Source organism: Dendrobium catenatum, unplaced genomic scaffold (genome assembly GCF_001605985.2).
Source record: "Dendrobium catenatum unplaced genomic scaffold, ASM160598v2 fragScaff_scaffold_9, whole genome shotgun sequence".
Lineage (NCBI taxonomy): Eukaryota > Viridiplantae > Streptophyta > Magnoliopsida > Asparagales > Orchidaceae > Dendrobium > Dendrobium catenatum.
Window position 1 is genome coordinate 544062 of NW_021318471.1, and position 72089 is coordinate 616150.

General features: G+C 33.5%; 5 protein-coding genes across 5 annotated transcripts; 4 read left to right on the top strand and 1 right to left on the bottom strand.

The window, feature by feature from the left end:
* The first annotated feature begins 4854 nt into the window (after positions 1-4854).
* LOC110105983 (pentatricopeptide repeat-containing protein At5g61990, mitochondrial) lies at positions 4855-6543 on the top strand. Its single transcript, XM_020835685.2, has one exon. The coding sequence runs from the start codon at positions 4855-4857 to the stop codon at positions 6541-6543; it is 1689 nt and encodes a 562-aa protein (XP_020691344.2).
* Positions 6544-6988: 445 nt separating this feature from the next.
* Positions 6989-12320, bottom strand: LOC110106012 (CO(2)-response secreted protease-like; the record flags this gene model as incomplete). Its single annotated transcript, XM_028691548.1, has 10 exons — positions 6989-8271; positions 9380-9593; positions 9686-9800; positions 9886-10128; positions 10283-10383; positions 10709-11264; positions 11369-11480; positions 11656-11808; positions 11971-12068; positions 12154-12320. Coding segments are annotated over 10 exons (2316 nt in total), but the record flags the coding sequence as incomplete, so codon positions are not given.
* Positions 12321-16600: 4280 nt separating this feature from the next.
* LOC110105993 (probable serine/threonine-protein kinase PBL3) lies at positions 16601-22651 on the top strand. The gene is made up of 6 exons (XM_020835698.2): positions 16601-17053; positions 18533-18855; positions 18943-19078; positions 19512-19648; positions 19737-19860; positions 22063-22651. The coding sequence occupies exons 1-6, from the start codon at positions 16993-16995 to the stop codon at positions 22413-22415; spliced, it is 1134 nt and encodes a 377-aa protein (XP_020691357.1). The 5' UTR covers positions 16601-16992; the 3' UTR covers positions 22416-22651.
* A 2939-nt stretch (positions 22652-25590) lies between these two features.
* LOC110105994 (probable aquaporin SIP2-1) lies at positions 25591-44674 on the top strand. The gene is made up of 3 exons (XM_020835699.2): positions 25591-25999; positions 35870-36130; positions 44148-44674. The coding sequence occupies exons 1-3, from the start codon at positions 25715-25717 to the stop codon at positions 44301-44303; spliced, it is 702 nt and encodes a 233-aa protein (XP_020691358.1). The 5' UTR covers positions 25591-25714; the 3' UTR covers positions 44304-44674.
* A 1335-nt stretch (positions 44675-46009) lies between these two features.
* Positions 46010-60406, top strand: LOC110106017 (COP9 signalosome complex subunit 2). Its single transcript, XM_020835737.2, has 12 exons — positions 46010-46189; positions 46485-46577; positions 47584-47662; positions 54061-54301; positions 54415-54489; positions 54584-54718; positions 58405-58592; positions 58665-58733; positions 58820-58910; positions 58998-59132; positions 59819-59931; positions 60011-60406. The coding sequence occupies exons 1-12, from the start codon at positions 46180-46182 to the stop codon at positions 60099-60101; spliced, it is 1320 nt and encodes a 439-aa protein (XP_020691396.1). The 5' UTR covers positions 46010-46179; the 3' UTR covers positions 60102-60406.
* The last annotated feature ends 11683 nt before the right edge of the window (positions 60407-72089 follow it).

The window sequence follows — 72089 nt, forward strand, 5'->3', positions numbered from 1 at the left end:
GGCCTATGGTTGAAAACAACAAAAATCCTCTCTTTTTTCCTCAAATTCTCTACTTGCAGCCTTTTCCAATCGGGTCAGAACAGGTCAATCCAATGATGAACCTGCATGTGTCACACTGACCACCATCACCTGACTACGATCATTCCAATATCCAACTAAGATCTTTTCGACCTCTGTCACCCATCGACTACGGTCCTTTTGACCTTCATTGCCCGACTACACTCTTTCCAATCTTGATCGTCAAACTACGGTCATTCCGACATCTATCACCTACCAATTATGATCTCTTTGACCATGATCCCTACGACCTATGTTGCATGCCAACTACAGTCCCTCCGACCACCATCATTTGTTGACTATGGTCATACTGACCAAATAGACATGCCAATATTCTCTTGAAAATAATTCTCATATAATTGGATTTTTTTCAACTCGTATAATGTAATACGCTCTATATGTCATAAACCAACCCGGCCAGAATATGTCCAATTATGTTGAGCTATGATGATAAGTAAATCTCAAGATCTAGTTTTAGAATGTTTAAGATTCTCTTCAAATATTCACTTTTAAGGATAAAAAATGCAATCATTTCAATTATTCATATTTTAGTATAAAATTCATATAAAATTTTTATATTTTCAAATCCAGGGATCTATAAATTATGAAAAGATATTCATAAACTAACTAAGCATATCTAAAATATTATGGTGAAATTTGTTTGTCAAACGGACACCGAACGGTTAAAAAATCTCAACTTGTAACGATAAGTGTAAGGAATTTCACCAGTGTCCAAAAATTATGAAAAACTTAGTGGAACTAAAGTAGAATATTATATATATTATGATGAAGACTATTTGTGATTTAGATTTACAATGACTCCTAAAATAATTTTTGACTGTTATAGATCAAAAAAATTCTTTAAAAAAATTAAGGATTTTCACACTATATGATGTATACTTGTTACATTGAACCAAGACCCTCCCCTCGAGGAAGGGCAACATTTATAATCAGCTACAAATACTACTGAATTTATTTCGGCTGGGCAATGCCCCATGGTTTTTTCTGATTTTCAAGGATTTTTACGTAAAACTATAATGTCTCATATAAACGCTGCACCTCTCTACTTTAATTTGCTTGTGTATTATATCTTCGTATGAAACTAAAACTCTAAACTTTATACATCTCTACTCTAAATTTTTTTTTTCAGGACGCAACATACATTTATTTTGGGATTCTTTACTTGGGCCCAAGGTGAAAATATTTATGTATTCTTTTTTGGCTTTGAATTGGCTCGATATTGAAATCTTTTATGCTCAATTCTGACTGTACTTGTCTTAAACAGGTGGGAAATGGAATTTGGGAGTTATAAGTGGCATCAATGTCTGTGCATTTTTTACATTTCTCTCTTATATATGAATGAGCATGTTTAAAATTGCAAGTTAAATAATATTTATGGTTTTTTTTTTCATTTTCTATTATGAATTGAATTTGATTTTTTTAGAAAAAGGGGTTGGCTTACTGAGTTTTATTCTCATGATGTTGTTTATATAACATTTTGGAAAAGGGTAAGAGTTCTACGAAGTTGACTTAGTCTGATAGATATCAGGAAGCGTGGTTTTCAAAGGTACTTATAATTTTGTAGTTTAAATTGTATTTAAATTTTGTTGGGAATATTGAAATCTGAACTATTATAATTAATTTTTTTAGAAAAAAAATTTGTTATTTGAGTATTATGAATATTTATTTTATATTTTTTTTAATGATTAGCTAGCTCTGGTGTATATTAATTTGGAAATAAGAAACTTAGAAGTATAGAAGTAATTAAAAGTAAGTTTAAATTCCTCTTTTAGGTTTGGGGTATTGCATGCATATTATTCATATTTTATAAATTTTCTTATATTTTATATATTATTAAATTTTATACATGATATTGCATTGTATAAGGAAAATGATATAACTGATATATGCGATAAATATGACATTTACATAAAGAAAGGATGACTGACAGTTAACACCAAAATTAATATGGGTTGGCTCTTGAAAAATAATACCATGTGTAGCAGGGTGGGTTGACGGGCTTTTTTAAAAAAATTAAAGGTATGTGATGTGATTCTGAGTATAGTTTGTAATTGATTGACCGAATTATACTGACGAGTAGAGATTGATGACCCTTTATTGATTATTGAAAGTCCTAGTAAATTAATTTAAGATAATGAACAATGATATGGTAAGATAAAGACCGATTACCAATTGGTCGACAACTTGGGTGAAAGGATGAAAGCGCCATATTATAGTTGGATGTAATCTTGCTCTTCATAATTGTATTTACCCAATAATGCATTGAACTAATGGATATAATTGATATTGAATTGATTGAACTAGCATTGATACTCATAAAATATAGCATATCATACTACATGACCCATTGATTGATAGTCATTTTTATCAGTTTCTCTTATAATTTGATAGATCTCTTTTGATTTTACTTGTCATATTGATTTTATTATTGATTTATATAGATTTTATTGATTTCTTAATTCTTATATGATATACTATTGATTGTTGATTAATATATACAAAAATTGTAGCAATCATATTGATTCTTTTGGCTTATATTGAATGCAATGATAAGTTTTGGTTACTTGTTAGGCTATGTATTAATTACATATTTTATATAATTTCAGGTAAAGACAAAGAGATGCAGTATAAGGCTAAATAGCGATGCTAGTTTAGATCTATTTATAGCTCTTTGATTTTATATGTATTCTTTTGTAGTCTATAGTGACTATTGTATATATTCTTTTGAATTTTGGACTTTGAAATAAAATGTAATTATGTTTATCATTATTTATATAGATATTTTAATTCAATTAGTTAGCTATGGTTATCAATGATCCTATTGTTAAAGGATTGAAAAATAGAAGGATAGTTAAAAAAAATGAAATTCTTCCACTTTAGATCCTGTGGCATGACAAGATTCCCCTTCACCACAGCATCTTCAAGTTCTCTAGGATACTACCACCATTACAAACCATTCTTTTAGTATTGTTTGGTGAGCCCTTAATCCTCCACAAATCATGGATGACTTAAATTAATATTATTTTATTGAATTTCCTTGTGATGTTATAAACTATGAGTTATGATGCATTATTCAGGAGGAGTTCTCTTAGGAATAAATGAATTAACTTTTCCTTCACTACAACTTTCAAGAGAGTTCACAAGTATTCCTATAATTCTTCAATATCTTATTCGAAGGGAGATTATGCTATCTACAAATGATTCATATGATGAAACTTCTAACTCCATTGGGCACATTGATCACTACAGGATCATCATACATATTTAGCATTCTTCTGAAACAATCATGTGCTTGGTTTTTTTGTCAACTATTAAGGGACAAAAACAAGCATGATTCTACTCTATTTCAAGTATTATTTATACTCAATCTAGTTATATTTTTTATATATAACAATTCATCACCAACTCAAGAATTATCAAGTACTCCTGCCATCTTTTTAGGATTCACCAAAATGAGGGAGATACTCGTAAGAATTACTTTCAAAGATTCTCTTTTGAAGCATGCAAATTTCAAAAGTGGATATAGAGTTACTAAGAGATGTTTTTATTAGAGATCTTTGCCATGGATCTTTATACTACTCATTGATGAAGGAGATAATTTGCAAACATGTTGATCTTATTCATTGAGTAGAAGCACAAATAACTGCTAATAAATCCATCAACATTTAGCGAAAGTAATTCAGATAATCGTTAAGCAAATGTAAGAATTCATAATAAGAAATTGATCTATATTTTGAACAAAAAAAAAAAGGGGAAGCCTAAGAGACTATAAACACCCTTCTTATGAAATCCATCCCATTTCCCCCAATTACAAGCCATTAAATTCATTCATGGCTAACATCTTTATGAAGATATAAAAACTATGAACACCTCAAGTGCCAAAATATTTAAAGAATCTAAATCACAAGAGACGAATCTCAATATTATCATTTTCATCATTCAAGAGGAGATTTTAATATTAAAAAAAAAAAGTTTAAGTAAAAGATTTAATATCTAATTCTTCAAGGATATCTGCTTCATATAAGAATATAATGTAAATTTATGGTAGTAACAATATTAAAATATAAATAGGAAATGCCATCATAGAATTAACTTAAAAGGTTGAGCAACTCATCTCATTAGAATTTATATCTTGAGATAAAGATACATATTTCAAATAAGTTTTTATTTAAATAATCAATTAAACCTTCTTTAATAAATAATAGTACATCTTTATTTGAATAAAGATGCATCATTGTAGGTTAGACCATGGCTACTACAAATATATGTTTTAGTAAAATTATCAAAATAGTTGTTTGGTTGGATGTTTTTAAACTATATACATTTAAAAAATTAAAAGTAATTTGAATGTATCATTTTAAATATATTTTCATACATAACCACTAAAATTATCGTCACACAGTCACCGTATTACCAATCCCATTGCCGTCACACTCGCTCTCGATCATCTCATCTTCGTTCGTCTCGCATTGAAGCTTGCAGACGAGGGCATCAATAGGTCTATGCAATATGAGAACGCATCGATGGACCTAATGATGAGTGATGACAAGATTTGACAGAGCTCTCAGTAAGGGCATTGACGAGTCGAGATAATATGTCCAAAAGCATCAAAAGATTAGATTGTGTACCATATGATATTAATAAAGTTAATAAAATGTTAGATTATAGAAATAATAAAATTTAAATGTTAGATATATAAAATTGGCATGCAAATCTACAAATAATACTTAAAACCAGAAATATGTGGGCGGTCTTGCCGGTTCGGTTGCATTTGAAATGAGACAAAGTGTAGCCCTTTTCCGATCGTTGCTCTCTCACCTTCGTCCTTTCTACTTTTACTATAAAGCCTCCGCCGCGCCTGCCGCTTCCCGCCGCTCGCTCCACCTCAATCAGGCGATCCATTTCTACTCTGATCTCTCTGCTGACCTTCTCACCCTCTTCGCTAACCTATCCAAAAACCCTAACAACCCCAAAATTCTATCTTTGGTTGACTCCATTCTAACCCAATCTCACCTCCTCGACTCCACAGCCTCTGTCCTTGTCCTTCGTGGCCTCGCCCAGTCCAATAAGCTCACTCGAGCCAAAAACCTGCTATCTTCCCTCAGGCAAAGAGGCCAAATTCCCATTTTGTTCCTCTACACCATCGTTCTCCAATGCCTGCTGCCTCGAAGCCACATCCGCGATGTGGAGTGCGCGTGGAGTGAGGTGTTTGGTGAATCTACTTTGGAGAGATTCGTGTTCTATGCTAGCATGCGGTGTGATGATACTTTGGATGTAGAGCCCCTCTGCCGCCGGCTTTTGTCGTGTCAGTGGGAGCTAAGCCGCAATGCCTCCACTGCGCTGATTGGCGCACTTTGTTTGAAGAAGAACCCTGATCCTGGTTTGGCTCGAGAGGTATTGAGGGGAATGGTGGAGAGGGCTTTGGAAGTTGATGACTTGAGTTACTACACTGTATTTGGGAGCTTTTGCAGAATCGGGGATTTATCTGGGGCTGATTCAATGCTGAAAGAGATGTATGGTTTGATAAATTGTGGGTTGGATTTGTTAGTGTATGAGGATTTTCTTGGTTGCTTGTGTAAAGCTGGGAAATTTAGAGAGGCACGTAAGCTGTTCGATAAAATGTCGAGGAGTGCTAAACGGCATGGTTCAAGTTTGGGTACTAATGTAAAACCTGGAAGGAGGATTATCTTTCAGCTAAGCTCTTCAAATATGATATCTGAGACAATGGCATTTGAAGCCTACTTTCGATCCTTGTGCAGCTATGGAAGGCTGGAGGAGGCGGAGAGCTTGCTGAAAGAAGCCACGAGGAAATATTTAGTAACAGGGGTTTGTGTGATGAAGTCCTTTGTAAATGCTCTATTCAGTGCTGGTCGGCATGAAGAGGCTATCAGGTTTTTCAATGCTGAGAGGAAGAGAAGGGGTGTCTCTGTAGGAGATCTTGCTACCACAGTTATCGTTTGTCTCTGTGGCATTGACAGAGTTGATGACGGCTATGAGCTTGGATGTGATCTTGTGAATGAGGGATATGTTCTAACTGCATGGGTTTGGAACCTGATAATGAAGAGATATTGGGAAGATGGGAAGACAGAAAAGGCAATGGATATCTTTGAAGGAATCAAGTTGGGTACTTTATGTGCCTTTTTGAGGCCTGATGGTTCTACTTATGCAATTATGATCAACGGTTTTTTGAGAGTGGGAATGATAGAGAAGGCAACTACTGTTCTTGAAGAGATGAGGAGAGAAAAGTTTGCAGCAAGTGTTGATCTGTATCTTGTACTCGTGAGAAATTTGCATTTGTGTGGGAGATCAAAGGAAGCGCTGGGGTATTTGAATTATATGATCGAGAATGGCGTCTTTGTTTCATATACTCAGTGGGAAGTTATGTTCGAGTCTTTAACATCAATTAATTGCGCAATGATAACTTCCCAAGAAAAATCCAGGAAGACAATGGCTCCAACTAGGTAATTTAAGCTTCATTTGAGACGGCATTCTTATTACTTCTTAAAGCAGCTTTGAGAAGCAACAAGAAAACCGTCTCAAGCAAAACCTTAATGTGTTCGTTGTTTAAGAACATTGGATTTGTGAGCTGGGAATTGGATAACTTATTGGAAAATGATTAATTCTTATGAAATATAATCCATTTATTTGATATTTTATAACAGAAAAGTTCGATTATTATGGCTCCTGTTACATTTTGTTTTTCAATTTTTTTTGTTTTTCACTTTGAAGAGTTTTTGGTGGGCTTCAAAGTTTTAGCATAATGTCTATTTTTACATATGCCCCCAATATTTGCTAGGAGGATGGAAGAAGAAATCTGTATGGATTGGCTCACATTCTCTAATATGGTGAGATTATGGTTTCGTTTGGGACGACTTTCTTCCTGCTTCCTGCTTCCTGAAGCAATTTTTTATATAAAATTAGATCTTTTGTACTAGAAAGCTGCTTTAAGAAGTATTAAGAAAGCCGTCCCAAACGAAACCTATGATTAGCATTTTGAACTGTTTTGGAGACAACTCAGGCAATTGAGGGAATGATTCTATATTCTCTAAAAGAGGAGAAGGGGCAGTAGCTCTATTTGAATTAGTAAGATAAAGAGGATTAACCAAAAGAATGTAATCTTTTTCTTTAGTTTTTTGGTACATAACAGGATTTTTACTATGGTTAGTAGCCTTTAATGGCCGAGAATCTTGTAAAATATTGAATAGATCCTTGAAATGTTCTCAAACTCAACCGAATACCAGTAACCAAATCCTTGGGAACTAATCCGAAAAATTAGAAAAACTCTTAGTAGTATTAATTTCCACCAACACTAGCAACAACAGGCCTGGATAATCTTGCAGTTAGAACAATATACAAACGAGTACCAAAAATAGAATTGAGGGAATAGAAGCTTGATCCATTGAACATGTGTAACCTAAGTTGGTAAAATAAAACTCATATTGTAGCTACATGATTTTTGTATGCTTTGTCCATCACAAGAATTAATATATTTGCAAAAACAATGCTCTGCTGAAAGCACCCAAGGAAAAATGAAATTTGAACAAACTACAAACAATAACCAAATACCGAAATTTTCTAGCTCTGTATTCTTCTACATTTTGTTCTTTTTAGAAAGAAAGAAATCTTCAAATAAAAATCAAATGACATTAATGGCAAACACAGTTCGAACCAAGTGAGCCCCATCTGACCAAGTCAATGACCCGAAACAATATCCCTTTCCTGCGTTTTTTCCATCAAAAGTAACTTGGTATGAAGCTTTCATCCCTCTCCTCTCAAAGAAGAGTTTCTCAGGCCAGATATTCACACTAAGCCCTCTAGGGGCGTCGACCTGCACCACATATGTGCAGTTAGCTGGCCCAACATTGATCACACTCCTCTGCACAGTTCTTACCCCACCAAATGCCTTGTCGAGTGTCGCGATGGAGATGGATGGGTAATTGAGCTCTGAGATGAGGTCAGTAGACAAGTTTGGTGGACAATTGAACTTTCTGTTGCCAACAAGTGATCTGATGACCTCGTTCTTGTATCCATAGTAACAGAGAAAATACAAATAGTCTTCTGTTTTTGTGTCGAAAACAAGCCCTGGGCTTAAGGCGCTTAGTGGGCTAATCTCTCCTGCCCCCATATCATGATAGTTGGCATTTGCTCCTGAGCTAGTTGTTAAAGTCTTCCTGAGATTATTTGTAGTCTTTGCTGGCATGAGAAACAAGTAAGATTAGTATCCATAACATTTGGAGCTTTGGCTTGGTATCCAAGGGTTCTGAATTTTAGACTTGGTTTTACTATTTAGTTTTAACATATGGTAACAATAAGCGCTTGTGATTTTAAGCACAGTTCATGCTTGCCAAATAAAATAGACATTGTACTAGTGTTTATATATATGAAGTAGCTGCTTTTGGAGTTCTGATGGTGATAATTAACTAGCTGAATTTTGTTTAAAAAATTCCCTTTGAAAGATGGTGATGAATAATATAAGATGTGTGTGTATAAGAGTTCATATTCTTCTAAAAGGATACTAGTCTCTCTACCCTCTCTTTCTTGGTCTTGGTGGTCGGTCTGAGTTCAATGGATGTGATCCAACTATAGTGCAACATCCGCCGTTGGCAAATTCCTTGATTGGCAAGCGAGGGCAACATTTCAAAGGTCTTGATGCCACAAATCTAATGAAATCAATTTATCAAAATTTTGATATTAGAATGATTCTGGAAATGTGTAGTTTAAGGGACATCGAAAAATGATAGTAATAAGCCAGAAACTTGGCATAAAATGTTAATTTCTCCAAGGGAATTCCAATGCTGTGAATGACTTTCAAATCAAAGGCATGTTGGTAGGAGTCGCAACAATTTCTAAATGTTGAGACCTAGATTTTAGCTGTTCAAAATGGCTCTGAAAGGATATAATTTTTAGGGAAAATGTTTGTCTTCCCAAGTGCAATCCAATGCTACTAATGACTTGCAAATCAATCATTTATAAGTTTTAAGAACTGTGAGAAGTTTGGATATAGAATGATGAACTGCGCACAATACGGGATCGCATTTGGGTTGCTTGCGGGGAGAGGGTGCCAGGGGGTTGAGTTGACTGTCTAGATGCGTCCTCCTGGTTGCGCATAAGCGTGACTTGAGGAAGTAGAATGTGTTTGCTTTATAAAAGTTTTTGGATAGCTTTTGAGTGCTCTGAGATGCAAAAATTATATTGAAAATTATGCAATAGCTAGATTTGCCATTTTTATTGAGACATACAATCTTAATTTTGAAGCCTTTGTTGATTATCTATATCTAATATACTGACGCAATTTATTTACCTGTGGTCATGAGAGCTGATCTAATCATAGAGGGGCTCCACCTTGGATGTGCAGACCTAACAAAAGCAGCTGCGCCTGCAACATGTGGGCAGGCCATTGAAGTCCCTGATTTTATTGCAAAACTTGAGGGTTTCTTCCCCTCAGGTGTGGTTTCCCTGTTTGCAATTGGCATGGCTGCTGCCAGAATGCTAACTCCCGGAGCCATCACATCTGGCTGTTAACATGGCAACAACAATGTGGATCAAGAATGTATTTAAAATAACTTTATTCAGAATTTGGGGCAAGTTTTGGGTAAAAAATTGTAACCTTCAAAATTGACTCTGTTAGCCCTCCAGGTCCCCGGGAAGAGAAGTAGGCAACAACAGGTGCAGGTGTAATCTGATCTACATTGATTGTTGGAAGGATGATGGCGGTAGGAAACCTAATTTTGTATTTTATTATTTTCAAGTGCAATAGACAATTGGAACTTGTAAAGATTGTCAAGTTTGGTCTTTTCGTTGGCTTACTTGGTAGACTTCATGTACTCAAGGATCTGAGCTCCGGCCTCATTACCAATTTCTGAAAAGGCAAAGCTGCCAGAGTCAAAAGGGATCCCTTTCTCGGCCTCATCAATGAGGATTAGTCCTTTAGCTCCAGCATCTTCGGCAACCAATTTTTTCACTCTCCTTGTTACTGATGGATCACTATCCACACATATAATTATCTTACCTGCGGTTTTTTTTGTGTCCAGTGACCCAGGATAGCAGTTGCTGTGATTCAAAACGATTGAGGAGACATGAGAACTATATTCAATTATGCATACTTGTAGACAAGGAATATTTGTATAGAACATGACAAATGTGAATGATATGATACTTCAGCAGATTTTGTGTGCTGATTGGGAAAGTTTAGCTGGAGAAATACCTCGCTTCCGACACTGGAGTAAAGTCTCCTGCAGCATCAGCGCCGAAGATGAGAGGATATGATTCCAATCGAGTATGATTTGAGAAGTTTATGGCAACTCCCTGGGATGAATTACACACAAGTTTGCCAAAAAAAGTTACCCTTGCCATTGAATCAGTGTGAGTACTACTACGATCATGCTAATGGAAAAGATTTGCATGTTAGGCAAACGTATTCACTATCAACTTTGATTGAAAATAATCATTTCAGTTTTGCTAAACATTTCGAGCTCTGTAAGCACTGTTATTTCTAATATTGATCTACAAGGTTTGCTCTTCTGTTGCAGTATTTTACAAGTATGATGAAATTACTCAGATGAAGAAAGTCCACAAGAAATTTGGAAGGTAATGAAAACCAAATAAAATATATGTATTGTGCAATATCTACCTCAATAACTTCTGCATTGCCTAGAATGATGGCGGACTGGAACCTCCTATCAATGCTAGAGGCTGCAACAGTTAATACCCATGGAGCTGTATTCACCACTGTGAAGGGGTCCGGTCCATCATTACCACCTGAGCAAACTACCAGTATTCCTTTTTGGTTGGCATGGAATGCTCCAATGGCTATGGGATCACTGAGAAAATCTGACTGGAACACTGAGCTCATGCCGAGGGATACTGAGATTATGTCTACTCCATCACTAATGGCATCATCAATAGCCTTCAGCACAGCAGAGCTAGCACAACCTCCAAGTGAGCAAGTCTTGTATATGGCTAGGCGACTCAACGCTGCGCCACCTTTTGCCACTCCTTGGGCTAATCCATAGTAGCTTGCATTGACTACTGTTGAGCCAGCAGCAGTGGAGGCTGTGTGTGTGCCATGGCCTATTGTGTCTCTTGGTGATCCAGTAAAGGCAATGCTATGAGTGCCGTTGCTGCTGCTTGATGAGAAAGGAATCGAGTCAAGTTGACCACTGTAATATCTTGCCCCAATCAACTTTCTGCCATGCAAGTAAGATAGCAATCTCTTGATAAATTTGGTCCTTGTAAAATAATGAAATTCTAGTTTAAGATCACGTTGATAGCCACTGGTTAACAAATTTACCTGTTGCAGTTGGACCTTTTGAAGTCAAACCCTTCAATACAAGTTCCTTTCCACCTAGATGGAATTGCAGTCATTCCTTTATCATCAAAACTGGGTGACTCTGGCCAGATTCCTTCAAGTTCAGAAATAAGATTGCAAGTAGGTTAAAGTGTTAACCATTAATACAAGATATTCATTCTATGATCATGGAAGCATATCTACCTCATTTTTTTATATGACATGAATTCACTGGTGCTTTCATGTAAGAATACTAATTTTTCGATTAGAAAATAGATAGGGAATCATACCCGTGTCTATAATTCCAATTATTACATCATTGGTTGCTCTACGGTGTGCTCTTTCTGATCCCAGTCCTGATTCAGTCTCTAGAAAGTCCCAAGAACGTGTCGTGTGGAGTTGAAGAATTCGATCCCGGAACACAGATACCACTTCATCTTGTTCTGTTTTCAGTTAGCAAAGTTTTAATTATTGCTCAAGACAAAATATAGGCAGTACTACTGTGCTGTTGTAATTTTAGATATCTGATACATCATATATATTCTGATGAGATTGTTCTGAATGATTATGCGTTTGGTTTAAAAAGAGAAAAATGGTGACAATACTTGACAAAATATTGGCTTCCTTTTTAGTAAGCTTTGCTGAGAATCCCTTGAATGCATGACTATAGCTTTGAATCAGGTTTATCCTTTCTTTCTCCTCACTGGACATGCATTAGAGTGTCAGCAACTTGTTAGTTTCTTAAAATTGCAGAAGACAAATAGAAGTTTCTGTCAAAAAAATAATGCCTTGGAATGATGGATGATAGCATTTTCAGCTGTTCTGCTTCCATGTCTGCTGGATTTGGTGCTCCTTCAGTTCCAGCGCTCCCCATATAAACAACATATGCCTGTTCGTTTGATAGAAATGTGTGATGATTTGAAGAGAGATGGCAGAATTCCAAGGTATCATTGAATTATTTAAAAAAAAAATGCATAATTCATGATCCTCATTACCTCTGGGATCTCTGATGTGACATGTACAAGAAGTGAGGCTATAATTAGCAAATGGAATTGAAGAAGCTGGTCCATCTTGGATGATAATTTATGAACCATTAGTGATGTGGATTAGCATGGTAAGTTAGGTAGGAGAAGTTGGCACTGCTTGTTGGGGGCATTTATAGGCTGTCTCCTGGATCCTTTCTTTAGATCAATATTCAAAAGAATTGTTCTTTCAGAGTGTTAACAACTTTTAGGTTTTCAAGTTTATATATGATTTTAAGCAGACTTTATATTGGTGAACAATTTATGTTTGGCTTGATAAATTAACAAGACATGCACAAACAAAATTTTTTGGTTAGTTTCCTTAATCATCTAAGTTGAACTACTCTTGAGCTCACTCAAGATTAGCTCATACACCCCTACTTGCTCTCTTCAAATTATTCTGGATTTTATTAGTAATAAGTAAAATTATTCTTTCATCTCAATAAATTTTGAAGGTGGCATTGAGCTTTTGTATCTTTTATTGAGATCTAGGATGCAAATTCTTATTGGTTTTATTTTTGTTGGATTTGGGGCCTAGTCTGCCAATCCCATTCCAGCCCTCTTGATGTATCATGTTGTGATTAAGATGTTATTAGCATGGGGATTACCTCTCCCTTTCCACTAATCAGATAAGGGGAAAACAAATCAATTAGGTCGAAATGACAGATTAGCCAGTTAATCTACTTGTTACATTACAGCCTATGTGAGATTATTTAGAGACTTGATTGCCAAGTTGTTCTTGGCATTATTGCTTGTGCACTTTGAGCTACTTTCTCATCATTTGCATGTAATTTATTCATATATTCTCTCTCTCTCTTTATCTCTTTCTCTTGTTTTCATTCAGCTAATCTTTCTTTCTTTTTTTCTTTAATGTGTTCAGTCCATTGAGCATTCTTTGAGAAGGATGAGCATAGATGCTAAAACTCATGATCCAAGATGTGATCAAAGTAAAATGAAGCCTGGGACTTTAGAAGGTGTCAACAATACTCTTCAGTGGAATGCTCCTCATCAAATTTGTGAGGATTTTCCAACTCTTTGATTGTTTTTTGTCTCTTTAATTTCTTAAAGTTATATAAAAATATCTTCCTTACCACTATTGCAAGCTATCAGACCATTTGTGTTCTATTACTTATCTGAAAGTTAGGATCAGATCAGCTCAAAATCATAGTTACTGGATTGTATTTCTCTTTTTCTTTACAAGGTTAAGAAGCATACTTTTGACAAAAAAATTTGATAGCTTGTAGCAGAAATTCTGCTGAAACTTTGTAACTTTATATATATATTTGACTCAATGAAGTGTTGCTTATGAACTTTATACCTTGCTTGGTCACCAAGGCCAAGATAATGGCATCTCATACTTAGCTTCTTTGTGGGTTTATTGCATGTGAAGCAGGTGAAACAAACTTGGAAGCAAAGAACATTTGCAGCACAAAAAAACAAAGGAAACTTTGCTGATCAATTTATTTCCTGTGTAAGAGTGAATGAACCAATTATTTCATCAATGAATGCCGGTCAATGTTGGTTGCTTATGATATGGACTTATGATAGCTATATGATTTGATTCATTAAATGAAAAGAAATAAATCAATCAGGTGATTTTTCCTCTTCTTTGTCAGATCAAGCTGATTTTTTTCTTCTTTATCAGGCCATAAATGTATTGTTTTTTTAGCAATAGCTCAAATTCAAACTATTTCATGCGAGCAGATTTGCTGGTTGCTATCCTGAATAATGCAGAGAACAGCGAGAAATTATTCTATGTGGAGGCTGGATGCAAAACGTCGTTTAGAGATCAATTAGAATGCGTCATGTCAGCGGTACCGAGTCACAGTACCGAAGAGTATCGAGCGAAGGGGTAATGTGGCGCATTGGACGGCGTTTGACGTCCGCACAGAATAATAGCTCAAGAGCAGCAGTCAGCATTTTAACTTTTTAGTAGTAAAGTTAAGGCCAAAAGTCCTGGTTGTCTCTATACAAATTCTTGAATTATGGATCTGTTATGTGAAAAATCACTGCATGGAATTGGTTACTAGAAGCTAGGATGGTAAGCCAGTCAAGTTAAGCTTTTGCTTGATCGAGTCAAATTCGTTTAATTTATGTTGAGCTTGAGCTCAAGCTCGAGCTTGACTTGAGCTCATTTATTAAGCTTGGGCTTGACTCGAGTGAAAAATAGTCATCAATCAATAAGAAAGCTCAAAATTGAATCATTTTGGAGCTTGATTTTTTATCTTGAATATGGACAAAAAAATTAATCAGGCTAATGCAAATATCAATATATTAATTAATCTCAATCGAGTAGGTCAAGCGCGAGCTTAAACTCGTATAATATATGAGCTCGAATTTGAGCTTGAACTCTTGGCTTGATAAGCTCAACTCATGAGCTCAATAGTGAGTCAAGCTCGAGCGGGCTGATGAGCTTGCTTGGCGCATTAAACCCCTATTGCAAGCTCAAGTGATAGGGAAAAATATTGCATGAGGAAATTTAGTTAAACTCAATTCAAAATAATATTTGTTTTAATGCAGGATATTTACATCGAAATTTATTTATTTATTTTAATAAGATGATAATCTAGATAGTATTAAGTAGTTATTTTGACATGATAATAGTCTGCAAAATATAGGAATATTTATTAATTTGAAAATAATAATTTATAAAAATCAGTGTCAAAATGAATTATTGAGAGGCTTTGTGGACCAAAATTAGAATATTGGCTAAGTGGTGGTAGTTCTTTCAACATAAAAAGTCTTGAGGCTCTGTTTGGTTTGAAGAAATTGCAAGTAATGTAAATTTATTTTACCTCATAAGTTTATATTAATTATTTAGTTTCAATAATTTTTTTTTATAGTTTAATTAATAAAGAACTTATTCCTTCCTCAAATTTAGTGAGAAATATAAAGAAATGATCAATTTATCATTGAAACCAAAATAGATTGATTTTTTTTTTAATGTTTTTACATTGGTATCATTATAAGAATAATAATAATAATAAGTTTAAGGTGGACCGCAAAGTCATTAAATTTATTTTAAAATAATTTTTATGTATAAAAATTTTTGGAATTAGAAAATTTTATATTAAAATGTTGCTCTAGAGCACAGTAAGAAAATTGTCACAAATGAAGCCTAATTTTAATTATCATTTGAATTTTTTTCTTTTTTTCACATTTTTTCCAATTCCTTCAAACCAAAATAGATTGAAATTTTTTTAATGTTTTCACATTGGTATCATTCTAAGAATAATAACAATAAGAATAAGTTTAAGATGAACCTCAAAGTCATTAAATTTATTTTAAGACTAATTTATTTTAAAATGAGTCTTAGATTGAAGTGACCCATTGGCGCCTCTGCTTCCGTGCTTGTTCAACGCAGAGAAAGTCAGATCGCTTGAGTTGTGAACCTAAATCTAACTCCCAATTAAGCACATCTATGACTAATTTTAAAATGGAAATTCATAATTTTAAATGTCTCAAATGGGTAAGAACTTGCATAGATCAATCTCAACATTCAACATCATTTAAGAGGGCATTGAATAAAAAGATGTATTCATTTGAAAGAAGAGATTGAATGTATAATTAAGGGCTCTTGGACAAATATTTACAAGAGCAATATGTAGATCTACAACTTCAAAATAAAAGGCCAAAAAAGTCATGATAAAAAAATATCAAAATTATTGAAGAATAAGAAGACCATCACAATTTATTTGCCCAATATGAAAAATCCTATCACCAGAGCATTATTTTCTCTTTAGAATTTCTAAGAGAATTATTTCTATTAGAGATAAAGGTTTATATTTCTATTAAAATTGTATTATCAATGAAGTTTTTTTTTTTTTTTTTTTCAAATTCCATCTACTAAATCCCCCTAAAGGAATATCAAAAAAATAATGCAGTTTTAACACCAAAATAAGGCATTATTTTCACTCATCTAAAAATCTAAGAAGGCAAAAACTTTAGAAGGTATGAGTCATCAAAAAATATTAGAAGACATAAATCGTGTGAAGTATTCAAAAATCTTATCAAATATAAACATCAAAATGTACAGTTATATCAAAAAAATCTTAGAAATAAATTCAGCTGCAAAATTTGATGAGCTCCTGTTAGAAATAAATTTAATAATTTTGAAATTTTCTTTTGTTTAAATTTAATTCAGAGATCCAATCTAGATATTTTCCATGATATCCGGAGTGATGTTCATCATAATGCAGTTTTCTTTTGGTTAGGTCGCAGTTTCAACGATTTTCTGGATGGCAGTGGTCCAACGTATCGATGAGCTCTACTGTTTGGAAAAAAGATCCCACTTTTAAATTTAAGCTTGTTGGTAAGCTTCAGCGTTTCAAATTTGTGCGCTGGGGAATTGACAGATAGACAGCGGCGAGAATTTTCTATCTTTGCTGGGCCAGCGGATGATCTCGGTGCCTTTAAGTTCCTTGCTTTCGCTTTTCTGTCTTATACGGAGGTCACCGTAGTGGCGGATTCCGCTTTAAAGCTTTGACTGATGTCTGCAGTCAAAGAAGAGGGCTCCCTCCCATTTAAACTGTTCATATTTTCTTTCCTCTTTTATATTTGTTTGGAATTAATGGTTTCCTCCGTTAGAGAACGGTGGCGCCGCCGATGGGAAACTGCTACGGGAGATCGGCTAAATGCGCCAACTCTTCCTCACCGTTTGCTTCGAGTACGGCTTTTTAAAGCTTTTTTTACTCTCTCTCTATTTTATGTTTGGAAATGGATTAAAGGTGGGATTTTTATGAGCGCTTTTGTAGGATTCAAGATTCTGAGTTGTTATTAGGGTTTGCTTTTGTTGTTATTCCTTTTTGAGTTTGAAGCTGTGATCCTCCCCTCGCCTTCCTCTTCCTTTTCTGATCAACGGTGGCGTGCCATCGTTCTATGGTTACATTTACTTTCTTACTTTGGTTGAAGAACCTTTGTGCAGCCATGGAACTTCAGTCTGCGCTAAGATTTGCTAATAGAGCAGCTGCTGTAGATAGAGAGCTCTTTAAATAAGTTGAAAATCATCTCAATTGTTATAGATCCTAGTTTTTACCTGAATTTAGGATTTTTTTATCCATAATGTGATCTGGAACATCAGTAGAGTTACCGTAAGTACTTTGATTCTTGCATATTTTAAAAGAGTTGTAGCTAATCACTTGAATGAGATGCATTGATTTCTTATTGCTTGTTGGGGATCTATTTAATATATCAAGGTCTCAAGTATATATGTAAGCTTCGCTATTTATAAGTTTTGGGGGATTAGATGGATTGGCATATGGTATATTTTATAAAATTTCAGGTCAATATGCATTACTTACTATAAGCCTGTAGTATTCTATTATAATTAACATCAGAAAGGTGTTTCATCTGACACTAGACATCTAAAAAAATGGTTAAACATGTACTAGAATTTCATTCCGTTATATGGTTGGATTAATAACATATGGAAGGAAATAGGTTTAAAATGGTCTTCACTGCTTTATTTTTAAAGAAAAAAAAGTGTACTTCATTTGTTAATTAATCCTAACACTGTATTTGAACCTTCTATGAGATGGAAAAATTATTACGCGTGGTGTCTGGACGAGTCAGGAGGCCAATCTAGATGCACCACGTCACCAATACACAGTGCATTGGGTGACGTGGAAAGTTTGGATTGGCCTCTAGACGCGTCCGGACTACTTACATGATAATCTCTCGTATGAGATGATCTCCAAAATGTGTCTTATCAATCCCGCAATAAAAAGCTTGTTGTTCATGGGCTAACTGGTCCTTTAACATCTGTATTAGAAGTAACTTCTGATGGTTGCGTAAGCACATATGCACTCTATGTTGAGAAGCAATTTGAAATTATGAGAAGCTTTGGTAATCACAATGCTTGGAAATATTAATATCTTTACCTTTGTTTAGATTATTGTATCAGCTTCATGCGTAAAGCTTGGTTTTTATACTTGCACATTTGTCTTCTTCATCGCTTCATGTGAGGAAATAAGTAAAAATTTCAGCTGCTGTTATCTTTTCTTGCCCATTTCAATGTATATTCTTGGTAGTTCTGGTGTTCAATCCTCTTGTATCATTTGATTTCCTTTAATGAACTATTATTGATTTTCTTTCTATGAATTATTTCTATGTAATTTCCAAATAAGAATTGTCATTTTTCGTTCAGAAAATTCACTGCATTGCAGTAATACTACCAGCTCAACGGCTTCAAGCAAAACAACCTTAACGGCTATTGCTAGCTCCATTTCATCATTCAGAAGTGATGCATCGTTGCCTACAACGAGCTTAAAGTCCTTTACCTTGAATGACCTCAAAGCCGCGACTAAGAACTTCCGTTCAGATTCTTATCTTGGCGAAGGAGGATTTGGAATAGTCTTTAAAGGGTGGATTGATGAGAGCTCTCATGCTCCCACAAAACCTGGTGTTGGCATCGTTGTTGCTATCAAGAAATTTAAACGGGAAAGCTTTCAAGGACACAAAGAATGGCTTGTATGTTCCAATGTGCATATTTTTGGCCTGTTTTTATAAAAAGAAAAGTGCATCTTCGTCTAACTGAGCTCGATTGTTGACTTACAGGCGGAAGTGACATATCTAGGCCAGCTTCGTCATAAAAATCTGGTGAAGCTCATTGGGTACTGCTCAGATTCTGACAACAAACTTCTAGTCTATGAATACATGCAAAGAGGAAGCTTGGAGAACCATCTTTTTAAAAGTATGCTTCTGATTTAATTTCCCTTCCATTAATGCCTTTTTTTTTTACAGCATTAAAAGTATGATTATCATGTTGAGGCTTTGAGATCCTCATCAGAAGTTGCCATTTATGAATTGAATTCTTATCCTGCAAATTTCCATAGTAAATTTTTTACTTTACAAAACAGACAGATATGTTAGGGAGTTTACTTGCTTTCTTTCAATTCAGTTATAAATAATGATCCCAAGTCCCAACGGCACGTTTACATTTTTATCTTCTCAACAAAACTATAGATTAATACTTAATGTGCTGCTCATCATTATGATTTCTTTTCACTAAATTTGTAAAAAAATATTTGAAGTATTCTAATGCAGATAGATCGTTTGTAGTGGTGAGTATTTAACTCCACATAGCTTATTGATTTGATTTGTTGGTTCATTTTTTTATCTTGCAGGGGGGGCTCAGCAGATATCTTGGGCTATGAGAGTTAACATTGCAATTGATGTTGCTCAAGGATTATCTTTCCTGCATGGCTTGGAGACACAAGTGATATATCGAGATCTGAAAGCATCAAATATTCTTCTTGACTCGGTATATTTTTGCGTTGCCATAACTATTGCTTGCTAGACTCATTGATCCTGCAGACGCTTAAGGTACCTTACAAATAAGCTGTTTGCAGGATTTCAATGCAAAACTCTCAGATTTTGGGTTAGCGAGGAATGGTCCCACTGGAGACAAGACTCATGTTTCAACTAGGGTGGTGGGAACCCGTGGTTATGCAGCTCCCGAATACATTGCCACAGGTTAAATCTAACTTCCAAGTACATTATCATGAGAGGCTACAAAAAGTTCATGCTTAGGGGTTGTTTGGTAGAAGGATTTAGGCCGGATTTGAGCAAAATCCAGCCAATCGGCCTAAAATGCAAAACCAAATCTCACGGGAAATGAAAGCTGCCGTAGACGGAAAATTCCGCCTTTTCATGCTAAATCCCGGATTTCTGAAATCTTGTTTTTCGCCGGATTTACGAAATTCATTGGCTCGAGAGGAAGAGTCCGCTCAATAAATCCGATCTATAGCCAAACAATCACATGAGATTTAATGGGTTTTATCATGAAAGTTACCAAACATTTTTGAAGATTTAGGCCCCTCAGGATTTCCGAAATCCGGATTTAGAGGATTTACGAAATCCTACTTAAATCAAATCCTGGGTGCTACCAAACTGTCCCTTAGAATGTTAAGAAATAAATAAAGCTTAATCAACCGTGGAGAGTGGCTTAGAACAAAAAAACATAAAAGAAGATCAACACAAAATAAATACACAAAACATTGTATATTTTGACCCTATTGATTGCTAGTTGCTACATCCCATTGCTGTTACTATAGACTTCATCATAATTTGATTGTGGAGGTTTGCAATCCTAATTTCTCTAATACTAGATAGGATTTAGAGGATTTACGAAATCCTACTTAAATCAAATCCTGGGTGCTACCAAACAGTCCCTTAGAATGTTAAGAAATAAATAAAGCTTAATTCAACCGTGGAGAGTGGCATAGAACAAAAAACATAAAAGAAGATCAACACAAAATAAATACACAAAACATTGTATATTTTGACCCTATTGATTGCTAGTTGCTACATCCCATTGCTATTACTATAGACTTCATCATAATTTGATTGTGGAGGTTTGCAATCCTAATTTCTCTAATACTAGATAAAAATGCCTTCCCTTTTTAAAGAAAAATCTCTGCTAGTTGAAAATACAATAAAATTTTAAGAACTCCCTTAATGATGGGTTCACCAGCTACTTTGTTTACATAGTGCATTTTCTTCACTGAGCAAAAATTAGATTGCATAGATTAACATAGAATGCATTGTATGCATAAAAGGGTATTTTATAATGAAAAATATCTATATTGTTATTGCTTATTAAAATGATTATCATTTGGGAGCCTGTCATTTTCATCCTTTCAAATTTTTTCTTCAATGGAAATCAAAGCTGTGGCATCATCCTTCTTCAATTTTTTATTTCTGGAGCAAAAAAGTCAATCATGTAATTATTATCGTTATCGCAATTGTTTGGCTTTTGACTAAGCAATTCTGGTCGGCCATAAATAAGTTTAGAAGTCATGCATTTAAAATCCCTAGCATCTTTCTCTTATGGTTAAGTATTGACTTAGAATTTCTATCAACAGCGTTGTGGATCAAACGTGCAAGCCTTTAAAGCTCGTTTGGTTGAGCTTTTTTATATAAGTGAGTTTTACGAGCTGCCATAAAGCAGGTGCCAGCTCCTTTGGATAGGGTTGTAGAACTTTTGTTTAGAAAAAAAAAATTGTGTTTTGAATGAAGTTTTATATGCAACTCGTCTTGATCTGTTGATTGGGAGCTGTGGCTATCAATTAGGAGGTATTGAGTTTAGAATTTGCTTATATAATGTGTTTGAGTGTGACTTAGGCTTTGTTTGGGATGTTTTTTTGCTGCTTCTTAAAACAAATTTCTAGTAGAAAAAAACTTAATTTTTATTTAAAAAAACTGCTTTAAGAAGCAGTAAAAAAGCCGTCCCAAACGAAGCCTTAATTGGCCTAAATGCCCCCCAAAAAATGGAGTTTTATGAATGCTTCATTAATAGCTTTCTGTGGCTGATTCTCAAGCTAGTTTGAGATAACTTTTTGTCCATTTTTGTGGTAGAAAAAACAGCCAATAAAAATCAGTCTCCATTTCTATGATAATTTTTTTTATCATTTTTCAAAATTTTGTACTACGAAATTCTTTTTCTGAAAAAGTATGAAAAAGGTATAATAGATGTTGAGTTAGAGAAAATAATTTTTAACATCAATAGCAGAATAACATAAGCCAAATGAAACAAAGCCAACCAACCCTTCATGAAAGCAAAGCTTGACCAAAAAAAAAAAAAAAATCCTTATTTACTATCAAAAACTCCATTATGTCACTCCAAACGAAAATTCAAGTTGCATTAATGCTGAATGATAAATTCCTCTATTGCAGGTCACCTATCTATAAAGAGTGATATATACAGCTTTGGAGTTGTGTTGTTGGAATTGCTTTCTGGAAGGCGAGCTCTGGATCATGAGAGAGGATCTGCAGAGGACACTCTAGTGGACTGGGCAAAGCCATTTCTCGACGACAAAAGGAGAATGCTAAGGATCATGGACACAAGGCTCGAGGGTCGCTATTCGAAGAAAGCAGCTCAGACAATAGCAGCCCTCGCTTTGCAATGCCTCGACGATGATTCAAGAAATCGGCCTAACATGCATGAGGTTCTTGCCATTCTTGAAAAGCTACGAGTACAGTCGAAGGAACCAACCAAACAACAAAACTTTTCAACAGAAGGTACATAGCTTGTGAACCACAACATATTTGTAGCTTTGCAACTTCTCTGGACCATATGTTCTGCATTGGAAAAATGTCATTCTGCAATGTATTGTTTCTGTAGAAATGATGGTTTTGATGGAGTAACGGTCCTTGTTGAAGTTTGTTTTGAAATCCACTGTACAGAACTTTTGAACTATACACATAAATGCTTTACTTGTAAGATAAACTTATGCAGCTTTTGTTGCTTGTTCTCATTTGTTGACATGCTTATGATTTCATAGATGGTAAATTTAAATTTTGGTACTAAAAAGCTGCTTTAAGAAGCAGTAAGAAAGCTGTTCCAAATAAAAATCTTATACATGCTTGATAGTGGATTTTGTATCATTTCATTGTAAAGAGTTTGCTTTAATCTATTAACAATTTTAGAGTCATAATTGAGCCGAGTCAAGTATGTCATGGATTGGACTTGGCTTGGTTATATTAAGTTGTTCATATCCGATTCGGTCTGGAGATGAGCTTTCTTTTGTATGCTCATAATTGACTTGTTTAAATTTTTCAAAAATTATGCTTGTTAAAAAAACAATGAAGTTATATAATTATAAAGTGTTTTTTTATGGATAAATCAAACATAAATATTCTTATATTTTATAGAGGAGAAAAGAAAAAAAGACATACAATTTGATTGGATATCTATAGAAAAATAGCAAATGGTTGAAGATATAGATAAATATTTCCTGCGACGATCCCAGCTGGTCTTATATTTAACAAGACAATTGTTGATAATTATCTTGAGGTGATGTTTTGCTCTTTTGAAGGATCATTGATTTCTGTAACTGAGCTACTTACAGATAATTATCTTGATTTTTTGAATGAGAGTATCTTATCATTAAGCATCAGACAGCTAGATGTGTGAACACTACTTCTGAGAGGATTTGAATAATTGGGTAAATGGGACTGGTGCAAAATTAGATGATGTGGACATTCCACATTAAGAAATTGCTGTGGATGGAAGTAAAACGTTGCAATGAAACAAACAAGAAAAATAGAAAGTGCAGAGGAAAGTAAAGGACATTAGAATTTAACGTGGAAAAATTCAAAAATGAGAAAAAATTTACGGAGTCTCATCAAATCAAGAAATCCACTATAAAAAATGGGATAAATAAGTATATATATATCTCTCTTCTCTCTCACTCTCTCCTCACTCTCTTCTCTATGACATTGTTCTCACCCACAAAACAAAAGAGAAAGACAGGTTAATAACATCAAGGGACACCACCATTCAGAAAAAATGAGAAAAAAAGCTGTTCAGTCCATCTCGAAATATTGCATTACTACACAGTGCTGCGGCACTGAATCTATAGCGTTGCAACGCTCCGCTCTCTGTCGTTTCTCCCAACAAACTTTGCAACGCTGGGGAGCTCGATTATACAGTGCCAGGGCATTATATGAAAAGAAAAAAAATTCTGTTACAAAGCACTCGAACCCAAGCTATGGGAGGACCTTCCTCACCCCCTCAGCGAGCACAAGAAATTGACTTGAGGTCCGATACAATAGTACAATTTGATTGCTCAACACAATCATATTTCACATAGACTAATAAAAATATATAATAATATGAACATACAAGCATATATAGCTGATTGTGATTCAATGGATGTTTTAAAACTTAAGTGTCCATTTAGAGATATTAATTCTAGTTTGTGATCAAGTTGAATCTAACAAATGACTATGATTTTCTGACTATTTATGTATCATATGGCTAAAGCAATTATTCAAGATATAAAGAACACATGAATAACTCTCATTCTACAATAGTCAGCCTCTATTCCTTGAGAATTCAATTGTTGATGATTTACTAATATCATAGTTGAGTTTATCCCCAACTAAATGATGTGTGTTGTGCAGCTATTTGAGGGTAACGATGAGTTGAAACATTACTATTATATTCATGGTAGAAAATATTAACTCATAGCTATATTTTACGACCAGATTAGACTAGTTTATAGGCATAGTGAAATTTTGATATTTATCTCTAATAGACACGATAATATTGTCATTGCTTTATCACTTATATTTTTTAGAAGCACACCATAGGGCTTGTACTCATCATGCCATAAGGAATATTACAATGAAGTTTAAAATTCAAGACTTCAAAGGCTTATAAAAGAGTTGAGTTTGTTAAGTACTTTGATAAAATACGTGTTAAAACCCCGCCAAAAGCGTCTTATATGTAGAAATGAAGTTGGTTTCAGAGACAGGCTTGTGCTTTCTCCCCTAAAAATTGATGCAATTTGATGGCAATCAATGTTTAGGAGAGTTTGAATAAATATCTTTCTAGTCGGAAAAAAAAGATGCTAGGGAGGTTCTATATTAAATAATGATAGTTGTAATATTACAATGACCGTCCAAAGAAAAAAATAAGGGCTTTAAAGGGAGAAGACTATGATCTAATATAGGCGTACCTAAGGTGGGGTTAGTGGCTATAATCAAGTTACTTGTAAAGTGCCACTGCCTTCATAATAATTTTCTCGATTAGTTAATTGTTTTTTGTTTAGGTAGGTTGAGCACTCAAATTAGGCCTATCAAGATTTTCAAATTTGTTCACAACTAGTACACTATGAGTTTGAGCCTTTGGTTCAATTGTAATTTTTGAACTAACAATGATTTAATGTTTATTATTTTCATGCGTTATGAATATTAATTGATTTGGTTATAATTGAATACATTGTGCTATATATGCTATGATTGCTCTCCGTTATATCTATCATACTCAGACCTTATTCAATCCATATTCAATTTTTTTTTACTAGAACTATGTTTTATAAAGCAGTAAGAAAGCTGTCCCAAACGAAACCTTAATTTGTTGTGCTATATATGCTATAAATGTTATTTGAATTTACTATATTATGTCTAATGTTGAATACACCGTATTCCAACTTGTAATCCAACAATTTTTTTAACTTTCATAATAATATTTTATTTAAATATTTTTTCTAATAAAAAAATTTCAAATAAATATGATTAACATTTGATTATAATTCGAATAATATTTTATCATAAACATAATTTTTATAATAGATAATCTCAAATTTAAACAAATTTTATTTGAATCTTATTCAAATATTATTAGAATTTAATTATTACAATCTTAAAAAAAATATTTAACATAAGAAATTTGATATTTTAAGCCAAACCCATCGAAATGCTGCTGAATGGTTAGTGGCGATGAGGGTTAGGAACGGATCCTACTTCAGTATTATTCGGACTAGATGCCGTCGGTGATCACCGGAGGTAGAGGAAGTCGCCACCGCCGTTGGCCCGCTAAATGGTGCGGGTAGGGCTTCTATTCTGGGACCTTATTATGTCTTTCATGTGGGTTTGGTCGGGTGCACTCGTCAGAATCTTCGTGTACTCTTTCCTGCAATTAGGGCGAAGCCCGGAGGGAGAAACGCTCAAGGTTGTTCTCTCGGTCTTTTATATGTTCTTCTTTGCATGGCTTGCCGTCGTAAGCAGGGGCGGTGCTTATAATCCGCTGACGGTTCTCTCCTCGGCCTTTTCTGGAAATCTTGATGGGTTTCTTTTCGCTGCCTTTGGGAGAATTCCAACGCAGGTGATTGCTTCTTCTTTGGTGATTAAGGTTGTGTTGGGATAGGATTTTTATGATTTAGCGGTTATCGTTATGCAATTATTCAATTTATCTTTTTGGATCGATGGGGTAATTACTTATGTTCATCAGTTGCGTTACGTGGTGCTTTTACTTGTACAGACTGCGGATTAGCTCCCTCGCTTCTGGCTTCCTGAATGTGGACAAGCAAAGGCTTTTTGTTTTACTTGGCATCAGAAAGGCGCCGTAGCGTGAGGCTATGTAGTTCTTTTTGACATGACTTTGGGATAGGGTGTTAATATTTTTCTAATAAACTATGACTACTAAACAATGTCAGAAATTTACTGCTTTTGGTAATTTAAACATAAGTTCTCACATTAGACTGAAGGGTTGATGTACACAATTTTACAAATGCATTTAAAAGGAGATTGTTTTTATGACCCGAAACTGTTAATGCATTGATAAAGCCAAGACTCCGAGTTAGTGGTGCAAAATAATAATCATTAAGATATTTTTTTCTGTAATTATTTATTGGAAGTAGAAACTATAACACAATCTTTTAGTTGATAGCCCAATATTTTCGGAACTTGACCAAAATTTATGGAAACGTTATGCAAATTAACCTCAACTTTGTATTTGTTTGAAGACCTTGTAATATCCTGTTGATTGTTACTCTACTCAGGTTGTAATTGTTCATTAACAAAAAAAAAAAACTTTATTTTGTAAATTTATCGGAGAAATAAATAGGAGATTTTATTGATTTAGTTTTGTACCAATTTTGGAGTTCAAGCTGGGTTTAAATAGAACACAAGGGGAGTTGATTTGTGATTTTCCCATGGATAACAAATAAACACTTTCGTAAATAGCAATGGTCTGATAGGAAAAAGAATAACGCAGGATTGATATATTTAAAGTCAGATCTTTCTTATATTTAATGATACACGATGAAGGAAAGAAAAAATGCCTTGGATCAGTGAGCTAAATGAAGCAAAATTGGAAGCTCTTTGGACAAGTGTTGGTGAAAAGATTGGGGAATCCATTCATTTGACTATCAGTCCAATTTTTATACTCAAGTTGGGTAGTAGATATCAAACATACCTAAATTGGAGATTGAACTCTAGAAGCTGATATAGTAAACGGTCTTAATGAGAATATCAGTTGTTTGAGGATTTCAGGGAGTGTAAACAATTTGGATTGTATTTCAACAATTTTTTTCTTGATGAAATTGTGATAAACCTCTATATGTTTGGTCTGATCATAAAGGACCAAGTTCTTTGCAGTGTTGATACAACAACAACATCAATTCTTTGTACCACTACATGGGGTCAACTACATGAATCCTTTTTCTCCATTGTGTCATGTTAAAAGTCAAATTCTTCTTTGCAGTGTTGGTCTTTGTAATTTTTATAGCATTCCCTACGTTCATGTTCCTTCACAGATATTATGAGACATCACCATGAGTTTTTCTTTAGCACTAGAAACATTTGTTTCTTCTTCTTGATGTGATTGAGTTCCTTTGTATATAGGTGCAATATCTAGTAGTTGATCTCCAACCAATGATAAAAATTCCCCAATTTACATCAGTGAATGCTTCCATATCTCTTGTGATATTTTTTCAAAAATATTTTTCTTTTTCACTATTTTTCTTTAGCTATCAAAGGATTCAAAAAGCAACCCTATTTGCATTTTTGTGGGATTATTTATGAATCTGCCAGCCATGCTAACTTTTAAGTAAATATACAGTTTGTTAGACGCCAGATAAATCGATTTTCTCTCATGTCCTTGATATCTTCCTTTATTACTAGAATCCATCCTCATTACTCATCTTAAATTTGGGTTCATATGTGTGTCCATTGGTTTACATCCCATCATCTTAGATTTTTTTAAGGAGATCATGAACATTTTTTAGCTGAGATAAAAATATGTCATCCCTTAATCAGTCAATTTATATGCCAAGAAAATACCATAATTGTCCCAAATCTTTAATCCTAATTCTTAGTTTATTGAAAGAGACTTAAGTACATGAATGGGGTTAAATCTAGTAAACGAGGTAAATTTGTCGTTAGTTTATTCTATATGAATATCTGAAGTCCTTGGCCACCAATCAAGTTTTGAATAGGAAATTTTTTTAAAAGGTCAGTTTAACCGTGTTATTAAGGAGAAGGAACGTGGGTGAGTAGAACTTTTAAAAGGATCAGAAACCAAAAATTATATTTCATTTTTTTTTCAGAAAACACAATGTGAAATATGGCTTTCTAAGAAAACCGATTTTTTTTTTTACGTTTTCTTGAGATGTCGTTAGTTTATTCTATATGAATATCTGAAGTCCTTGGCCACCAATCAAGTTTTGAATAGGAAATTTTTTTAAAAGGTCAGTTTAACCGTGTTATTAAGGAGAAGGAACGTGGGTGAGTAGAACTTTTAAAAGGATCAGAAACCAAAAATTATATTTCATTTTTTTTCAGAAAATACAATGTGAAACATGGCTTTCTAAGAAAACCGATTTTTTTTACGTTTTCTTGAGAAAAAGCAAATCAAAATTCTGTTTTGTTAGAAAACCAAAATTTCATTTGAGTTTTCTATTCAAAACCTAATTTTTAAATTTGTTTTTAATATAATATTAATTATTTAGTAAAGAAATAGTAAAATTACAAAAAAGGGACTTGAGATGCGGTGAAATTTTTAAATGGATCACCGTTTATGCGTAAATTAGTATAAGAAATGTAATATAAAATAAAATTTAAAAGGATAAAAATGCATATCGATTTTGGGTTCAGGTTGAAGGCAGAAAGTGCAAAACGTTCTAAGGTTTTACTAAGAAAACCAAAATCACTTTGTGTTTTCTCAAGAAAACGTAGAAGTAGTTTTGGTTTTTTGAGAAAACCGAATTGTGCTTTGTGTAGTCCCCCGACACCGCATGCCCCGATTCCCGCTAATCACACAAGCTGTTTGCAGATTAACTCATTGATTGCAGATTAACTCATTGATTAACTCATTGATTCCTTTCGGTGCTATAAGAAGCACTGAATTTCAACCGAATGCATCAAAACTTTGAGAGAAGTTTTGGGGAGATAAAATGAGTTAAACAAACATCATCTTGTTTTATTCCGAAATTAATAACTGTTACCTTTTTTTGTAAATTAAATCTTGTTGTATTATGATTTTGATATATCTTAGAATATAGTTGCATTTTAAATTTTATGCTCGCAAATCTGATTTTAGAAATGCAAAGTAGATTAAATGTTCTATTTTTGTTTTATTGCAATTTATATGAGGATTTTAGAACCAGTTTTATTTAATAATTTTTGTAAAATGAAAAAAAACTCTTAGTTAAATTTTAATTAAATCAAGTGAGATAATCATTGCATTTAAGTTAGTTATTTATATATTTAAAATAATTATTACATTTAATTATAAATATTACAAGATTATTTTAATATAATTAATGGGTATAAATCTAATTTTTTTAATTAATTTTCATTATGTTTAAGTCATATTGGTGGCTACCTATGATGCACCGACACTTTTAAGCACAAATTCTAGTTAAATGACTTATTATTTTCAAATTATTTTTAAAATTATACTTATTTAATTTTTATACACTATTTTTTAAATATAAAAACTATAATACCGTGTCCAACACGTGTTCGTGTCCTATATTTTCAATAACTTACATGTCCCGTACTCCCATGTTCCTGTCGTGTTGTATCTGTGTCGTCGTGTCCGTGTCTGTGCATCATAGGTGGCTACATGTTTATTCAATTTAATTTGATGTGTTAGGTTAATCATATATTTAGTTTTTTATATACAATTCCGGGGAATATTTGATTCCCAATCGTTATAAGCTTCTACTTGTTTTGCTTTAGGTTTGGTCAATCAAAACATATTAATGTCAAGTCTTATTACATAATTTAATAATAATCAAAATAAATATCAACATTAAAAATAATTATGATATATTAGTGAGCAATAATATACATTTTTAACAGCATATTTCTTTTCTAGTTCTTTATGAGATTTTGTAATTTTTTTTATGGAAAGAACGTAGTAATCTAATTTTGGAGTATTAAGCACCAATTTAAGAATAATATACTTTGAAAGTCCCAATTTCAACAAAAGTTGAAAGAGATCCATTTGTGGTTCAAATAGTGAGATTTGTAAAGCATATTTCATGCCCATGGAAAATTGTAGCATCACCAGCAATGTGATAATAAGGACATGAGTCGACAACCCAGAACCTTGTATTTCTAGGTATAATAATGCGAGCATTTAGAGAGTTGTTTTTTGATGAACAACAGGAGCTGGAATTATCATAGATTCAATAATCAATAGGTTTGCTTTGACTTTGGTGTTTGTGAAGCTATTTTTAAAGGAATTCAATTTGCTATTTGTTGAATGGACTTGGGTTAGATGACTTTGGAGTCCTGTTGGTGACTGTGTTGCCATGAATCTGGTTTTGTGTTATACTTGCTTTGTAGTTGGGGGAAATTTCATGCATCTTCTAATAATTGTTGCGTGTCCATAATTTTTACTGTGATATCACACCACAGTTTGGTCGTCTTCTTTTGTGTATCACCCTATGGTTAAATTAGTCATCGTTAAGATTTTTAGCATGGTTGGGCACCCCTTTTCAATATATTTTTCTTTGAATATCAGAGAAGGGTTCACAAATATTTGTTAGAGGCTTCATACTCAAGATTTTTTTTTCTGAACATTTTCTACATTTTTATTTACCAAAGAGATTTATTCACTAGTTCTTGTTCCACCATCTTCTTATATTGTTGACTATATTTTGAGCCTCTTGATTCTATTTCATTAAAGATCTCTTAGTTGTTGTCAATAACATGTTAGAGTTGAAATGTACTATGAAGGTGTTGTCATCTTGACGTAGGTTGTGGAGAATGCCCTTGATCTCAAATATGATCAAGGTATTGTCAACATGGGATAAACTTTCTTTTATTGCATCCCAAATTTCTTTTGTGGTTTTGAAGTGAATGAAATTTTTGCTAATTTAATTTTCAATTTTATTTATCATGTTATTCATTATCCATGTCATCACCATGCTATTTGTCATCTTCCATGATTAGAGCTTGGTTCTCATTCATTGGGTGTGTGAGTCTCTCTTGTGAAATAATCATATTTTCTTTTCCCATAGACAAACATTATCATTGATTGAGATCTTTGAATGAAGTTTTGCAAAAGATCATTCATTGGACAAACATTATTTGGGTGTGCATCATAAGCTCATAGCTGATAATGAAAAAGTAGTTTTTGATATGGTGCTGTCTTTGATTAGAATGGATGGACTAGTAATGGATGTCACCTCGGAAATGGTGCTCTCTCTGTTGTCAGCCATGATGGACAAATAAGAGAGGAACAACTAGATAGGAAAAATAATAAAGACATTAACCGAATGTTTAATTTGAATCTTTATTATATTTAATGATGCACAAAAAAATGGGAGTGAGTTATGGACTATAGGTTACGACATGATACTAATGTTTCTCAAAATCAATTTAGAATTATGCGGGGTAGGGTCTACTATTTAAGCTACTTTTATTGAGATTGAGAGGTTTGGTGGAGAAGTATAGAGAGAATAAGGAAGATCTGCATATGATATTTATTAATTTAGAGAAAGCACATGGTAATGTTCCAGGAGAAATGCTTATGGAGAGTGATATGATGTGGATGCACTTTTCCTTGAAATCAGCGAATGACAATAAGAAATTAAGAAGAAAAACACACCAAAACTATTTTTATTACAACATATATGAAAGAAAATAGCAAGGTACAATTAGATCTTCAATTCGAGAAGAAGATCCGGCTCTCCAAAATCCCTAGCTTCCGGCTAGAGCCTAAATAACCTAAGAAATTCTAATTTCAGCAAACTCCAAACATAATATGAAATCACCCTATAGTTAGCCTTAAATAGGCTCCCATAGTTCCTCAAATCAGCCACTTTTCCCTATATAAATCCCTCTTAAATTTGAATTCAAATTAGATTTATTTCCATAATTAATTCCCTCCCAATTGTAATTAAAACTTTCCTAAACAATCACCCTTAATCCCTCATTTTTCCTAAATAATTTCCTCTTAGATTTTGAATTCAAATTAGATCTCTTGCCCTAAATAACTCCCTCCCAAATGTAATTAAAATTTTTCTAAGCAATTCCCCTTTGATTAAGAACATTCCTAAATAGTTCCCACTTAATTAGAAAACTTCCTAATTCCCTCCCAATCAAATCAGCCGGTCTATCAATACTCCCCTTCCAAAGTGCCACAATGTCCTCAAGGTGGAACAAAGGAAACTGCTGTTGAAGCACTGGACTAATAGCATTACACTGAAAAATGGATTGTCATTAGATCGAGTGATTCATGCCTCTAGTATCTCCTTGATCAATCTCTCCATCTCATCCTCCTGGAGTTGGGGAGAATGGTACAGACGAACACTGATATGTCAGACTCTGTCCTTCCGAAAGATAACATGCTTGTGTTCCCGCGGAGGAAGCAACCCATGAATTAGCTTGAACACTTCTTGATATTCTTGTAGAGTGACTGGATAATGTCTGATGCTTCTATCTTTTTTCCATCTTCTTTTTCGTCCAAACTCTGCAGTTCTACCAAAAATCTTACTCCACCATATCCCCTCCTTCAAAGTGATTCCAAAGATGGCATCTCTGTGAGCAGTCGTTACTATTTAGCTTATACTACACCAGCTTGTATTTACTCTTGTATCCCTCTACTTCTATATATACTCTGTAACAACTATTGAGATAATAAGACAGTATTATATTTTCCTTCTATTCCTCTGTTCTCGTTCTCTCTCGCTCTCTCAAACTCTTACATGGTATCAGAGCTGGAAAATGGGAGATCAACATCTTCCCCAAAAATTTTCACCTCCCGATTCTCCCTTATTATCCCTATATTAGGGTTTCTCCCCTTTTCTTGTTCAGGCAACAATGCTCTCACCTCTGATGTTGTCGGTTTGGTTTGGCTCTTAAGAAGCTTCTTTATCACCTCCTCCATGCTGACAAATTTCTCATCGATCTTCTAATGGATGACTGAACATAGCTTTTCGAAACCTGAAATCTTTATAAAATCAGATTTCAATTGTCTGATCTCCCTTTCTAACATTTATACCTTTCTTCGTGCCATATGTACAAGGATTGTGCTATAATACCAATTTATCATGAGGTGGATGCACTTTTCCTCGAAATCAGTGAATGCCAATAAGAAATTAGGAAGAAAAACACACCAAAACTATTTTTATTACAAGATATCTAAGAAAATAGCAATATACAATTGGATCTTCAATTCAAGAGGAAGATCTGGCTCTCCCAAATCCCTAGCTTTCGGTTAGAGCCCAAATTTCAGCAAACTCCAAACATAATATGAAATCACCCTATAGTTAGCCTTAAATAGGCTCCCATAATTCCCTCCCAAATCAGCCTCTTTTCCCTATATAAATCCCTCTCATATTTGAATTCAAATTGGATTTATTTCCATAATTAATTCTCTTCCAATTGTAACTATAACTTTCCTAAACAATCACCTTTAATTCCTCCTTTCCCTAAATAATTTCCTCTTAGATTTTGAATTCAAATTAGATATCTTGCCCTAAATAATCCCCTTCCAAATGTAATTAAAAAATTTCCTAAACAATTCCCATTTGATTAAGAACCTTCCTAAATAGTTTCTACTTAATTAGAAAATTTCCTAATTCCCTCCCCATCAAATCAGCTGGTCTATCAGAAAGTTCTAGAAAAGAAAGACGTTAATAATACTTATATTCAAGTCATTAATAATATGTATGCACGAGCTGTTACTTGCATTCAAACACAATGTGGTTTGATCAAGTATTTTCGTATTTCAATTGGATTACATCAAGGATCAACCTTAAGCTCATATCTTTTTGCTTTAGTCATGAGTGCTCTTACTAGACATTTGCAAGAGGTTGTACCCTGGTGTATGCTTTTTGCTGATGATATTCTTCTTATTGATAAGACTAGAGAGGGAGTTGAAGGTAAAATTGAATTATGAAGGTCAACCTTAGAGTCTATAGGTTTTCATTTTAAATATATGGAGTGTAATTTTAGTAATAATAGATCTAGTGGGGGGATTGTGATTTTGTGCAATCAAGTCTTTAATAAAAGTACACGTTTTAAATATATTGGGTCTATTGTTTAGAGTGATGGTGAAATAGATGAGGATATTATTAGTAGAATTCAAGTTGGATGGTTGAAGTGGAGGAATGCATCGGGCTTATTGTGTGATAGAAAAGTCCCCCTCAAATTTAAGGGAAAATTTTATAAGATGGTGGTGAGACCTGCAATGATTTATGGCGTAGAATGTTGGCTATTAAAAGAGAAGCATAATATTAAGTAAAGTGTTGCAAAGATGAGGATGCTCGGATGGATGACTGACTTTACTCTTAGATATAGCATATGAAATGAACGTATACGTGAAAAGGTTTGAGTAGCTCCCGTTGAAGATAAGATTAGAGACAAACACTTTAGATGGTTTGGTCACATAAAATGGCTGCTTGTCGATGACCTGGTTAGGAGAGTAGATGAATTAGATTTGACTTATGTTAAAAAAGGTAGAGGTAGACCTAAAAAGATTTTGGTTAGAAAATATTAGAAATGATCTTTCTTTATTAGATTTAAATCAGAATTTGACTCTTAACATGACACAATGGAGACAAAGGATTCATGTAGCCGACCCCACGTAGTGGGATAAAGGCTTGATGTTGTTGTTGATGTGCAAAAAAAAGGAAAGAATAGCGAATTGGATTTATGAGTTTGATGAAGTTACACTAAGTCAGAAAAAACAGTGTTTTGGATCAGTGAGCTGGATGAAGCCAAAATGAAAGCTCCCTGAATAGGTGTTAGGCAACTGGGCAAGGGAATCCGTGGGTTGTAGCAACTTACAATACTTATCTATAACCTATTACTAAAATAAATGAGCAAAAATATCAATGAATAATTAAAATATGATTTACTCTGTGCAACTTCCTAAAAATACATTAACATTAAATATTTGACTTGTTTAAACGAGTTGATTAGAAACAATTTGTTTGTTAGAATAGGACTATTTGAAGATTTCAGATGGTGCGGAAGATGTAATGCTTGTTAACGTTAGTTGGCAAGCAGGCATCCTTCGACAATGGCTTCTCATGATAACAAATTAATTTTGTTGTTGATTTAAGTTCTTGTTCTGAAGTAAAGCCATCAATCTGCTTCAAAATGAGAAACTTTTCCAAAAGAAAAAAAAATTATAGAATTTTTCAATTTCTTTGAGCGGTCAGGTTGACATTGATGGAGAAGAAAGTCAAAGATGGAGATAGTATATTTGTTTCTGTAACAGAATTAAAAATGATTTATGGAGAGAGTAGTGATAGATTTAAGAAGAATTTAATGATAGGTAAAGAAAGGTTTTTAGAAAAAGAGCGTGAGACTTAAGTTTTTGAAAACCTTGAATAAAACATTAATGAGAGAAAGAGCAAGTGCAAAGTGGGTTTTTCAGCAATACGAATCATTTACTTTTAAACATGTCATTAAATCTCTATTTTAACAAAAAAAACATATATTTTAATACAAGTCAGTAATGTTAATTAGAAAATATTACAAATTTTTCAATATATTCTCTTCATAGGCATACTATACTAAAAACCCAGACCTTCACATAATCTTCTCCCCTCATTGTGTACTACTCATGTTAAACTTATTCCTCCTTACGTTATTTTAGTTGGTTACAACATTTTTATAGTCAGGTACAAGTGTTAGCATCTGGACGATAAAAGAAGCTTTTTCTTTTCACGTTTATGCATCTAGGCTAGATTTTTTGTTTGCTTATAACATTTCTCCTGTGTTGCAGATAGTTGGATCAGTTGCAGGGGTGAAGTTAGTTAAAGAAGTTTTCCCTATAGTAGGGCATGGAGCTCGCATGAATGTCAATATTCATCATGGGGCATTAACGGAAGGAGTTCTCACATTCATGATCGTTATGGTTTCTCTTGGGTTGAAGAAGAAAGATCCTAAAAGCTTTTTTATGAAAACATGGATTTCATCTATTGCAAAATTGAGCCTTCATGTTTTGGGTTCTGACCTAACTGGAGGAATAATGAATCCTGCCTCTGTAAGTATTCTAAAATTTTCAAGGATTATTTACTTTTCTCCATTAATTTTAAAATTAAAATTTTTATCTTGTCTTTTCTTTTGCCCTTTTTGAACTCACTAATTAAAATGCAATCGGCAAGTGTGGGGCACGAACCATCCTAAAAGTTTTTCTTGTCAACATTTGGATACTCACCTTTCATAGACTCTAATAAATTTATAATTTTTCATACCATGTTTTCTAACTTCCAACAATCAAACGGGCCCTAACCTTTTTCGTCATTTTGTTAACATGCAAGGCACAGCACGGACACTGCTTTAGCTACAAAATGGTTGGCTATCTCTATTCAATCTTGTCCAAAATTCTGTTCTAATAAATTTTTTTTTCAAGATTCTATTGTTCTTATTTCTCGTCTCCCTTTTTTAATTAAATATCAGTTAAATGAAGATAGTGATTATTCATAATATCATAAATGTTAATGTTTCTCATGTATGTATTCTAAATGTCATAGTTTTTTTATAAAAATAGGAGTGTGCAAATTAAAAGATGAGAAATTTTTAGCATTTCAAGTTGGATTCAGAGAGCTAAATTAAAACTTGAATGTTGAGCATAATCTTATGTGGGGTAAACGCACAAGTTTTAACAGAATTTAGAAATGGATATTACATAAATACGGTTATTTAGTTGTGGCATAAGAGAGTTCAAAAGATTGTAAAAGCCATGAAACACACTTGCAAAGAACGAAAGAAAGGATATTCTATGGATTTACAATTATTATAAGGAAGCTAGAAGTTTTCAAAAGATTATTACTAGTATAGTTAAAGATAGAATTTTAACGATTTATATTGGCATCAGCATTAGGAATGGAAAGAAACAAATATATAAAATAGTCAAGTCAAGAGAAAGGAGCTATAAAGTGATGAAGGACTATTTATGCTTTAGATTTTCTAATGAAATTAGAATGATGCAATGGATGTAGATCTCACAAAAAAAAAGGAAAAAAAAGGACTCATATATCAAAAACCACTAAATACGTATGGGTGCTAACTAAAAAATATGAGAATTGGAACTCAAAGGATAATGCAGTGATTTAATAAATCCAAAGAAATCTTAAAACTTTTGAACCACTAAAAATCAACGAGCAATTGAATTTTTTTGTAATTAAATTTTATTTGTATCGAATTTGAATAAAAACAGGTTGATAACTTCCTTCCAAAATAGAAACACCAAATCCGCCAATTGAGCTAGCTTTATTACCAATGAACCAATCACTTGAATCGAACAAGACAATAGGTTATTGTAGTAAAGTAAAAAAGTAGAAAAAAATAACAAACTAAATTAAATTTATTGCTTGACTCTGTACAAAGTATTGAAGTGTATACAAATTTCTCCAAAAGTCTTATTATAGAAATAAGTAAAAGCTATTTACAAAAAAGAAAAGAAAGTCTTGAAGAGGGACCGATAGATATAAGAGAAAGATGAGGCACACGGATTGCAATCTAAGGGCCATAAGGGAAATATTCATTATTCTGATTGAGCTATTTCTATTCCTCAGAAATATCTGAGTTTGCCAAACTCTTTGATCTCAAAGTTTTTAGCAATGTTTTTTCAGGGACACTATCTCTTTTATCATCACCTATGATAATTTTATTGTCACTATATACATTGATAATTGAGATTTTATTAATAGTGGAGTTTTTATGAAGAGAGTAATATTTCATTGGCTTTTTATATCTAACTTTATTCATGGTTTTTTGTGAACATGTCAAATCATTTTCTCAAAACTTATGTAAGGCCATATAGAGCCATTTTTAATTTACATGCTTTCGTTCTCTATGATAGAACTATCAAATCTAGGCGGGGGATCTCTAGAGACTTTTTTCTTCAACATCCTCATATAGGAAAACATCCTTTACATCATACTATTGCTTAGACCTATGATTGGTTGTAAAAAAAATTAAGATGCATGTTATATTCATTTTGTAACAAAATTAAAAATTTCTTGGCAGTCAATTTCATAGGATTGAGTATACTTTTTGGCTACCAATCTTGTTTAAAATTGTTCTAGGCTTTCATGTACTCTATATTTTATAAAAAAAAATCTATTTGTATGCTAACATTTTCTCCTCTGTTGATAGTTCAATGATTTTTCAAGTGTGTGTTTTTTTTTTTTTTCAGAACATCTCTTCTCTTATGACATTCTTTCAATTCTTGTAAATGGATATTTGGTTAGGGAGATTTTTTGAAAATATGTGTGCTGGGATTGAGATACATATGAGTATAGGCAGTGATGTGTTGATCATTATTATTTGATAATGGTTTTGTACCTTGAGCGTGCTGGAGAATTTTGACTAAGCATATTTCCATCTTGTATGAATTTGATGGGTATAATGTTTGAATTTTTTGCTGTTTGTATTTTAGGAATGTCAAGATAAAAGATAGATGTGTTATCCAATTTATTTTTCAATTGAGAGTTTCCTTTTGAAGATGAGTTTGATTGAAAAATGTTACTTCTCAATGAAAGGTGATATCTTTTGCAGTAACAATTTTTTTTTATGATGGGATGATAATACTTATGTCCCTTTTAGTGAATAAATATTCAAGAAAAGATATATTTGAGAGCTTTAGGATTAAGTTTACCTTTCTATTATTTGCGAATGTGGACATAAGCAATATACTTAAAGATTTTTGGAGAAATTTTTGAGAGAATTATTTTTTGCTGAAAATTCAACCAAATAGTTTACGAAGTTTTTGGGGTTAATCACTTTTAAGGGTATTCTATTGATTAGATATATTGTAATTATGACTCATTCTCTTAAAAAATCTTTAACATGTAATTATGAAGGAGAAAAGTCTGATAGGAAATACTTGAGTTCGCAAGTAACCCTAAGGGAAATGCTTGAGTTTGCAAGCAAGCCTATCACTAATTAGAGAAAACAACGAGAATAAAGCAAAATCTAGGCGGAAATCAGCCCCAAAACGATGGATTGCAATAAGAGAAACAAAGCCAAACAAACACGGGAACAAGATACAAATGATCCTCAATTCGAGAGGAGGATCGTCTCTCCCAAATCTCTAGACCAGAGAGTCTAGAGCCCAAAACCAAGAAACCCTAATTTGCAATCAAACAAAACACATCCTCCTCCCTAATTCCCTCATTCACTTTAATATCAAAACTTTCCTAATCTAATTTTCCTCCCAAAAGCCTAGCCGCCCCCCTCTATTCAATTTGAATTTAATTAGATGGGGTGGGAACCATCCGTTTGGCATAACAAAGGTGAGGAGGCGGACTGGTTCCGCCTCCTGTACGTATGCGTAACAAAGTCTTAGTGACTTCCATAAGATGATTTTATTTTTCTGCCACTCCAGTCCGCCTCCTGTACGTATGCGTAACAAAGTCTTAGTGACTTCCATAAGATGATTTTATTTTTCTGCCACTCTATTTTGTTGGGAAGTATTATGATTGGGGAATTGGTTGTTATGCGTGATTAAAGTAATCATGAGCATTATTTGTCTAAAATATTTTGGTGTTAGCATGTACATATATTTCTATTGTGAGAGTAAAAATGAGAAGAATAATGTTGACATTAGATTTTTATTTGATAAGATATACTCATATCATTCAAGTATAAGCATTAATAAAGATGGTAAGTTTTTTAACTAAAAAATATTGAGATTGTGGAAAGTTTGCAAATGTTGGAGTGAACAATTAAAAATTGAGTAGAAGATCTAGAATTATTTTCAAGAAAATCACAAGATGATGTTTAATGATTTAACAAGTATAACAATGAAAATTTTATGTTAACTTTTACTAAAAGAGAATGAAACATATATTGTAGGGTTTTAAAAGATGGATGCTTTAGCATATAATAATGTTCCTAAATGGCTTCTATATTGGGGGTGGAAATGAAGAAACATGCCAAGTGGTTTATATCTTCAAAGAGTTATATCCTATTCTTTTCTCTAGCTTGCCCAGTTGTCTTCCATAGTGAGCTATTGAAATATACAATAATTAACCAAAGAAATTAATTTGCTGTTGTAGCTATTAATAATTTTATGAATTGATACAAGATTTATTGCAACATAAGAAACATATATTCTTGGGGGTAAATGTAGAGAAACTTAATACATTTTCTTGATATACAACATATATTAGAGAATCATCAGTAGCTTTTAATTTTCTATTATTGGGATAGGATTTATTGGTCTGAAAAAGTTGACAAGATTAATTATATGATTAGTGGCTTCTGAATCTAGGATCTAGGTGTGAGGGAAATTATTTATAACATTGAAAACCCAAGAGTTAGAAATTATACTATTTTGAGATATAGAGAATGATCTAGATGGTTTTTTTTTTTCATTGTTAAGGAAGTTCTTGAGTTTCTCAATTTCATCTGGATTGAGCCATTCTAATTCCACATGACAACACTTCTCTTTTTGGTGAAACCTTTATAACCTCATTTTTTCTTCGGCTCGTATGAAAAAAAAAATCTCATTTAATGATGTTAGATTTTCTCTATTTAAAATTTGTAGACGAACTGATTAAAGTCATTAGTAAGTCGCATTGTCGCAACATGTCATGAGATTTGTCGCATTGTCGCAACATGTCATCTTGAGATCTTTGTAATAACTGTATTCAATCCAATTAACCTTCATTGCATTAAAGCATCCAATAACAGGAAGGTTACCTTATTTATTTGTAGAAATTTTAATTTTATTTTTGTAGATGAGGGCATCATCTTTCACTTTGAGTACATTTATTTGACGATGTCCCAAACATTTTTTGCGTTAGAGTAGAACATATATAGCCCACTGATTTTAAGTATCTTTTATTTCACAATGAAATATGCTTTATCCCAAAATATAACTTTGGGTCCTTAGATTCGAAGGAGGATCCATAAAATGCTGGATCTTTCCCCTTCTTTCAGAAATATATTAACAATTTGGGATCACTTCATATCGTTTCTCTCATTTATCTGATAAGGCTTGTAGCTCCTAGATCATTCCCTTAGTTTGATTTTTATCATTCATGATGATTGACTTCTTGGAAGGAAATTAAAGAAATCCGACATAATAAAGATATGAAGAATCTCAACAAGAAGGATGGAGAACAAAAGTCGGAAGAAGGGGACCCAAATCTTTATCTAATTCCATGTAGAAAAGTAGAAAAAATTATTTTGAATTTTATTGTTTGATTATGTAAATAATGTGGAAGTACATAAAGACTTCTATAAAAGTTTTATAATAGAAATAAATCAAAGCTATTTGAAAAAAAAAGTCACCATTTGGGGTTAATGGTTAGTTGGTGAAGTGGAGACACAAATTGCAATCTAACGATCATAAGAGGATTATTCTAATGATTAGAACTTTTAATTCATGGCTCTAGGATGCTTATCAAGATTGGTTGACTAGTGGGTCACATGATCCTTCAACAAGTATCCTAACCAAGAATATTATAAATAAAGAAAGAGAACACACTTAGTTCTCATCATCAAAAGCATATCCCATATTAAATAAATTATAAATTGCAAAATTAAATAGCTAATAAATAATACATCTTGCTAGTATAATTATTTACTTGACATTTCCAATTTGTGATACTTATAAATCTCAATAAAAACTTTGATCAAGTTAGATGTATTTAAGTGAAGATAGTATGATTGTAATTAAAGTAAAAGACATCAAAGAAATATTAAAATGCAATATTGAGAAATCCAAATTTAAGAAAAATCCATTTAATAAAGAAAATTAGGAAAATGTGAAGTATTCTATTGTTTCATCATTAAAAAAGTGATATTTAGCTAGAATGGAGCATGCTGCATAGATATAAAATTTTAGATCCCAATCTATACTATATCTTAATTGTATATTTATAATAACATTTTCAGTGGATATTTAGACAATTGAAATATTTGGTTAAAAATCTATTTTGTTAAATCTTAAATATTTAGAGGATTCCAAGTTTGAAGAAATAATTTGGTTCAAGTATTAATAAATAATAGAGATATTTAGGATTGGATATTCCATTTGAATCAAAATGATGTTATATGTTGAAGTCATAGGTGATTGTAAGGGAACATATGATGAAAAACTTTTCACCTCAATTAAGATTTCAGTTGTATTAATGAACTCTAGCAAACTATTAATATTATTTTTATGAAAAACTAGATCAAGGAAATAGTTTGCTAAATTGAAGAAAATTCGTTCCTCATTCTGGTAGAAGGACATGACTTCTCTTAGAATTAAGTAGCCCCGTTTGTTCCACATTGGAAGAAATAACAAACACAACATGCACGAGATTGAAGTTGAAATCATGAATTTATTGAATCCAAAATTAAATAATTTTAAACATCTTAACCCTAATATTTGAGCAATTCCCAAAATTGAATAAGATCACACATAATAATAAAATTCAAAAGAAATTGCATGGCAAAACAAGAAAAATCGAGTTGCAAGAACCACTTAGGTGTTATAAGAGTAAGATTCGAACACATAACCAAGTCACAAAACCTCACTAGAAGTCATAGCATAAGAATTGAGCAATAGGGATAGGTGTTGCAAGAACCAGGTGAAGGATCCACTGCATTATAGGACCGAAGGCCAAACGCCCGTATGGATGAGTATGTTATATGATCATGCTACAAAACCGAAGAGAAGAATAGCCTCACTAAAATTGCTGGAGACCTTCCTCACAAATGTCCTATCATTAGGATCTTCCTATGTTCTTTATTGATCTTGAAACATGGTCATCAATTTTTATGAAATTGAGAAGAAACTAAACTTTTTAGAAATCATTTAAGTTAGTGAATATGAGAATGAAATAATGAAGATATAATTGAGAAGGTAATTTTTTGAAGTTAAAGTTGGTAGGCAAACCGCTTGAGTGCTTTTTGAGTACTATATTGGTAAAAAAGATATCATAAATATTTAAAGCTAGTTTGGGTTTTGGGTAATAAAGCATCACTATAACCAAATTAATTATGATATAAATAAATATTCTGATGAATTTATGTCAAAATTAGGAGGGAGTGAATATAAAATGATTAGATTAGAAATATGAAAATAGTGGTTATTGAAGATAAGGTAGTTAATACTATGAGTTAAATTGCTCAGACATAACAACAACAACAACAACATCAAGCTTTTATCCCACTACATGGGGTCGGCTACATGAATCCTTTTTTTCCATTGTGTCCTATTAAAAGTCAAATTCTCGTTTAAATCTAATAAAGAAAGGTCATTCCTAATATTTTCTAACCAAGACTTTTTAGGTCTACCCCTACCTTTCTTAACATAAGTCAAATCTAATACCTCTACTCTCCTAACCGGGTCATCGGAAGGCCGCCGTTTTATGTGACCAAACCATCTAAGGCGACTCTCTCTAATCTTATCTTCTACTGGAGCTACTCCAACCTTTTCACGTATATGCTCAGACATAATAGAAAATAAAAGATGCACAACATAGACAGTTAAATGGTATTAATGTGAAAAGGATTTTGAAAGGAAAATAGGCTACATGTAATATGGCATGAAACTGCAGGGAAAAAAAAAACTCTCATGTTTCACTCAGCATGCATGGATGGAAATGCAGGAGGATTCATAAATTAAATCTCAGATAGACTGTGTGTGATTGATATTATTGATGGTTTCCATAACACTCTAAGGTTTCGTTTGGGATGGTTTTCTTACTGCTTCTTAAAGTTGTTTTTTAATAGAAATTTTTAATTTTTGTACTACAAAGCTGCTTTAAGAAGCGGTAAAAAAATCGTCTCAAACAAAACCTAAATAACATCGGCATCTACTGAAATTAGGTCTTCAATTTTCAATATTTCTAAGAACATCTTTCATTTGCCCTTTTTTGGGATGGGACTTTGTGCGTCCCAAGCTAAATTTAATACAGACCAGATTCAGCAATAATTTCTAAAATATTTGCCCAGTTAAGCTAGATGGCACCTACTGTTTCTACCGTTTCCACCATAATACCTTCAAAAATGTCATTTTTTTAGGGGAGCAATCTGATAACTAACTTCTTTGGCAGGCCTTCGCCTGGGCTTATGCTCGAGGGGATCACATAACTCTGGAGCATATTTTAGTATATTGGCTTGCACCCATCCAGGCTACAATCCTGGCTCTTTGCTCATTCAGATTGTTTTGCGGGCCTAAAGAGAGCCAGCAAAAGCTTAAAGCGGAGTGAGAAGGTTTTTTTTCAAAGGTGTGTTCATTCCTTATTTGTGCTGTTGTAATTAGTTAAATGCAGCTTGTAAATGATGGCATGGCTGTTTCCTTAATTATAGCTCAGTCATCTTGTTTATGGCCTTGTTGGGACAGCTTTCTTACTGCATCTTAAAATAAGTTTTCAGTATAAAAATTAAAATTTTTGTACTAAAAAATTGTTTTTAAAAGCAGCACGAAAGTTGGCCCAAACGAGTCTATATCTTTACCTTGTAGCATATTTGATTGTCCAACATATTCTTATATAAGAGTCCAATAATCTTGATGGATGTGGATATAATTTTGGATTTAAAGTTGTGTTTGAAATGGATATTTATTTCAGCAGTATTGTACAATAAGGGAAGATGTTGGAGATTATGGTTTTATTTGGGATAATTTTTTTTATTATTTTTTAAAGTAGTATTTTAATATAAAAATTTTTAGGTTAAAAATTTTTCGTATTAAAAAATTGTTTTAAGAAAGAACAAAAAAGCTATCTCAAATGAAGCCTAAAAAGATAAATGTTATAAATCTTGAATATAATTATTTATTGATGGTTACTTTTGTACTTTTTATGTTTAAAAAAAATAACACTTAATATATTATGTGTAAGCAGAACAATATTTATAGGAGGTATGAACTAAAATGCATCATAAATAGTTATGTATCATAAAATATTTAATCATAGTTATACTGATTTGTAAATATAACATTTTTCCCAATTTTTCAGAATTTATTATTAAGAGATTTATGTTTCTTTTTGGATAGCTCTTCTACATTAATTTTTCGTTGCTTTAAAAAAATATTTTGTATTAGAAAGTTAATGTGCAAAAATAGAGAGACTTTTTTTTAAATTATTTTGAAAAATTGTTGTTGAGAAAATAATTGTTTCAAGCTATTATAAAAAAAATAGATTTTTAGTTCTAAATATTTTTGAGAGTATCAAAACAATAATGATTGATCTGAAAAGTAATTAGTAAAAAAAATTATTCCAAATGGAGTCTTATAAGTTATTTTGGACAATTTTCTTATTACTTTATAATACTTTTGTGGTTTTTTTAAATGGTTGTAGAAAGTAGTTTTCTAGTGTAATTTTTTTTTAAATCAATGAAAAATAGTGATAAAACAAATATTATAATTGAGTTAAAGCAATAAAAAAAGTTATTTTTAATGAAGACGTAATTTTTATTGTACTTATTTACGAAAAAAATCATTAAAAAAAAAAGAAAAATTATTTATGAAAGAAGGCTTTTGCAAATTTATTGAACCATCAAGTTTGAGTTCAAATTTAAATTAGAGCTCATTTATTATATTAACTCGATCAGCTTATTATCTTGACATGCATGTTCAATTAATATTAGTTAAAATTAAGTATTTATATTAATTTAATTAATTATTTTTTAGAATTATAACTAAGTCAATTTCGAGTTTATTTATTTATTTATGGAGCTCGAGCATTCTAGTTGAGCCTGAGCTTAATATCACTTTAGCCAAGCTTGAGCTCAGTAAATGAGCTCAAGTCTAGCTAGAGCTCAAACTCAACACAAAATTTAGCGAGCTTGACTAAACAAGAAGAGTTAGAAATAAATAGTATTTTTCTTTTAATTAGCAAATAATAAATGAATTAAAATAATAAATATATTTTCATTTAATTTAAATACAGGAATAAATAATACACCCCCTTGATATAATCTACCATTTTATTTCTTCCTAGTTGCCCATTCGTTTTACTGGAGATCGCCTCGATGCTCTTGCTCACGAGGAAATCGCTGCAAAATATGCGAAGAACCCTAATCTAGATCGTGTTTCCTCTCTTGAGCCAGGGCTTCCACCCCTTTGGCTAATTAGCCGCGGGAATCATGGGTTCCGGTGAGCCATCGTGCGGTTTCTAGGTTTTATCTCTGCGACCACACTGTGTCGTTGTCGTCCACTCTCTGGGCACAAAGCCTCATCCCATACTGTCTTCCTCTTTTCATCAATGCGAGATTCGTAGAATTGATTTATTGGGTTCCAGTAGCTGGTTGAATTTGATAATTTTTATTTTGTCTACTTTCGTACCGTCAGTTGTTTTTCTCATTTGTAGCCTTCTCGCGTTGCAATACTGAATATTTATTACTTTGCTTTAACTTTTATTTGGTGACGCTGACGCTGGTGCTGGTTTCAGACGCTGATATGGAGGATTATGGCTTTGAGTATTCGGAGGAGGAACAGGAGGAACAGGATGTTGATATCGAGAACCAATACTACAATTCTAAAGGTAAATGTCATACGCGTAGAAATCGTATGCATGGCTTTTGTTATGGTTGTATTTGATTGATATCGTTATTTACTGATCAACCTTTTTTCGTTGATTTGCATGCTTCGCAGGAATAATGTATTATGTTGTTTGAATGTCATTTGTACTTTTGACCTTGTTTTTTTGTCGTTTTTTTTTTCCAGCTTTCTTATCCGGTATCCCAGCATTTTGTTTTTCATAATGACAAACTGTTCTTTTAGGAGCGTATTTTCTTTGCCAAATTGGTTCTGCTCAGAGAGGGGTGAAAACTGGAAATGATGGTGTGTTTGAAGAACACTTATAAATTTCTGCTGCTAGTTCTAAATAGAGACACAATTAACCATGGTCACAATTAAAAAGTTTTGTCTTATAAAGAGCTAACGAACAGCAAAAGAAAAGTAAGGGCCGGTTAAATAGGGTTTTAGGCCTGGTGAACGTGATTTCTGGAAAACCAAAATAATTGTTACATTATGCTGCTTTTTGTTATATAGAGAGGAAATTATATGAAGTATTTAAAACATGTTAAAATTAATTAATTAGGCACACACTTACAATTTAATATAGAAAATAATTTAATGGTCATGCTGGTTGCAAGTCATGTTGAACTCAATAGAGATCACAAGTTACGGTGGAAGTCTGGTAAGCTATAATCCTGCATCAGAATGTGCCTAATTTTCATTATTTAATCTTAGTTGGGATTATTTTTACAGTTTTAAGCATAGAAGCCGTCCAAAATAACGCTGTAATTGCAATTCAAGCTTAATATTTCATCAGTATGTTACTATTTTTGCGAAAGGCATTTGCTGCTGGTATTCTTCCATAAATGATTAGAAACACCTTTGTCCATTTTTTGCCTGAGAAGTGGTGTTTGCTAATGTCTTGTCGATGCTATAGAATACCACTTGGTACTCCTGACCTATGTCAATCACATTATAATTTTAGTACATACTCTTCAAATCCCATTTTGAAAATTTAAATTATTTTGCAGGTCTTGTTGAAACTGATCCAGAGGGTGCATTATCTGGTTTTGCTGAAGTTGTGCGTATGGAGCCTGAAAAAGCAGAGTGGTATGCTTTTATGCTGTTTTTATATATTGTTAAGTTACATGCTTTACAAGATGCTGAAATCTTTTAATAGATTTTAACGTTTTTGTCTTCCGCTTTATACACTTGCCAACATTGTGATGGTAGCGACTGAAGCATTTCTAGGACACGGTAAACAAGTCGCACCAACATTTTATGTTCTTACATGGATGAAATATTTATTGGCATTAGCGTATGGTCTATCAGAAAGCTGATATAACATTTTTTTGTGAGCGTTGGAATCAATTTGGGACAAGCTGCTGGTTTTTGTAATGAGATGATGTATCAAATCAAAACATGTTTGCAATTACTTGCAATTTTAAAGCAATAAATTTCAGTTACAGGATTAATACCTTGGTTGGGACTGAATACTGGATATGCTGAAAATGCTTTCTTGTAGCATTACAGGTAAAAAGGGTTATGAAGGAAAATGCATTTTTAGATTGTGATGATAATTGATACTATTTTGCTTAGAATTATTGTAAGAAAGTTAGAATTCTCGTAAAGATTGTAGTGTAAATTAAAAGCTACAATTTTTTTATGATATATATGACAGGCTTCACACTAATGAAGGAAAATGATAAGATATTTAGAGTAGCTAAGGCAAAAGATTAGATATCTAGAGATCAAGTTAATGGCATAAGAAGTGTAGATAATCAGATCTTGGTTAAAGATGAAGATATTGAGGAGAGATAGAAATGCTATTTAGACGTTTTATTAAATGAGATTTTATTAGAAATGATCTTTCTTTATTATATTTAAACGAGAATTTGACTTTTAACAAGACACAATGGAGAAAAATGATTCATGTAGCCGACCCCACGTAGTGGGACAAAGGCTTGATGATGTTGTTGTATTAAATGAGAGTTTAAAGGAATAAATTATTTTGAAAAATTATAAGACAATATATTGAAGTATATTATAGCTTTATCCAAAAGGTTTACTGGAGATAACTTTGAACAAGATGCATAAATGAAATGTTTTTAGGTCCAAAAGAGAGATCTTACAAATGAGAGCCTATGATGCACATACACGGACACGGCGAATCGGACACGACACGACACGGACACGGGACACGATTTTTTTTGAAAATATAGGACACGGGATTACATTTTTTTTGTATAGTGTATAGATATTAATGTAACATCATATTAAAAATGACAAACAATAATAAATAAATGACATGATAACTTGTCTAGCTTATAATATAAAATATTTTGTACAAAATGTCTAGTACAACCACAAAAATATAAGCAAATAATCACTTACTACAACATCAAGCATTCAAGCTTCAACTACTAGGATTAGCTTTAGAGGTTTGTTTTTTGTCTTCAATATCATCATCATTGAATATCACTGTTTTCAACTCTGGTTCAACAAGAGAAAGATTTACAATATTTCATTGGATATCATATAATAAAATTTGGTTTCTCTTTATATCTTTTTACTTCTCTAGTTCGCTAGGTCTCTCCCATAATATTTCTTTATCATCTAATCTAAATCACAAAGAATGTATTTATTTACTTCTATACTTCTCTAATTCTCTAGTTATCTCTCATAATAGTTCATTGGATATCATATATTTACAATTAAAAAATTAGGTCACACGTGTCCCAGCCGTGTCCAAAACGTGTCCCAGTGGTGTCGGGTTAAATTTAAACATTATTTTAATCAGACACATGTATGCCATGTCTGACACGTGTCCTAGCCGTGTCGGGCACGTGTCCGTGTCTGACACTGCATTCTCTCTTCAAGAGGCGTGTCGATGCATCATAGATGAGAGCTCTTGTATTTTTAAATTTAGAGAGTTATGGGAGATATTATCTTGATTTGCTCTATAAATATTTTCAATAGAAAATTAAAAAATAAGTGAATGTCAAATGATTAGTGAAGAATCTTCGCTCTAATATTTATGAACAAACGTGATGTTTAAGATTGTGCTAGCTATGGAAGAGAGTATCGTAATGGAATTAGAAAAACTACATCAATTTTGGCAACAAATTTGGTTTAATGACAAAAATATCTACCATGGAAGCAATTTTTGTATTCACAATTAAAGAAACAGTATAGAGAGCAAAAGAAATGTGATAATATGATTATTGAGTTCAAATCTTTTTTATACTGATTATGGAGATTTTTACAAATTATATTAAAATTTAGGTGCCTTGATGTGTAATTTTTTTTTATGATGATATAGTTCTACATGGTGAGGTAGTCACTGAAGTAAGTAAAATATTAGAAAAACGGAGAAAATAACTTGTAGATAAAAGATTTAGAATTAGTAGCATAAAGATTGAATATATATGGTTTGCAAATTTAGATGGTGTAATTTTAATAATTATCAAGCTTTTTTTTTCTTTAAATAAGGTGATATCTAAGTGATATATTTTACGTATCTATTATATAAAAGAATGGAGATATAAATGATGATATAACTTACAAAATCAATGTTGGATGATTAAAATGGGGATATACCTCAAGAATACTATGCAAAAAGGATTCTTTGCAGGCTTAAAAGATATGTTTTATAAAATTGTTGGCTTAAAAAATTCACACCTCAGCCTGTTCACATCTTTTTTTAAAGAGGAGAGTTTTAATTGATTAAGTTTCTGGGTAGATGAGACGTTACCTAGAGATTTCTCCCTCATTTCACGTGGACTTAAGATCTGGTTCCCAGTTTCCCATAGGCATAAGCCCCTATGGTTAATTACCCCTCTAGGTAACATGAGAAAACTATCGATTAAGGCTAACCATTAGATAAACATTCAATTCTTGGTAATATAGCATCAACAGCTTTAGGATTCAGATTTGGATTTGAATTTTAAGATTTAAAATTTATCATCGCTTTATTAAAGCGGGTGGTGGTGGAATGATGAGGTGCTTGATCAAAATCTTATGGTCCTAGGAAGCCTTGATCCTTAGTTTATTTATTTAGAAAAGGTTGTCGACCCAACCTGACCATAAAATCTTTGTTAGTAACTATTGGTTGCTTCGTCTAAGGGTTACTAGTAGATTTATGATGGATATTTGTTTAAGAGGATTGATTTGAGTAAACCTTAGCTAACAGATGGTTATGTGTCATATCAAGTATACCTTATAATTCATTAATCAAGGGTTTGGATTTTTTGGAGTACATACGGGCTTTGATTGTAATCATAATATAATGATGTTATTTTGTAGCAAAACCTCTCAATCAGAAGGCCCTGGTCATAACAAGTTATTTTTCATATCATTTGGCAGCAAAATCATGGATTAGAGTACATGCGTCATATCCTTACTAGCGATAGATCATTGAGAATGAATCTTGGCAGTACGATCAACAAGACATTTGCTCTAGTTGGGTTGAATTTATTTTCAAATTTATCACCCCCAACAAACAGTTTTGGAAGATTGATGAATTTTTGTTTGAAGTTATAGTTGATTAATTTCACTTTAAATATTCAAATTTTGATATATATTGATTTTTAAATTTTTTATAAAAAATTAAGCCCCGAAAAAATAACTTTAGAATTTGGGGGCTTTTTTATATAAAATTTCATGCTGCATTCACGCAATGCTCTTGTATGTTTCATAATTCCTTGCATGATACACCTACACGAATTTCAAAGCATTTAATATGTGCATTTGTGTATTCACACGATTTTTTATGTACATATGCATTGCACTTGCATAATTAAAGGTACACATACACTTCTTTGTGTGCTTGTACACTGCATTTGCATGTCTTAGATACACTTGCGCTATAGTATAGGGGACACATAGTGAAGCTTTATTTTGGTGATTTCATGCATCCCACACACTTTATTAAAAAGCAATCGTGCAACCCGTGACATGCGATACTGTACAATTTTATTTCTTTTTAGAAGTATGCGTATACTGGGTGTATAACATATTCACATGATGTATATGGGTTCCCTTTCTCAAGTTGTAAGCGTGTATGTTTTATAGGGTACTCGTACACTCGTGACTTGTAATATGCTTTGTTCATTTTATTTTGCTCAGAGGCATTCACGTGAAACAATTGTTGGAGATTTGTGTGATCCAAAATGGCATTCGTTCACATGAATATGCTGTCATGGAGTTGCACTTGCAATTTCATATTTATGTTTATTATCGTTTCTATTTAAGTGCATCATCACTCACATTTTTGTTCGCTTGCACGTGTATCAAGAATCAGAATGGGAACGCCTTGAAACAACATTTTTTCATGTTTTACAAATGTATATCTTTCTCGTCTTTATGTGATTGGGCTTTAGTTTGGAGATCCCCACAGATGATTCATTTTTAGGTTATAAATAGGGAGCCTCCTTTAGTTCATTTCATCTAGAGTTTAGCTTAGAGGATGTATTTTCCCAAACTCTTGAGTGTTTGTGAGTGTTCTAGAGGTTAAAGGGCAGACTGTTTTGCGCTCGTGCTGAACTATTAAGTTCACTATAGTTGGCAGTGTGACTTCTAACATAATGGAGAAGTTACCAGAGTCTTTTGATTTTTCTAATTCAGGAATGTGACTTGAATTTTTTACTCTCTTGAACCAAGACAAGCCAATATTTTGTGTCATTTCCTATCTAGTTCTTGGTTTGTTCAGGACTTATTCTAGATTCGAGGCTGTTCCAAATAGCTCAATTTATTTGGTTTTTTGTTCCTTAGGATCTGATGACAACAAATTCTTACTTGCTTATGGCTGTTCATTTATCATACTTGTCGGGATTCTTGGAGACAAATCTAACCTCAGGAGCCCAAGCTTAAGCTCTATCTAATTCAGATTCAACCCGATCTTCTCCCCCCACCCTCTGTATCTTCACCAAACGCCCTGCTCCGATCCATAGCACCCGCACCTTCTGTGTAGTGTCTGCCCTGTTCGAACCCCCTCCCCGCTCCCTGCGTGTGTCTTCCTGTGGCCTGCACCCTTCATCCAGCGCTTGTGCCCACGTGCGCCTACGCCCACATTCGCCAGCGCTCACGCGCTCGTGCACGTGGTTCTATCATGCGCTACATAGGCCTCTAGCCTAACTTCGCATCCATACGTGACCCAAACCTCCAGCCTTCCGATCCGCGTTCTTGCGAGTGTTTTCTCGCGCACGTCCACACCCCGATCCCAAGGCCTCGTGTGCAACCACTTACGTGACCCAAATTTGCTGCTCTAGCCCTCACTTACGAGCCTGCATGCTTTCTACAACTAGCCTGCTGCCCTGAGAGGCCCGACCCAATCTAGGTCTCATTCACGCGCAATGCCTTCCCGCGTGTCCACCCACACATGTTCATTAGTGTCGATCGTCCTGATTGTAGCACTCCTAACTCTGGTCAGTTTTGCTGAGACCTCCTAAACGCCTCTCTCTTTTTGGACTACAAGAACACCTTCCTCCTTCCCTGTGATTTCCTCCACTTGGCTCTGATACCAATTTGTTGGGATTCTTGGAGGATTCTTGGAGAGAAATGGGAGAGAGGGAGAGCGAGAGAGGGGAGGGAGAGGTTTTAATAATCTTGGACAGAAATCTTATTGATTTGCTTGGCTTGTGTCTATTACAGGCTTACAGCCTATTACAACTATTTATAGACATCAATGGCAAAATAAAGCTACACAAGAACCTAAAAAAAATACAACTGAAAAACTAATATAAATCTGAACCATTACCTAATAATACTTTCTATTGGAGGATATGTAGCTTTGGTGATAAATGTTTTACTTTACAAGCAAGAAGCTTTATTCTTTTAGTAGGGAAACATTTCAAATATTTTATTGGTATCTTAGCCATCTTACCCATGCCTTAATTTCTAAATACATTTAATACTTTTTTATCATTTTAGTCAACTGGTTCCTCTTATCCTTATTTAAATGGTTGAACTATATACTTTCATGTAGCTTGTGAGATGAAGTATTCATGTTTTTTTAATTATTTGAGCCTAGTGGGGTTTCTCCTCAGCGTTTAGCGAGGTTTCATGCTTTCCTTCTATGGAATTAGTATTGCATCTTATGAGAACTTATATGCACTTACTGAATAATAATAGCTGTTTTCTAGATATTCTCAAGGCAATGACTATTCTTAGTCGTCCCTTTTTGTGTTTTATGATCCCTCTCATGAACGTACATATTTCTTCATTGATAGTGTAACATGAACATATCATTATTTTGAAGTGTTATATGATGTATTTAATTTCTAGATTCAAGTAACGTTTCAATCATAAAATGATAATTTCCATGCAATTGTTCTATATTAAAGGGCATTTTTTATACTTAATTGGCAATATCTTTTACCCACACTTGCATGGTTTAACAGGCCATGGTTGTCACAATTTTTTTTATGCTGCTGTGCGGTCCTGGTACTTAGATCTTTGCCTGTTTTTTTAGCTCCTTACAAGTTTAGCCTTTTTTTCTTGATAACTAGGGGGTTCAAAGCTCTAAAGCAAACTGTTAAGCTTTATTATCGACTTGGGAAGTATAAGGAGATGATGGAATCCTATAGGGAAATGCTAACCTACATCAAATCCGCTGTCACACGCAACTACAGTGAAAAATGTATCAACAACATCATGGATTTTGTCTCCGGACCAGCAGGTCAGAATTTTGGTCTTCTGCAGGAGTTTTACCAGACAACACTAAAGGCACTTGAAGAGGCGAAGAATGAGGCCTGACATCTTTCCCATTATAACCTATTGCGTTTGCACATTCATCTACCCCTCAGCCCCTGACTTTCCCTGTCCTTTCTTGTTTGTTGAAATTACACCTGTTTATTTTGCAGAGGCTATGGTTTAAAACTAACCTGAAACTATGCAAAATTTGGTTTGATGTTGGTGAATATGGTAAAATGAACAAGGCATGCTCTACTGCTCTACTTGAAATTGATTTTTTCTTGGCTCATCCAGCATTACGCATGCAGGCACAATTCTTATTTTCTTTCATACTTGTAGATACTGAAAGAACTCCACAAATCTTGTCAAAGAGAAGATGGCACTGATGATCATAAAAAGGGTACTCAACTATTGGAGGTGTATGCTATTGAGATTCAAATGTATACAGAGACAAAAAACAACAAGAAATTGAAGGTGTGATTTTGTGTAGTCTTTTTTGTCTTATGTTTGCATCTTTTTTGTCATTTTACTAACTATGCAGTTGACTGTTTTACTTGTTACATGCCATTTAGCGTTAAAAAAATTTATTTACTTAGATTTTTTGTTGTTGTTATCCATCTTAAGGATCCAAAGGATACTCTTAAGTGAAGCACTGTATGAACACTTATGAGGGTGATTTTCTTTTCATGTTACAAGAAATTTTGTTGTCAGTCATTTCATGGTGCAGTTTGATCAGCCCTTTCCTTTCTTTAGCAACCTTTTGAATTTTTTATTTAGCATGCGTAGGAGTTTCTTTTTTATCAATATATTTTAGCCGTAAGAAATGACTTTATGATGCATGAATGAAGCTGAATTAATATTACTTGAAATATCATTATGACCTTCTTGCAACCATTACATAGGTTACTAAGTACCCAAAACTGCAACTCAGTTATTATCAAATGGATATAAATGTGAACCAGTTCAAGTTATCTTTCGAGCTGGGGTGTCACTTTGGTGTTGATTTTGAGTTTACAGTGAATTCCTTGAAATTGGATTCAAGCCTACTTGAAACATTATATATTTATAAATATTTAGAATAATATATACAAACTAGCATATAGTGGTCCAGTTCAAACCCACCCTTCAATAACTTCTAAATTTTAATTTTGAGTCATCTCAGAAATGATTCGGACTGGTTCAAACGTCTACCTGGAATAAATTGAAATAGAATCAATTTCGCGTCATGCTACAGATGATAAGTTTTTCAAAAATGGGGGATTGAACCCGTTCTGTTGTAACTTTGTACATCTTGACTGATTTCTTACAGGCAGTGGCATGATGGTGTTCCCCTTCCTTTGTTATTGATCTTTCTGGTTTTACTACTTACTGTCTGCATCATCATCATCATTAACCATATCTTCTCTATTTGGGATCAGCTAGTTATTACCGTCTACAAATAAAGAAACAAAACTTAAAATATTAAAAATGCATGCACCCGTCACATTTTGAATTAGGCAAGAGACAGTTTCCAATAGAGATATTGTGATAGTTTTTTTTTTTTTTTGGTAGTTTGATTATTAAAAAAATTCGTCTTTGATGGTTGATCCTTAGTAATTATCCATGCTTGATAGGTTTAAGTGAGCTAAACATCTTTTTGCAATTTAGTATTTGGTATGACAAAGCTTAGTTTATGCATATTAAATTGTAATCCTAAAACTAGAATTAATAAGAATTTGGTTATCCTCTACCAAATTCTCTTGATATACTTTCTGGACCTTGTATTTGTCACTGTTAAAGCTAATACTGCATACTGTTACTTTCTTTTAAGTAGGTGTTGTGTATTTGTTACTAGATTTAGGATTGTTTTAGGTTTCTTGTTTTGGCATTTGTAGCCATGTGTGGAACTATTTGTATAGCTCTTAGGAGTCTTTAAATAAGGGTTTTTAGGCCTGTAATAGGAAGCCAAGGAAATAAAGAATTTTGCATAGTTTGGCTCACGTCTCCTCCCTCTCCTCTCTCCCTCCTCTCTCCCTCTCTAGATCTTGCAAGAAAGATCTCTCAAGAAGATCTTCTTCCTCTGGATTTCAACAATTTGGTATCAGAGCCTTGGCGGTGATCAAGGAAGGAGGAAGGTGTTCGGTCCAAAAAAAGAGAGGAGGCGGGCTCGGCGAAGGGAGCGCGTTCGGCTAGAAGATCGGCCAAACAGGTCGGATGTCCGGCGACGTTACCGGTGCGGACGGGTTCAAACGGAAGCAAAAGTTCGTTCTTGATCGAAAGAATCAGGAGCGAGACATCTTGAGCATCTGCATGCATATGGCGTCAGCATCGGGTTGGACTCGGCGGCGTGGTTTTTGACCGCTGGGTTTTTTTTTTTTTTTTTTTGGGAGAGGAATCGGACGGCGGCGTACAGCAAGCATTGGAGTTGGGCCGGAGTGTAAAGGCCACACGCGGGCATTACAAGCAAAGCTTCTTGATTACCGGTTCTTGAGTGAGGAGATCTTTGTGGTGAACGGCCAATTGGGCTTCTCCACTGGTTGAAGAAGCTGATCGAAGAAGGACTTGCGGCTGAGCTTGAAATCTTGTCGCCAACAAATCAGCCAAAGAAGGACACTGTCGACGGCAAGAAGCCTGCCAACGGCGAAAGTGAAAGGCCGAACGAAGTTTGGCTGGTCTAGTACGCTTCTTGGAGATTCCTGTCTTCAAGAAGGAAATTTATTCAAGGCGGAGTTCTTGATCAGGATTCAGATGCAGAAGTTTTGGGATGACAGAGGAAGATTACACGTTGTATGCAGTGGATTAAAGTGGATCTGAAAGCTTGAGTTGGTTTGCATTTTGTAGTAATAAAGAAGATAACAGATCTTCTTTGGTGGTGGAGTTTTGGACTTCAGGTGGAGTCCAGGAGACATTGAGGTAGTGTCGGCTGCTCTTGGAGAGCAGGGTTGAAAGTGAGGGGCGCTTGAAGATGCGAGGTCGTGCGGTGCACGAGGAGTCCGCATAGGAGCGTGGGGCACTGGTGACGAGCGGAGCGCAGGTGAAGGCGCAGGGCTCGCTGCACGGGTGGATACGTGCAGGATATGGTCGGAGAGAGACCCCATGAGTGCAAGGCACGGGCGCGGGCTTGTGGCGTTTGGACGCGGGCTGGAGGCTCAGGGCGCGGGTACTAAGGTGCAGGGTGCTGGTGGATGCACAGGGCGCGGAAGCCGGGCTAGGGGTGCTCGGGATTGGCTGCGTTGGACGCAGTGCGACAGGAAATCTGTCGGGAGGTGGAGCTAGAATGTCAGTGGACGCTTTTGGCGGAGGAGACCGACAGGCTGTTCTTTAAGAACAGTAGTTATCTTTTATTTTTTGTAAATCTAGGCTCAAGGTGGAGATTGTTGTGTATTTGTTCCTAGATTTAGGATTGTTTTAGGTTTCTTGTTTTGGCATTTGTAGCCATGTGTGGAGCTATTTGTATAGCTCTTAGGAGTCTTTAAATAAGGGTTTTTAGGCTTGTAATAGGAAGCCAAGGAAATAAAGAATTTTGCATAGTTTGGCTCACGTCTCCTCCCTCTCCTCTCTCCCTCCTCTCTCCCTCTCTAGATCTTGCAAGAAAGATCTCTCAATAAGATCTTCTTCCTCCTTTGGATTTCAACAATAGGAAATGCCATTGATGCTTTTATTTTTGAATTGAAAGTCTGTACTGCTTACTCGTCAGATGACCCTTGATTTTCTTATCAATTTAGGCTTCGTTTGGGATGGCTTTTTTATTGCTTTTTAAAACGGAGTTTTAGTACAAAAAATAAAAATTTTGTACTAAAATTCTGTTTTAAGAAGTAATAAAAAAGCCGTCCCAAACGAAGCCTTAATAGTTGGATGCTTGACCGAGAACTCTTAAGGCTTGTTTGGCTCCAACTTTTTCCAGCTTTTGGGCTTCTACTTCTCTTTGGAAGCAGTTTATGCATATAATGATTTAAGATTATTTCTGAAGTAGTTGTATGTATGAACTGCCAGTTAAACAGCACTGGTAAACAAAATTTCTACAAAAACAGTGAATTTTGCTTCTGCAGGCTTCTTCTTTTTTTTTTTTGACAAAATTTAGTCATGTAATTGCGATTCTATCTTCCCCTGGATTCTTCATTCATTTACTCTTCTTGCAAGCTTGCAAAAGATTGAACTATTTAACTCATGAATTATGACAGCAATTATATCAGAAGGCCCTTTCAATCAAATCAGCCATACCTCATCCTCGAATTATGGGGATAATCCATGAATGTGGTGGTAAAATGCATATGGCTGATGGTCAATGGGCTGATGCTGCAACTGACTTCTTTGAAGCATTCAAGAACTATGATGAAGCTGGAAATCACAGGCGTATTCAGTGTCTCAAGTATGCTTGGATTTGTAATTTTATGATTTTGCAATTGTTTAAATCTGCTGATCTTTCATACTTGAATTTCAGATATCTTGTTCTGGCCAATATGCTAATGGAATCTGAAGTGAACCCATTTGATGGACAAGAAGCAAAGCCGTGAGTTGATTAGATGAAGTGTTCTCCCTATTTAACTTTTGCTACATTGCTTGCATTATTTCACCTAACTCTTACATTTTTTGCAGATATAAAAACGACCCTGAAATCTTAGCAATGACAAATCTGATAGCTGCATATCAGAGAAATGAGATATTTGAATTTGAAAAAATCTTGAAGGTTGACTTCAGTCTCTTATATAATACATTACAACACTTTTACTAAATGTATCTCATATAGTTGCTGCTTTGATAATGCTCCACACAGAGCAACAGGAAAACAATTATGGACGATCCTTTCATCCGCAATTACATTGAGGATCTATTAAAGAAGATCAGGACCCAGGTTTTGGTCAAGCTTATTAAGCCATACACTCGGATTCGAATCCCTTTCATTTCAAAGGTGACCATTAGTCAACTTCAAATGTTTCTCACCAGCAAAATGATTTTGTTCATCTTTTGTTACGCTCCTGTGATTTTCACCATGATATCGTTTATTAACTGAAGCTGTGAATGTTTAAAAGCAATGCTATAATTAGGGGTGTCGATATTTGACACGACAAGAAAATCCGACCCGAAAATTTTGGGTTAGATCCGACCTGATTTCAAAATGGGTCGGGTTCGAGTTCCCGGACTTGACATGTTTGAAAAAACGTATTGGGTTTGGGTTGACCCAGAAACCCGTTTGAAATAAGCTGACCGCACTGCCCGAGCCTGCATGTGTCGTGTCCAAGCAGCCCGCGCCTACCCACCCCTGCACTTGTTGCGTCCGAGCTACTCGCGCCCGTGCTCGAGGCTGTTTGAGCTTCCCGCACCCGCCCAAGGCTGCCCATGTCATGTCGCATGCCCCGCCATCCCGCCATCCCTCCATCGCCGTCAACCGTCAGGTCGGGTCAACCCAATAACACGACAGGTTGGGTCGGGGTCCGAATTTCCAACCCGTTTACATAATTGGGTCGGGTTATGGTCGATCCATATAAACTCGGGTCAGTTACAGGTTCAACCCGAACCCAATCAGAAATCCTGATTTGACACCCCTAGCTATAACACATGAGATGCGCTAGCTAAAGATTTTGAATTTTGTGTTAGGAGCTTAACGTGCCGGAGAAAGACGTCGAGCAGCTCTTGGTATCTTTAATTCTGGATAATCGTATCCAAGGTCACATAGATCAAGTCAACCGGCTTTTAGAGCGGAGTGACAGGTTCACCCTCATTTATTCTCCGTCCATACCCACTATTCTATAATCGCCAGCTAGCTTAATTTGTTTGCATCTTTCACAGATCTAAGGGAATGAAAAAATATGCTGCTATAGACAAGTGGAACACTCAGCTCAAGTCCTTGTACCAGACCATTTCACATAGAGTTGGTTGAGAAGCTATGACTACTTGATGAAACAAATACAAGCAAATCATATCTTCCTCTTGTTTGAATTTTAGTGAGAATTGTGTTCTGATTGTGAGTTTTTTGAGATGTGTGGTGGAGCTGTTGAGTTATTTTTGTTCAGGCTTCATGCCTTTGTTATAACCTACTCTACATGTTTAGTTGTGGAGCTAAACATCTCACAGAATAAAAATTTTGTAAGATCTGCTTCTGTTAGTGTAGAATTTTGTGAATTTGCTGTCTAAAATGTAGTATGAAATTGTATAAAGAGTTTTGATGGGTGATCTCATAAATTATTTTGGTGATGGGTTAAGTTAATTTTTTATTTTGCGTTGCTTCATCTGATTTAGACTTCGTTTGGGACGGCTTTTTTACAATTTTTTTTTATTTGTGTACTAAAACTCCGTTTTAGAAAACAATAAAAAAGCCGTCCCAAACAAAGCCTTAGTCTTTATTTGGGATAGCTTTCTTACTTTTTCTTTAAGTAGTTTTCTAGCAAAAAAATTAAAATTTAGTATTAGAAAATTGTTTTAAAAAGCAATAAAAAAGATGTCTCAAACGAAGTCTAAGGTTTTGTTTGGTATATTTTTTTACTGCTTCTTGAAACAGATTTTGTTTAAAAAATTAAAATTTTTGTAGTAAAAAGTTGCTTCAAGAAACAAGTAAAAAAAGCTAGTCTCAAACGAAGCTTTTGTTTGGGACAACTTTAATATTGCTTTATAAAATAATTTTTTAGTATAAAATTTTTATAAAAAAATGTGTTAAAATTTATTTTAGAAAGCAAAAAAAAAATTGTTTCAAATAAAATCTTAATAAAAAAAATTGTTGATTGTTATGTATTTGATGTGCTACTAAATTTACTAATTTTTATTCATTTGATGTAGTTCTAATTTTCTCGTACCAATGCCATGCTACAATAGAGGTTGCCAATAAATGATTATTAATTATTTGAAGAGTAGGTAGAACCCTAAAACATGTTATTATGCTCTCATTAGATAAGATTGTCAACTTGCTTTGTCGATCTTGGTGGTTTTTTCATATGCGTGATCAATGTTGGCTTTTTGGATCTTTTTGCTTATATTTTCTCCCCCTCTAATGAATGATCCAAACATGACAATTGGGTGGCGATTCTGAGTTCGATTGGCTTCACGGCCTTATTTAACTTATTGCTTTGCAATATTTTGCTTATTGTGGTACTATAAGCTTTATTATTATTAATTTTTTTTGTAATTTTGCCTCTTTATATTCCTTTTTTTATGGAATAAAATTATTTGGCATTTCAAAAAAAAAAGAAAAAAGAAGAAGAAGATAAGATTTTCAAGATTTACTTTGTAGTAAGTAGCTTATTGTAGCACAAAAGAAATGGTAGAAAAGGAATTTAAAATATTGGCAATTCAAACCATCATTTTTGCTATCAAATTTGGATGAAAAAGATTGAAGATTATTTTTAATTAGACATTGAATTATTAAATTTTAGGATAAGAGTTTTAAATTGAAAGCTGATATAAAATAATGGAAATAAGATAAATGAAAATGACTAAACAATGTACATAATAATAGACTTGTTTGAGAGGAAACCAAGACCTGGAACCGAATACTGAATAGTAATTTCTCAGCCGATTATCTTATCAAACAGTCAGTTCTATCGCAGGTGAGTGAGCTCAATTTCTTAAATAAGTATTTGCTATAAGCTACAAATAATAAAATCCTATTTTCTACGGAAAAAAGACTAATAATCAATCGTTATAGCAAAATGTTTTACTGGTCAAGATTACCAAAGCAAGGAAGAATTAGTAAATTTTTTGTCCACTGAGATTGGGAGATTGAGTAAACTGTGCTGCTTCGCCACAAAACAGTCCCTCGCTACGCGATGATATGTACATTTTAAGCAGCATGGATCTATAAATTAGGGGAGGCAATTGCCCCCTTGGACCTCGAATTTTTATTTGGTCCGGTGAACGGACGTAGAGCCACGTTCGGCCGGCACTGAGATCGCGCCACGTAGCAGGCTCAAAATCACATATTTGTCGGTTTTGCTCGGCAATAACGACAAATGCCATTATGTGAAGACAAATTCCGAGCAATACCGAGTAATACCGAGAAAAAACTCGGTATTGGTCTTCACAGAGCGGTATTTCTCGTATTGTCAAGCAATACCACGCAAATACCGAGTAACTCAGTGGTGACCGAAGGTAGAGCTACATCCGGTCACCGGACGTAATAATCAGGGCTGAATCATTAAGCATGTAATAAAAAAGTTTTACGCTGCCCCTTGACCCACCCCGCGACCTGACCAGGCAGGTCGAACCCCATCAGGGGACGCTGCCCCCTTGGACCCCAGACACATTGTGTAGAGGTGTAACCTAATTTTTGTTTAAGAATAATTGTTATTATATAAGACGTTGATTATATTTTTAAAATGTATTATGTATTCAAGTACAAATAATCATTAGTCACAAATGATATATATATATATATATTTGCCCACTAATTTAGAGATAAAAAACATTTTTTTTCATTGATAATTTTCTACTGAATCCTCATCAACAATGAGAAGAACATACATCTATCAATTTTCATGGCATTCATTATTTCTCTTTGTAAAAAAATAAAGTTCAACTTCTCATCAAAATAAAAAGAAATAAAGATTATTTTTTCAATTACTATCTCTTTAACAAAACAAATAGGTGAAAACTAATTTCAATAGCATTTCCATTTCCCTTTCCCTTTAATTCCTTCAAACCTAACACGAGTTAAGAAATTTAGCCAAAATTTATTTTCACTAACTTGTTTGATTGTATAAAGTTTCTTAATTTGTTGAAGAGAATTTGATTTTTTATTTCTTTATAACATCAATAGTTAGCCTTTAGTATTAGATTACTCTATTACCAAATTACTTGTGATCTCATCAGATCAAGAGTTGGTCAAGGAGAAAGTGAAAGGCCACGAAGAAGTGTGAAAGAATTAATCTTTATTGCTTAAGAAAAGTAGAACACATATAGGGGAGTAAACTAATTAACAAGAAAATTAAGAAGGGGAAGAGATGGTAGTAAGAGAAGAGGAAGGGAGAAAGAGATTGAGTAAATGACTATCTCAGCTTGTAATGATCGAAAATGATAGATATTTACTTCAGATTAGGCTTGTGGACTTAGCAAGCTCTCTTAGAATGAGACTTGGTGCCCAGATAATCACATCGAACTCTCCATTTGTTAGAACTAAAACTGTTTGATAAAAGATAATCTAGCAGCCGAGTACTAGGAGCCAAGTTAAGGCTGCCTTTTGGGTGACTTGCTGGTGAAGATGCTCTAGTCAACTTTTAAGCATGTGAGCTCTAAGTTACATCTAGTTCAAGCAACATCAATGATTAGCAAAGTTATGTTCATCCTTAATGTTGACCATGGTATCATGATCCTTTTTTTTTTTTTGGTAATATACTCAATCATCATATCCTATATACTCATCTAAGATGACTTCTCTCTTCTTTCAAGATCATGCATCACTACAGAAAAATTGCCAATTACCGGCGACATTTTCCGGCGGCTATAACAGCCGGTAAATTCTGGCGGTCAAAGCGCCGGCGACTATAGGGTAACTACCGGCGGCTAAATAAACCGTCCGGTATCAAAACACCGGCGGCCCGCCGGTAGTGCATGCATGGAGTATCTTCTCACTCAAATATTGCAACACTAACATGTTGCACACTAACTTCTCAAAATCCCCATTGCAATGAGTGATGTGGAGCGTTTTTTAGCTTAAAACGTTCCTTAGGCTATCTAATTTAGTTTGTTACAAGTTTGTTATAGATTTCTAGAACTTTCTAGATTTTTCTAGTTTTCTACTTGATTATTATATATAGATTGTGTAAGGGATGTCATTGATGAGTATTAATTATTTTGAAGCTTAGTGTTTGTGTTTGTTCCCTGGATTAAGATTAATTTCCTTCTTACAAGTTCGATTCTTCCGACCATCCACTGCATCACTGAGCTTCTCATAGCACTCTCTTGTCTTCAAAATCAAGTTCCAAATTGAGTAACAGAATGAAGCATCTCAGTTATGTAGCTTGAATATTACACTGATGAATTCTTTATTGCAACAAACAGTTTTGAAAGACGACAAATTACCAATTGGTTTTCTTTTCAAAGGCTGAAACCTATTTCCTTAAACATTTAAAATTTGTTTCCACTGACAGAAAAAATAATCTAAAATACTACTTTTGCTATTTATTTAACTATGTCGATACATTTATTTTATATATATATTTTTTTTTGGGAAAAATGGGGGCAAAGCCCTTTCAATTAATCACCAAAAGTTACATGTAAAAACAATTACAAGTAAGATTGAGGTTGGGTAAGAGATGGTTGGACAAAATAGCATCAGATTGGATATAAATTTAAATACATCAACTTGTTATCATATTGGATATAAATTGGCTGTTTCGTGTTCTATAATATATCAGTTTAGCAATAAAGTTCTGAAATCATTGTCACTCAAATATCAAATCAGTCAATTTAAGTTGAGTCATTATTAATCTGAAGATTGAGCTGCTGATAAACCAGCTTTTGATATATAACAGTACCTCAAATCAACATCACCAATTCACTCTTATCAACTTTGCGTTCTACCCTATCAACCACTTCCATGGAGGATATTTTAAGCATTATATATGGATGACAAAGCTATTCTTTCTATAGTTTATAAACTTTTTAAATATTTCTTCTCTTCTTGGCGTGGAGGACTGTGTTTCTATTCAGAAGGGCCAATTCAATAGTCTATCAGGAACTTGGCTTCTACAAAATCTTGATTGTAGCTTGTCATAATATCTATTCCAACAATAAAAAAACGTTCAAGTTACAATCTTTACAGGAATGATGTGATGTCTTCCCCAATTCTTCTTCATGAGGTGTCAGCTATGAACTACTCTATTAATTCTTGTATTGACAATTTCACTAATTGATCGTTCTCTTCCCTTAGATGATGTGGACTCATTCCTTCTGTTGCAGGAAGCTGCGCCAAAGCTGTTCAATAAGCTACTTTCAATCGTAGAAAAAAGAATAATGATCCTCTCCAAAACTTTGAATGATTCAGTCCCTTCCCTTCTCCATACAAGCATCTTGTTAGAGATAAAAGCATACTGGAATATGTTAAAAGTAACTCTGAAAGTCATTGGAACTTCTTCTAATGATCTTTCCTGGTAGGGGACTAATTAAGATTGACTTCATCATCATTCTTTGGGGATTTTTTGTAATTTTTATTAAGATACCAAGAAAAACACCAGACTTTATAACGGTCAAATTAAGAATAATAGATGGATTCACAAGGCAATATATTTTCATTTAAAATTTACTAATGTAAGTATCAGTTTAGAAAGAGAGAAATCAGTCTATGACATTATATAAAAATCTTTTATTACTGGCAGATTTTACTTATTATCGGCAGATGAAGTCCGTCAATAATAAACCATTTTCCTGTAGTGTGAGCTCTACTAAATTTTAGTGTCATCATCATCATCAAGTGCCAGAGTTCAAAAAGGCCTTAATTTACTGATTAACCTATATTTAACAAATTGAATCAATGCTCGACTGCTGAAATGGACAGATTAGCATGTTAAAGTCAATGCTGTTCATGAGTTTTGGATCTCTCAGGCACTTGATCTCTTTCATCAATATTAAAGATTCATAATTGATAGATTAAAAGTAGGAAAAAATATCATTACTGTATTTATGATTATGATAGTTGGAGATAAATGTATCACATATTTAATTCTTTTTCATACATGCCATTCACTTCTCGCAATCAGGATTTATTCCATTAATTTTCTGAAACTTAGACGCTATTAAAACTGTATGGTGCATGTAATACTACTTAATTCATGTCTTCATCTCATTACAGGAAAACTGTTAGTTTTCCAACTGGAAAAATTCGTTGGAGAACTAACAAAATCCGTGGAAATATGTGTTTTCAGTGACTTCTTACGTGTTTTTTTGTCAGCCAGGAAGAATAAATCTACCTGAATGTGCACCAATTAAAGGAAATCCACCAGAAAACAAAATCCGTGGACATATATGTTTTTCTCTCAACCTGCAGGTGATCGCCCTATTTTCTGTAGTGGCTTTCAACTACAGAGAATTTACACCCATTCATCATATGAGGAGTGATGATCATATCCATTAATCTTCAACCTTTGGCACTGTGCCATCATCATCTTTCTCCGTTCATTTTACACTGATCAACATTAGTTGGAAATCCTTCGCAAAAGAAAATTTTTCATGGACGTATCATTTGTTGATCAAAGTTTTGATGAAGTCATCTATATAAAAAGATATAGTGGTTTACATGAATCGTAGCATTGCATATGTGAAGATTGTGAAGTACATAAACATCAATCAACACTCTTGAATGGGAGAAATTATTCTGAGCGGACTCCGAACACTGTTTACCGTCCGGAGATCAATTAGAATGTGTCACGTCAGCAGTACCTAGCCCTGCTATGACGAGCAGCGATACCGAACAGTATTGAGCCTGGTATCGAGTAGGGGTGACGTGGCGCATTCTGGTTGTCTCTGGACGATGTTTGATGTCCAAGGTCCGCACAGAATAATTTCACCGGAATTGAAAGCCAAAAACATTAAGGTCTCATTTGGCAGAGCTTTTAATCATTACATTTTGGCTACTTTCAAAAAAAATTTATGCTACAAAGCTGTTGTAAAAAGCAGTAAGAAAGCTGCTCGAACGAAGCCTAAATTTTCCTTGAATTGTTTACTGCCTTTTTCTTTCAATAATTTTTTAAAGATAACATCATCTTCGAATTTAAATTCAAAGATATTGCTTGCAGAAACATCTGAAATACCACAGTGATTTGCTCAAGAAGTCAATTACAAATTTTGTTAAAGAAAGAAAGCTCTAACAACATTCATGCATCGATCAACTCAAAGCAAACGTCAATATTACAGCCAATAATGTTATTTATTTTTTCCTAAAATTAAATAAAGAAGAAGAAGAAGAAGAAATGAATATAATTTAATATATCCAGAGTCTCTTTTCAAGTCAGTATAAATAAAGAGAATTTTCAGGTTTTTTTTTTCTTCTGAATTTCACTATTTTAATTCTCTTCCATATTTCAACCTTATAATCAGTAAATAAAAAATTATATAGGCGAATACTCTTAATAATTTTTAAATAAAATAATTAATATCATATTGTTCATTGTTTCTTATTTTTATAATATATCATAAGAAGTTTTGTTTCAATTCATAATATATTCTTACACTTAACTATTTCTGTATACAACAAATTAAATAAAAATAATGATTAAAACAAAACAACAATTTCATGGGAGCAAAAAAATTTTGCTAATTAGTTGAGGTGATTATCATATAATAAGAAAAATGTTATTGGAATATCATATGGCAAAATAAATTAGGTTGAACTTTAAAATTTTAAATTCACATTAGGATGCAATTAGGGATGTAAATGACTCAAGCCGGCTTGAGCTTAACTCATTAACGAGCTGGCTCACGAGTCGAGTATATCGAACCAAGTTAGTTCAAGCTCGAGCCTATACTTAATCTCGTATATTAAACGAGCTAGAGCTCAAGCTCAACCTGACTTTGCTGGTAAGATCATTGATGAGTTGCTCGATTAACTTCAAATATATTTAAAAACTAATTTAAATTATCACTCTATAATATATTTTAACAATTTTAAATTAGAAAAAAGTTGAAAATTTTAATCTAAGACTAGTAAATCGAGCTCAACAATCAAATCAGGCTAGAGCTTTCCAAACGAGCTCGGGCCTATAAAATTTTAAACAAGCTGAGCTCGGGCTCCATAAGAACTAAACAAATTTAGCTCGATTAAGCAGATACTCTACTCAACTCAATCGATTCGTTTACACTCCTAAGTGTAATTTAGAATATCATAAATATAATTAATTTCAGTAAAAATCTTAAATTTTGAAGCTAATCCTCATATGTTTCCCATCATTATATCCTATCACAATTTCTTATAATAATCTATGTGAATTTTCTAAGTAGAGAGAGAGAGAGAGATCAAACTGATGAAAAAAATTATCTTACAAAATATAGATGGCTAATATTAACGGTAAAATTTTTTAAGGGGGGAAAAAAAAAAGAATGGTTCTTTCGTCAATAAGAGCTGCAGCTCTTTTTTAGATCGATAACTTATGAAAAATTATTCAAAAACTACACAAAATTTTCATTAATAATTTTCTTCCATTGTGTATTTGACCAATGACTTGATTTTTTTCCATTGACAGCTTCCTTTATGGACAAACCAATCCAAGAAATTTGAAAAAGTCAAAGAGTTTCCACGTGCAGAATATTTTGACTTTTTGAATTTTGGTGGCCTCTTCACTTGACTCGGAAGACCCCAACAACTATAAATATTAGATAATTAACACTTGCAAAATTGAGGAAAAAGTTATTTGCATAATGGACATAAAACAATGGAAGATCATATAATTATTAACTGTTAACATGTTCTGGCAGTCGGCATACCACCAAAATATGCCCACTTGCAGCTACACCAGACCCTTCACATGGTCCATGATTGGCCTAGGCGGAAATGCGGAATTACCTCTCCTCTCTGATATTTTTGTCATTTCTTCTTATATTTATCTATACTGTTCATGAGTCGAGAGCATCACCGATGCTTCTCAGCTCGTTGGAACAGCTACAATCTAGCCCCAGTTGAAGTTCTTAATGTCTACCATTAAGAATGTCATCACCGTCCAGCTTACTCCAGAGAATCATCTCACATGGAGGTCGCAAGTTCTGAAAGTGTTTCACGCCAACAACTTTGAGGGTTATCTGGACAGGACCGACTTATTGTTCATATATACTATCGTTGATAGAGCAATACTAATGAGATAAACCTATTGAAAAGTTTATAAATTATTGATTAAATATGTGCAAATTATCTTAACTGAGTTCCTCTAATTTTTTGGAAATTTATGAAATTGAAATCTTTAGAGATTGAATATTATCATATATTTTTTTTATCTTTAACCAAAGGGTGTCAATAAAGAACCTTATTGGTAAATACGGCCTGAAACTATGTCGATAAGTTTGGGTTCTGGTTGGTCCAATTAATAAACGGGTCGGATGTTGGTTGGATTTTTTGACCCATACATTAAACGATTCAGCCTCGAGTTGAACTGCAAACTCTCCTTTAAATTAAAATGACATATTTAATATCTTTTTTGTTTACTTTCAGTATAATCTTCATATTTTTTATCAAATATTATATATAAACTATATAGTTAACAAGTTATTAAAAAAATTTAGCTAAACAGGTAATCAAGTTGCTAGTGGGTTGGTTTTATGTTGATGTTTCTGACATTTTATTAAACGGGACTTGTTTGAGTTAACTGACTTCAGATCGGTCAATTTTGGATCTGACTCGAACCCCATCAGTCAACTCATTTTGACACCCTTGCTTGGTTTCAAAGTAGGTCTCAATTCAATCTCAAAGATATTAATATAAAAAATAAAAAAAATTTTAAAATAAAAAAGATATTAATATATGCAAGAAATTAATTATTTATTTAATGCATTTATCTAAAAACAAATTTAATAAATTTGAAATTATGTTGATAATCATTGGCGGTGGTGCTGAGATAGAGCTTTAGGATTCTTCAATCTCCGGAGCTCTTCTCATTTGAAGAATGTGGGCTATTTATAATTTTTTTTAATGTGGCATCCTTAGTAAATATGGAGAAATTAAGGCTTTGTTTGGGACGGCTTTTTTATTGCTTTTTAAAACGGAGTTTTAGTACAAAAATAAAAAAATTTGTACTAAAACTCCATTTTTGAAAGCAGTAAAAAAGCCGTCCCAAACAAAGCCTAAATCTATGATATGTTTGGAGTGTTCCATCGGATGACGCATATTGATTCCCATGATCATGAAATGTTTATTGAACATTTAAGTTCCTTATTGATGTCAAAATTGAATGATCTTGAGCTCGTTGGATTTGTCAATTTGACTATAAGCTTGTCATATTTGGATATCATTTGGTCAACCAATTAATGCTCTTAAGCTTCTAAGAATGTTTTGGTCCTTTAATCTGAGCTCATTTGGGATCGAATTGGACTAAATTTTGTGTCATTGGGTTCGTCTCCTTGAGATGTTCAATTTGACTATAGGCTTGCTGAAATCGAAGTTTGGATGGTTCCGAATTAAATTTAAAAGTTTTTTATTTATATTTGCATGAAGATTTGTGTCCAATCAAAATGATTTTTGGTGACATATCAACATTTATGAAGGTGAATATAAGGATTTGTTAAGATCCAATATAATAAATCCAACTAATTTTAAAAAATAATTTTTTTATAAGTAGAGAAAAACTTCTACTTCCCCGCAATTTTTTTTTTCTTTACAACAACTTTAAAATTTTATTTGGAATATTTTTTTTTAAAATAATTTTCTAATAAAAAAATTAATTATCACTTGCTTTTGATAGAATGAAGAGAAAATAATCACCCAATTAAATATCTTCCAGAAAGTCAAGAAGCAATTATATCCTTACACGATAAAGCAGATAAAAAGTTTAAATTGTGGTCATCAATTAATTTTAATTAATGAATATCTTAAGAAACATTATCAAAATTTAATTATTAAATTATATTTAACTTAAATTTATAATTTATAATCCATTTTTTTTAAAGTTAACAGGAAATATAAGAGTGTGACAAAAATCCTTTGAGGATAAAATTTGTGGAAATTTGCATGGGAAAGGAAAGCAACTCACCTTAGACTAAGCGTGGAAAACTTTAAAATAATTTGTCCCTAGCACTTTCAAGAAAGCTGTTGCATATTTATGCTGTGTTTGGAACAGTTTTTTGACAGCCTTCGCGGTAAAATAGAATAATAATTAAAAATAATATGTGTTTGGAATTAAGATATTTTTTCTGACCTCTTTTTTTCAAACTTATATTGTTAAAAAGTTGCTTTCAAATAAGTGTTTTTAAAATTGTGATTTTTAGAAAGGAGAATTTTAAAACCAGAGACATAAAAGCTTAATCTACCTCAAATAGGGCTGCAAACGAATCGAGACGAGCCGAGTACAGTACGTGAGTGTTCATGTTTGAGTTCGTTTATTATTACATTGTTCAACTTCAGTTCATGTTTAATTCGAGCTTCATTGTTTGTATTCATGTTTGGTTCATTTAATTTATCGGTGTTCATGTTTGGTCAATGTTCGATTCATTTAGTGCTTATCGAGTTTTAAACAAACAAACCTTAACAAGCTATGTTCGTGAACATATTTTGTAAACAATCTATTGAACAAACAAACCTTAAATTTGTCCACAAATATCTTAAACAAACAATCTAGCAAATATATATGGATAAATCTAAAATGTCATTTGTTCATAAACAAATTCATTCTATTGACGATATAAAATAAAATGAAATTCATTTAAAATAAAAGCATATGTCTATTTAAAATGAAAATATGATTAATCTATATGAATATATTTTTATCGAGCTTAATGTCGAGCTTGTTCACGAGCTTCAAATAATATTGTTCGTGAAAATAAATGAACTAAACACATTTGTGTTCAAGCTTGTTTATTTAAAGATCGAGTATTTAAATTGCTGTTCAAGTTTTTTTGCTTAGTTAATTAAACGATCACAGATGAGTTTTAATCAAACCGAGCAATGAGAAACTCGTCGAACGTTTGGTTCACTTGCAGCCCTAACCTCAAACAAAGCCTTAGTAGAGTTCAAACGAGAATTTATTTATTTATTTTTTATTTTTAGACTAATTTGATTCATGTTGCGGATTTATGGTTTATGATTTTGATGATAGCAAACATTTCTTATTTCTCTACGATTGCCTTATGTGCTAACGTTTCAGGTCCACACGATCAGACTGCAATTTGAAACCAGCTCAAGATTGGGTAGACTAGGTCTGTGCCAGTTTGTAATCTTTTCCCTTTCTTGAGTCTTTTGTATTTG

Bases quoted from the DNA above. Each gene is read 5' to 3' on its own strand.
- LOC110105994 (XM_020835699.2), top strand. From the start codon at position 25,715: ATGGTGCGGGTAGGGCTTCTATTCTGGGACCTTATTATGTCTTTCATG. The intron at 26,000-35,869 runs GTGATTGCTTCT...CCTGTGTTGCAG, and splicing joins TTGGGAGAATTCCAACGCAG to ATAGTTGGATCAGTTGCAGG. The intron at 36,131-44,147 runs GTAAGTATTCTA...CTTCTTTGGCAG, and splicing joins GAATAATGAATCCTGCCTCT to GCCTTCGCCTGGGCTTATGC.
- LOC110106017 (XM_020835737.2), top strand. The intron at 54,490-54,583 runs GCATGCTCTACT...TCATACTTGTAG, and splicing joins AATATGGTAAAATGAACAAG to ATACTGAAAGAACTCCACAA. The intron at 58,911-58,997 runs GTTGACTTCAGT...TGCTCCACACAG, and splicing joins AATTTGAAAAAATCTTGAAG to AGCAACAGGAAAACAATTAT.
- LOC110105983 (XM_020835685.2), top strand. From the start codon at position 4,855: ATGAGACAAAGTGTAGCCCTTTTCCGATCGTTGCTCTCTCACCTTCGT.
- LOC110105993 (XM_020835698.2), top strand. From the start codon at position 16,993: ATGGGAAACTGCTACGGGAGATCGGCTAAATGCGCCAACTCTTCCTCA. The intron at 18,856-18,942 runs GTATGTTCCAAT...GTTGACTTACAG, and splicing joins AAGGACACAAAGAATGGCTT to GCGGAAGTGACATATCTAGG. The intron at 19,079-19,511 runs GTATGCTTCTGA...TTTATCTTGCAG, and splicing joins GGAGAACCATCTTTTTAAAA to GGGGGGCTCAGCAGATATCT.